Here is a 72,089-nt window from a genome sequence, read left to right on the forward strand (position 1 = left end):
CTGCATTTTAATTAAAACAAGATCTGTCAGAATCCTGAAGAGAGCTATTATTTTACTGTCTCAGACAAAATTCTTCTCTTCAGATCGATGTGGTGATACCTCCCTGTCTCTGCACTGAGGAGAGAAGAAAGGCCCCATGAAAGTCAAAAATTTAGTAAGTTATCCCCTCCCCCATTTTCCCTAATCCCAGTCACACCCCTGTTCTAAAGCTCAAGAGAATCCTTGTATCTTCCTTATAGCCTCATGAAAACTCTGAATTGCAACAACAAGGGAAGAGAGTTTGGAATTTCAAATAGAAAAGGAGGCCACTTGGAAAGGTCAATATTTATCAAAATGTGAGTTGCAAAATGTTTGGATCATGCTTGGCAGACCCATATGCAAGAAGCTTCTATGAGTAATGCATCCACTGATTGTGCCAGTGCAGTAGGGGACAAGAGGAAGATGCCAAGACAGAAGATAAATATCTCACTCAATATAAGTGAAGCAAATGCCACATTAGCTTCGCTATGAACCTGAATGAACTATATGCCCGTTCCTGATTTCATTTGTCACCAAGTATGCTTTAGACTGCCTCAAGAAATATTAGCCTGGGATCATTTACTTGCTAACACTAATCTGATCAGTTTAGGGGCCAAACTCTGAGATGTGCTGTTTCTATCAGCTAAGGCATAAAGCATAAAAAAAGGGTATAAGAGTAAGCCTTTTATTACTCATCTTTTGAGGTCTCACATCTTGGATACCATGCTGGAAACCCAGAAAACAAAGATAGGTATATCAGCCAATGCTAGTTGCTGGCCAGGTAGTACATTATATATAACTTTGCTGTGTAGATGTAGCCTTAACGTGCTACCGGGCCAGCAACTAACATTGCCTGACATAACTATCTTTGTTTTCTGGATTTCCAGCATTGCCAAATTAGTACTGTATCCAAGTATGTCTATATTCTGACTGAGAAAATGCAGTTGATGTTTTAATAAAAGACCATGATTTCAAACCTCTACCTGCTGAATTAAAATGCAGACTATTTCTCTGTTTGGCTAGATAGTTCTTAGATGCACTGCTTGGGAATATGGAGAGATGCATTTGTCCATTGCTGAGATTCCATCCTTCCGTGAAAGAGAAGCATTGAATGTTACCAAGGGAAATCATACTTTAAATATGCAAACGTGATGATGTTCTAATAGAAACAAGCAGACTGCCTTGCCCATGAGTGGGTTTGCAGTGTGGGAGGAACACAGGCAGTCTCCACCTTCTTTTTGTGTTTTAGCCTGTCTAGCCCATCTGCCTCTGTAGGGTTTTATACAATGCCCATTGTCTTGGTAGCTGAGAAGCTCTTCACAGTGGCACCTATATTTACAACTCCGACACTGCCTGAAGTGCAAGAGGTTTTGTTCCAAACAGGGAAGACAGGAGGCTGGTGCAGCTACCCTTGGAGTGAGGACAGTCCACCAGCAGTGCCTCGGTGTTACAGTCTTGCTGCTGGTATCATTCTGGTGAAGCTCATTTGCAGGAATATATCTGATTCCAGGGCCCATGAAATGTAACCAAAGCCAAAATTTGCACTTGCTCCTCCTGTCCTCCTGCAGGACAGACATGTAAAACCCTGGAATTATCAAACTATGACAGATTTCAGTTAGCACAGGAAGCGTACAGGAGTGTCTTCTCTTTTAAACAGTTGTTCACTATAACATGGCAAAGAGATGGCTCCCTTTTAGAGGCTTCCTTACTCCTGAGGTTATGCCATTGCTCAGACACGTTTCCAAAGACCATGAGATCCTTAACAAAGGGGCTATATTCTCTTATGATTTCCCTCTATTTCAGAAAGCTATCCCTTCAGGAGTTCATCTCATGACTGAACCCCATGAATAATTTCTCATGACTGAAGCAGCATTCCCCAAAGGCTGTTTCATGGTGAGAATGTCTTCCAGAAGTTCTGCTCATCAGTGATTGGGTTTCCATGTTTATGGAAGGAAAAATTCTTTTGAGAGTCAGAAGGCATTGATATCTTCCATCTTTGCAAATTGCCATGGGGTAGAGTATTCTTGTGTTATCTGTTAATACCAGAAGGTGCAGCCTTATAGATTTTTATGTTAAGATGCAAAACCATAGCACTGGGGGATTTCAGCTCCTTGAGCAGAAAAAGTATTTTTGTACTGAGTTTGTTCCATTCTTATATACATCAAGCTATTTTGCTGTGCAGGAAAGATCTGTTAATTTTTGTCCCAGCTTCCAGCACAGTTGTATTAATTGGAATTTTCCATGAAAGATTTATAGGACACAGTTAAAATGAAATATACTTGCTAACATCTCTGAAGTGGAGTTTATGTTAGAAAATAGACTCAGACTAACTAGGTTCTCTTTAGAAGACAGACGTATGGGTATATACTTCATATTGCAAGTCAAATAACACATATTGTCTGGAGCCTAAATTAGGCTGCAAGCAAAAAAAAAAAAAAAAAAAACATGTGTCAGGAACCCAACAGCTATAAAATTCCCCTTTCCAGAAAATAACAGAGCAAAATATTTTCTTACTTGTTTTGCCACAAGATACCAACCTTCCAACATTGGATGGGGAAGTTTCACTCTATATAAAGCACCAAATGTAGGAAACAGCTGAAAAAAAAAACAAATGACAGCCTGTTCTGACTGTCAATCTACAAATTTAATGAGAATCTCTGCTCAATTTAATGAATCCTGGTGCTTCACTCTGGCATCATTTTAAGCAGAACTTGCATACACAACTATATAGTGTCAATTTTCGGCCTACATTATGGGAATACAATACACCTCTAATGGGAGAAGTTCCTCCTCTGAACTATTAACCATATAAGCAATTGTTACTAATTTACTGTGAGAAATGAGTGTGGGAATGTGTGTGCACAGGGCCGGCTCAGTGAGACAGCTTGAAAATGTTTAATTAGGACTAGAATAATTTTGTGTGTACATTAGCACTTTCACTAAAAACAATAACAAGGAGGGAAATACTATCACGTTACCAGTATGTCAGAGGTGAAAGAGAAAATCAAAGGTCAGTCAGCTTATAGTTGAAGATAAATTAACTTTACTGTGGATTTATTAGCTGAGAGTTTTTTTGTTATCAGTATCTATGATCTGATCTTTGCTTCTTAAGTCTGATGTGATCTGAAAATAGCTCCCTAGTCCAGACTGTACATTTCATTGATGGGATAAGCAAAGAACTTTTTTTTTTAATTGCTATTTGGAAGCAATGCTAGCTTTCTTATTGCAAGTTCTAGGACAAGGCTGTTCTTCCCTTATTAGTGTCTAGATTAAAACTACAGTACCTGAAACAAATCCTGAAATCCAAGTGCAGTGTGTCATACCAACGGAGTTAATATTATCATAAACAAAATGCTTTGTGCCAGCACATTTTAGAAAGACCAGTGAAGAGCTTGATTAAAGGTTCTTCAGAAAATTGTAGGTTTTTACAACAGCATTTTAAACCTAATTGTAAATGAGTAAATGTACACCCATATAGGGCACTTTACATGATCAAGTCCAAACTCTCTTCACTCCAAGCCATTTCCTCTCACATAAACTCAGCTCCACAGTTTTGCCATGAACTATAGCCTGGTTCTTCTCTGTGTGGGGCTGAGAAGCAGCCAGTGTAAATACAAGCACAAGAATTTAGGTTGTGTCACGTAGCAAAAACAATGAGTGGAACAAATCATGCAAGGCAGCTGAGATCGCTGGAAATCTCTAATTACTAGACCCAGTCATACAAACAGTGAGGAAGGAATAGGCTACCTGCACCTAATGTCACTAAACAAAGGTGACAATAAATTTAAGAAAGGTCAACGAACTCTCCATACATAAAACTTCCAGTATAGCTGATCTCTGTCACCCAGCAGATGCTGCTAGGGCTTTGACAATGCTGCCACCTACTGATATATTACAGTCCTCTGAGATTTATTTCAAGGTGATATTTTTACCTTTCCAAGCTCCTAATGTTAGCCCAAGCTGTTTCTCTCAACTGAAATAATTTCCTGTTCATTTATTTATTTAGTAATTACGACATTTATTTGCAATTTCTCAGTTCTTCTCAGGTCAGTTTGAAAGTTTTTCCCTCACGGGGAGCCCTTTAAATTATCTGCCTTTGTGTCAGTGATGCCTTTTGAGGAAGAGACCATTTTGGACAAACAGTACTTCCTCTTGTTGGGTGTATCTTCCTGATACCACAAGCACTCAACAGATAAATGCCTGCAGATAGCCCCAGTATATTCTCCACCAGTGTTGCTCTCTTACAGCAATATAGCAGCTCCCTATTGAGATGGAAGCTTTTCCACCCAGAATAGAAGTCTTGAAACAAACAGACTTTTAATCAGAGCTATTGTAATAATTACTGTGTCTACGCTACCGAGTTCTGGCGACAGAAGGGGCCTTCTGTCGACATAACACAGGCAGCGTCTATACACATAAAGCGTTCTGTCAACAGAGTCTTGACAGAACTCTGCATTTGTCTTGACAGTGTTATCCATCGAAAATTTGAGGAATAACACTTCTGTTGACAGAGTACTTGTCAACACAAGTGCAGCGTATGCACTTCTGTTGACAGAGAGAGCTTCTGGTTCACCGGCAACCCTGTTTGCGGAACTTCCGGTCAGCCATTCTGTTAACTGATGGCAGGGCAGTCTGGCTGCTCTCTGGCAACAGAGCAGATTGCTCTGTTGATCTGCTTTTGAGTATAGATGCACTTTGTCAACAGATGAGAACAACAAGAAGTCTTGTGGCACCTTATAGACCATGGGTGTCCAACCTTTTAGCTTGCCTGGGCTGCATTGAGTGAAGAGGAATTGTCTTGGGCCGCACATAAAATATATAATATAGTTAATGTATATAAATCACATAATAATGTTAAAAGTTTACGATCTTGTGGGGCCACATTACTAGCTGTCCAGGGCCTCATGCGGCCCGCAGGCCACGGGTTGGACATGCCTGTTATAGACTAACAGATATTTTGGAGCATAAGCTTTCGTGGGCAAAGACCCGCTTCATCTGATGCATGAAGTGGGTCTTTGCCCACGAAAGCTTATGCTCCAAAATATCTGTTAGTCTATAAGCTGCCACAAGACTTCTTGTTGTTCTCGAAGCTACAGACTAACACGGCCACCTCTCTGATATCTGTCAACAGATGTTTGTTTGTTTGTTTGTTTGTTTGCTTGATTGCTTGCACCACTGGTAAGTAAAATATAGGCCTCAATCTCCCCCTCCAGTTATGTGTGTGGAGTGGAGTCAATTCTAATATGACTCCTCTTTGGGACTCAAAAATGAGGAAAGAATCCTGGTCATATCATGTTCTTTGAACCCTATGGACTTTTTTGTGCATATGGGCATCTGACCAAGTAACAGGCATGAGGGCATAATAATGGGATAAGCTTCTTTGTATGGCATCAGCCCCTGCAGCTCAACTAGATTTTAGTGCAAAAATCAACTTTAGAGTTGCATTAACTCCCTCTGTGTCTATTCTGGAAGAGTTCATACACAGCTGCAGGAGGCAGCAGGGCCAGTGAAGCCATAAGAAGAGGCAGCCATCCATGCAGATGGCTCCTGATTCTCTGGGTCAGAGGGGACCCTTTCCCAGGGGATCCTTAGATGTACAGGGTTGGGAGGCCTTGCCTCTTGAAAACCCTGTGGCCCACCAAATCCTACTCCCTTGAGGGTATGCTTTACAAGAAATTCTGCAAAGTCAAACCCTGTAACTTTCATGCCTGTCTGGTCCGATTGTGCATGTTTGTCCATATAATTTTGTACTCTGACTCACCAGCAGAATAAAATGGATAATACTTTATACAGTATCTTTTGAGAAGATAAATCCAGAGTAAGACCCTCAACATGAAGTCTGATACAGGGAAATTGATTATACTGAATTTGATTGAAGGTTTGAGGCTGATTTGATGTGTTGCAATTTACCACATGTAAATCTGGTTATAGTGGGCCTTGCCCTTGAAAGATATCATTTCAGATGCGTGAATTTCTCTTTGGAATGCTAGAAACAAATCAAAATAAAAATATTTAAAATAAGAGAGTATTTTTGCAACATATTTTCTGAAATTTCACTACATTTTTCAATTAGCAATAATTTCTGTCTTACTCTTCCCATCCCACCACCTGTCAGTGCATTCCCTGAAATTTAATTTTGCAGACATTGTTTATCTCTTTTACATTTGTATTATATGTAGCTATTATGATATCTTAGTTATGCCAGTACCAAGAAGCCACAACCTTCCCACCGTTATAGGAACCAAACAAGACCACGGCAGGCTAATAAAGACTGGCTAGAAAGGGGACAGTTGCATTAATTTTGTCAAATTAAATAGGCCCCAGGAGTTAAAGATGTTAACATGACCTATCACAGTCCAACATTAAGCAGTTTTAAACAAGATATGAGGTTATACACAGAGACCTCAGCATGCTAAGATCATGGCAAATAGATGATTAAAAAATCTTTTAAAAAGGATACAAAAAAGGAGGGTGGGGAGATTAAAACATCTGAAATGTAAAGCATTAAATAAGTCTTTCATTTTAACGATATCTCCTTATCCTTTCCCCTTCAGCCTCAGAGATATTTGAGAAGCAAAAGCCCTTTTTTGCCAGTCTTCACAGTAATTCTGAAGATGGTAATAACTGTTCCTTTTTGCAGAAAAGAGAAGTTAGTAAAGGTGAGCTGGAGCTGTTTTTGCTGCTGCACTTTCTTAAAGTCTGATCTTGCTTCCTAAAAGATAAAACAAGACAAACACACTCAAGAGAGAAGAGAAAAGGATGAAAAATGAAAAATGCAGCTTATGTCTCTGGGGTTGAGTCTCGCTCTCACTCTCACCCTTCCTGCTGGAAAAACACTGGCACAGCATGGTCTGAGCCAACCACTTAGAGACCTACTTACTTCTGCCAGCGTCAAGCTGTGTAAGGCATTGCTTCTAGCTACCTCCACATGTTTGGAACAGTGCTGCAAAATTCAGTCTTGGCTATTTAAAACAGCATCTCGTTAGACAGAAAGCACAGCAAGGAAGACAGGAAAGAAAATACATACGAGGACGAGGAGAAAAGATGGTGTTTGTGACAAAGTCTCCTAGCTTGACCAGGGTATGTGGCTGAGGCTAGTGCAGGCATCACTATCTCTCTCCTTTTTCCTGGCCCAGTCTGGTTAGGAGATTGCTCAGGATCTGGTCAACAAAGACCCAACATATTACAGTAGGCCCCAGAAGACGGTGGGTAGTTCTAAGGAAGAAGCTTGCTGCAGCAGTTTATTCACAACTTATTTGTTTTCACCCCTTTAAAGAGGGACCAATAAGCAAAACAGCCCATCCCATCATTATTTCGTTCATGAATTAGGCACCAGTTTTGGTCCATTGATTTCCAGTTACACACTTGTTCACCAAGCATGATGTAAGCACAACCTTAGAATTCACAGAATCATAGATCTTGAAGGAACTTCAAAAGGTCATCAAATCTAGTCCCCTCCCCTCAGGGCAGGACCAAGTACCATCTACATCATCCCTGTTAGATATCTATCCAACCTCTTCTTAACTGTCTCCAATGACGGAGATTCTACAACTTCCCTAGGCAATTTATTCCAGTACTTACCCACCCAGACAGTTAGGAATTTTTTCCTAATGTCCAACCTAAACCTCCTTTGCTTCAATTTAGGTCCGTTGCTTCTTGTCCTATCGTCAGAGTTGGGATCTCCAAAGTACCTAGAAGGCCAAACTAAATCCCTTCGAAAGCAGGAGAGAGGAGAAAGTTATATCACTAGGCCTTTTTGTTTGAACTAATTCTGTTTTTCTATCTCCCTTTCACAATTTTCTTCATTTGAATATATTATTATGAGTTATTTTAACACTTTATGACATTTCACTCTCTTCTTGTAGTTAAACTCACAATCAGGGTAAATGTGTAGGCCCAATTACTACAAAAGATTGTTGTTAAGGGAACCAAGGAATACGCTCAAACTGTGCTTTTTTTGTGGTGGTACATGCCAGTATGACATACCAGCACCTTTGCTCAAACAAATCAATGTTCCCCTGGTCCTGTGGCTGCCTCCACCAGCTCCCAGCCATGGGGCTGTGCCCCACCCAGCCCTCTTACGCCCCCCTCACACACAGGCCAGAGGTATCAGCACCTTTTTTTTTTTTTCACAAAAAAAGCTCTGTGCTTACACAGCATGTTTCTTCACTGGAGACCAACAATAGGGCATCCAGCAAATTTTCCAGCTGTTCTCCACTGAAACAAACCCCACAAAGGGCAGGTGCTGGCATCAGCAGAAAGTTCCCTATGTCAGAGTGAATGCACTCTCTATCTCAAGTAGGTAAGCTGGTATGATTCTTATACTGTGCCAGTTTCAGTGAATCTGCACCAGAATCTTTATTTTTATTTCAGAGAACTGTGTGTGTACTCCCATATGAATGAGAGCAAAGGAGAGAGAGAGAGAGAGAGAGATCTTTATTTGTGCCTGAGAAGGAATTCGTGTAGTAATTATGTGACCAGAATCACCAAATTCCTGTCATGCCTTCTGAACACAAATGTTTAATCATTACATCCAAAGATGGATTGGGGCAAAGATTATACATAGTGGACCAGTCCAGATAGTTAGGTATTTTTTTCTATGCTTAAATGTTCTGAATTTTGAAAGCGTTTGCATAATGATGTGAATATTTCAAAATGGTATAAAAACAGTAAGTACAATAGGAAGCAATAATTTGGATTTGCTGCTTAGATCCCAAATCACTTCAACGCCTGAATTCTTCTTTGAACTACTTGTCCAATAGAAATGTATGAATTTTTTTTAACTGAGGTGAGTCATGTTTGTTTGTTTTTATTCCTTGACTGTAAGGTCTGGGCTTGTTCTGTGTTGCTTGTTTGGCAAAATGATTTTGCATCACTGCATTTGAGGTGCCAGCCCTTCTGTTCTGTAGCTGTAGCCCCCACCCTACTCCACTACCGCACTTTGGCCAGGTTGCTGTACAGTAATAGAGGCAGAATGTGCATTGCAAAGCAGAGATGGGCAGATGATGTAGCCCATAGGCAAAACAATAGATGGACAACCCACATCAGTGACTGAATCCCCAGAGGCCAGAAGGGTTTGCTTTACCAAACAAGACTTTTATATCTTCTTACATATTACGTCTTCTATGTCACTGCTGCAACAATTCCATCTTTTATCATTTTTCCAATTTATACTGAATCCAATATCACTTTTCCCCAGGGCAAGTAAAATATAGACTAAGAATACTGTTTTAACGTGCATATGATGCAACAGATTTTATGGATCTAAGGTTTTCTCTTTGAAAAGGAAAAAATTACTCCATAGACTCTAGAAGTTTAATGCATACAAACATCTCTCCTTTTTTAAAAATAATTACTGTAAATGCTGATTTCGGCACTTCAGAGTCATGTTCAAATCCTACACGTAACCAACATTCAATATTGACACCTAATACTGCTGAATAAAGAATAAAGAGTTAATATTATTTCATGGACGGGTAAACATTTGTCAAAAGGCACTATTGGGCCATTAACTGTTGGCACAAATCTTGCCTACCTATAACAATCAGTAACACTACATGAAAAGACACCATTTTCTTGGTCTTGTATTGTCAAAATTAACCATGGGCCAGATCCAAAATCCCAGATCTGAATATTTGTCCCTTTTGTGTCTTGACCCCTTCTCATATCAAAATCTGACTCAATGTTACGGGCATAAACTGCAGCCTAATCTCCAAAGGTAATAATCCACAATATAGTTTCACTTTATGGACATGGAATATGTAAAAACAAAATATATCCTGCTTGAATCTGTTGGTTGCCACGTCCTTAGTTCTCTAATTTCTCGTTTTTGAAATTATGTAGGAGAGAATTTCATATTATAAAGAATCCACAGACAATCCATGCGGTGCAAAAAGTGTAAGAGATTGAGCGGCAAGGTCCAGATTTTAAGAAGGCATTCCTTTTCCTAAAGATGAAGGGAAGCACCTAATGGGATTATCAAAAGCACCCCAGCACCTAACTCTCACTACATACCTGTCTGTATCTTTAAGAACCTAAGCAACTGTAAAAATCTGGACCCAAGTACATGATTATAAGTTATACAGAGGCAGCAATAAAAAAATGAACTAAATCGGTTCAAGAATAACCAATCAGCTGAAATGTTTATATGTTTTTGGCCAAAAACACCCAAAATCAAATTATTAAGGTTTTAAAAAGATGTAAATTAATTTCTCTCATGAACAGAAAAAGGCAAAAAAAAAAAACTTTTCCTTAAATAAGTTGTCTGCCCAGCTTGATTTCTGATTTATAAGAAATGTTCCACCAACAGCTGCTGCCAACATTATTTTCATGAGAAAATCTTAATCTCATTTTGAAAACTGTTTTTTTTTCCTGATAAGTTTGATCACAGACACATTTTTGCTCTTCTGACCAGACGAGAACTTTTGTCACTTATGAAAAAGACCCACAAGGGACATATTACAAATTTGTACCAAGAAGTTCTTCCAGTTTAGAAGAGGTATTGTTTTAGAACTGTCAAGAGGGTATTTTTATTTTGAAGAAGCAATTTGAGAAAATGTTACAAACTACAAGATGTGTTATATTTGCACATGCTCTGGGCTATAAGGCTTTTATTTAGCATTGAGGAAATTTTCAGCTGGCTCCATAGCCAAAAATTACACGTATATGTAGTCTGATACTCCTGTTACTTACTCTAGGGAAACTCTATTGACTTTGTTTGCTGGTGTACAAGAGAGAACAATCAGAACTATTTTCTATCAGCAACGAAAGGACTAAGGTATACACCTTTCCCTCCAAATGAAACAGACCTTAGCTGTCAACAGTACATAATTGCCAACAGAGGGGCCAATTCTAACTTATTTTATGTCAATGTTTCATAATGTTTGGCAACTATGGTTGCATTGTTTGCACGCAAAAAAAATACATAAGAAGAACTATTATCTAGTGGTTTGTGAACTGAATAGGGAGTGTGTACATTTTCAGACATACTATAAACATGTTGTGGTTTTCCAAATAAATCCAAAGAAGGCCCAGAGGAATGTTCATGTTTGTTTCATCCCTCTCTTTTGTTATTGTAATTATGTCACCCTTTGACTACGTCTACACGTGAACACTACATCGAAATAGCTTATTTCAATGTAGTGACATCGAAATAGGCTATTTCGATGAGTAACGTCTACACGTCCTCCAGGGCTGGCAACGTCAATGTTCAACTTCGACGTTGCACAGCACCACATCGAAATAGGCGCTGCGAGGGAACATCTACACGCCAAAGTTGCACACATCGAAATAAGGGTGCCAGGCACAGCTACAGACAGGGTCACAGGGCAGACTCAACAGCAAGCCACTCCCTTAAAGGGCCCCTCCCAGACACAGTTGCACTAAACAACACAAGATACACAGAGCCTACAACTGGTTGCAGACCCTGTGCCTGCAGCATGGATCCCCAGCTGCCGCAGCAGCAGCCAGAAGCCCTGGGCTAAGGGCTGCTGCCCACGGTGACCATAGAGCCCCGCAGGGGCTCGAGAGAGAGCGTCTCTCAACCCCTCAGCTGATGGCCGCCATGGCGGACCCCGCTATTTCGAAGTTGCAGGACGCGCGATGACTACACGGTCCCTACTTCAACGTTCAACGTCGAAGTAGGGCACTATTCCTATCCCCTCATGGGGTTAGTGACTTCGACGTCTCGCCGCCTAATGTAGAAGTTAACTTCGAAATAGCACCCAACGCGTGTAGCCGTGACAGGCGCTATTTCGAAGTTAGTGCCGCTACTTCGAAGTAGCGTGCACGTGTAGACACGGCTTTTCTTTGAGAGCCTTCATTGGCTTCATCTCCTTCCTTATCACACATCAATCATTTTTCTGTTACCCAGTCTTAAGCAATTTCGTTACCCAGTTCTTTAGAAGGACTGTGCATTACCTGTGACATCATAATAATGCATTTTTGGGACTGCAGCCTCACAATAGAAACGATGCAGCGCCCCCCTCCCCCCCCCGGATTTCAGTGACACAGCATAGACAAAAGCACTGAAAATCTCTCAGTATATTTGGCACATTTTTTAAAAAAAGTTTATGTGATACACACTGGTCAACATTAACTATCAAGCCCACAACAGCTTCTACCACCAAACACACATACACGCACAGAGTACACTACAGAGATCTTTCAAAAGAAGTCCTTCTGGAAGATCTCTTCCAAAAAAAAAGTCTTTCAAAAGAGTGTGTCCACACACAGAAAAGCAGATCAAAAGAATATTCTGCTCTTTCAGAAGAAGGCGTCCATACAATCCCTGCTCTTTCGAAAGAACGGGCCAAGGATCGAAAAATCAGGCCCGATGAGGACTGCTCTTTTGAAAAAAAAGGGCCTGTGGAGCGCCTACGCATTTTTTTTCAAAAGAAGCTTTTGAATGAGTGCTCTCTTTCTGAAACAGAAAAGGAAGAGCAATTTTGAAAGGAGCACTGCATTCTTTTGGTTTACTTTCCAAAGAACAATTTTTGCATGTAGACGCTCCAAGGGATCTTTTGAAAGGGCCCCCTTCTTTCGAAAAATTTTGGAAAGAACTTGCTGTTATAGATGAGGCCTCAAGCTCTGACTATACTATGGTGATCTTTCGAAGATCTCTGCCAAAAGGACTCTTTTTGAAAGAACATGTCCACACACAAAAAAGCAGATCAAAACATCTATCCACTCTTTCAATAGCAAGCATCAACATGCCCTCACCCTCTCAAAAGAACAGGTCGGGGATCAAAAAATCCATCACCCTCAGGACTGCTCTTTCGAAAAAAGGGCCTGTGGAGTGTCTACACGTTTCTGGAAACAAGACGCTCTTCCTCATCTGGGAAAGGAAGAGGGAGGCTGGAAAAAGAAAGAATTGGCTAGTGTAGACGCAGCCACAGAGTGCTTGTGAATGTCTGAATAATAAGCATATGCCTATTTCCCAATGGTAGATTTCAAACGGAAGCTCATTTATCTCTTCAAGATTTCCGTGAACATATTATTACAGCAGAACATCACCCATATGTCCTTTACCATGCATTCTCCTCTTGGGTTCAAAGTAACGTCACAGCAATGGAAACACTGTGCTCCTCGACCCCCTGCCCCACTCTCCCCTCCTGTGTGTATTAATGGTGTCATATCTGCTGTTACATAACATTTGATTTAAGAGGAACTCCCCTTAGCTTTTTTTCAAAGGCATGAAACTTCCATTTCTCTGAGGAAGTTCAAGGACAAACTTCAGTGATGCTAATTTTAAAGGTCAGAAAAAAGTGCTGTTTGTGAAGAGGCTGTAGTATTACGTGGGCCGGGATGGATAAGAGTACCACTGCCAGGCATAATAACCCTTCTGTAGAAAGGGATTAAGCTGCAGTGATTTACTAGAACAGCTATACCTGGAGTAGAAATCAGTGACAGGCATACCTTGACTGGTTGATAACATCCACTCTTCATAAACTGCACAATTTATTGGTTGTTTAAGGTTTGTAATTGCTTATACTACTGCATTAGTCAGGGATGGAAGGAACCAGATATACCCTCATTGTTATATTTGGCTAAAATAAGTTTGAGCTTATCCATTATTTCTCATTCCATTTTTTTATATTTCCTTGGCTGGCAAAGGGAAAAAAATAACTCCCACTTCACTCTAGAAACTAAAACAATATGGTGAATTACTTAATGCCCATTTTGCTGTGACAACCAGAGCTGTTCAGAAGAACAATAGAATGGTGCAGCCCCATCATTCTAATGCGAGTAGACACCAAAACAGAAAGGAAAACAGCCTCTAGCTGGAAAAGGAATTAGTTTTTTTTCTTTCCGAAGATTAATGTTGGATCCTATGAGTATGGGAAAAACAGTGCACATGATCCAATGTCCCACCCCCAACACAAGTACTCCAAAACACACAAACATGACAATGCACATGAATGCATGTAATCACACACACACTGTGAATAATGGGAATGGTTTGATAAGGGTATTTGGATGGCCCTTGTTTCAAAATGTAAATCATGCTTGTGCTAATTAATTAACTCCCTCAGGGACCTTGGGCCCTATTGCACCTTGGGCCCTTCTAGTGTCACTTTGTGGCACACAGTGGCCTCGTGTTCTTCAGCTGTGAGGTTTAGTGCACGGCTGCTAGGTGGTGTTGGTGGCTTATGATGTGCAAGAGGACTAAATCAATTGTTCGTCCCTCTGGGCTTGAACTCACTGACTCTCTGAAGATACCTTGGGGGAGTCCCCCTTTCCATCAGTGCAGAAAATGCATTAAAGAACCTGAGAGTGGGGTTTTAGCTGCATACTCCTCAAGTTGAAAATATGGACACAGCTCTTTTACAGCCATACCTACATATGACCTATGGATGCATGTCAATATAAGCATGTTAAAATGTATATATTCATCTACAAAACTAGGCTACCAAACAGATGAAACAAATGAATGTGTTGTGTTATCATGCAGAAGTTAAATTTATGGAGAATAGATTGCAGTCTAAAAAGATATAAAGTGTGATATATTATTTTCCTAAGTTACAACATGGACTGTGATTTTTCACAGTGTTTTTATTTTCAAAAAATGTCCAGTAAGACATATATACATATAAATGTGATGCCAGCAGACCAGGTGCCAATTCATGACAACGCCACTAGCCTTACTGAACATTAATAAATATATGGCTAAAAACTAGTCTTACTCACCTGTACATATTATTGCCAAAATAGATATCATACTTGTAAGAAAGGGTTTCATTTTTAATGTTTATAAACTCTTTTTAGGATGTTGCATTATTAATCTTACTTATCATAGCTGTATCCCCCATATAAGGTAATCTCTGCTTGCTCTGTAACTATAGAACTATTTATTAAGATATCGTCTACACTAAAAAACACCTAAGTTACACCAACAAAAGCACTGCTGTAGAGAAAATTATGTCAGCAGGAAACACCCTCCTATTCCAATAGCTAACACCACTCATTGAAGGTAGTTTAATTATGTTGACTGTATATCTCTCTCCCACAGGCATGGAGAGGCTAAACAGGCAACCTGCAAGCAGTGCCCTAAGACCATACTTCTGCAGTACACCTGTGCCACTGTACCGTCTGTAGTGTAGTCCTATCCTAAGACTGTAAACCCTCGCAGTCAGGGGAGAAGAACTACCAACTGTGAAATACAAGTTTACCACAAGAGGTGTCATCTCGTCTCCAACAAAAGGCCAAAAACACCTGACCAGCCATTGTGGAACATCAGTGGACAAAAGTCTTTGATGGTTGCTTCCCAGGAAAGGGCACATCCACAAGTCCTCATCCCATCGCAGCTTGAACACTGTGGGAAGGACATAAACACGTCTGTCAAGGAACAAGTCTTATCACTGTGCTTCCTGACTTACAGTGAGGGCAATATTTCTCAGCAGAAGCAAGGGATCCCCGGCCTGCTTGGCTTGGGTTAGTCCTAAAGAATATATAGAACTTGTATATTGTAGTACATACTGTTCCCTTTTGGAAGCAAAGAATGAATGTCATTTGTATATTTACCTGCTATAACCTTGTAAATAACCCTCTTAATTCTTTTTTCTTCATTATTAAATCTTCAGTTAGTATTACATGATTGGTTACAAGTACAGTCTGTGGTTTGAGAGCCTAGGGACAATTGACGTAGGGAAAATGATTGATCATTTGGGATTGAGACTGACCTAACTATTGTTGTGATTTTTGGTATTAAGGACTGTCTGCCACAAAGACAGACTTGCCTGAATGGAAAGACCACTGTGCCACACACCATTGTCTGTGACTCCAAATTAAGATTACTACAGGGTTTCTAGGAAACAAAACTTGTTATTTAATTGGTGCCCTATTCCTGAACAGCCTACCCTGAGGTTGACAATATATCCAAAACCAGGCCCTGCTCTTAATTTCATTAAAGTTTTTTGGGACCTTGCCACTGATTTCTAAGGGGGAAGAATCCAGTACCCAATTGGAAACTATGAGTTCCACTCAAGACAGTATAGACTGCTTTGCTAACCAGAATCCTCTCTTGTGGCTGGTAAAGGCATTCATTTGTCCTCTGAAGTTACAATACTTTTGTACTTGTAGACATAGCTAGGAAGCCTATATAATTATTTTTCTTTTATAATTTAGAGAATAGTTCTCCAAAGCAAAGAAAAGGTGGCGGATGAGCCCTAGTCTTCAGCAGACCAGCTGTGCAAAACCTAGGTCTAGTTCACTGTCCCATGTAGAGACACCTAGACCACCTCACACAGAAGAATGTGCCCTTTACTACCTAAGCTGCATGTCAGCATGCTTTTAGCTCAGATTGTTGAGGGGCCTGCACTAAACTCCAGAAGTCTCAGGTTCAAGCCTGCCTGTAGGCAGTTATGCTTGCAAGGTCAGACCAAACAGTCAGGGATGTTTTTCATGATCCCTTCAGGATGTCAGGGATAGCAGCTTCCAATGTATAACCTTGCATATCATTTTAAAAGGAGGTCCTTGTAAGTACCACATAGTGTCTGCTAAATTTGAATGAAAGAAATTTGATATTCCTGAATTTGTGCTTTTATTGCCAAACCAATAGCAACCTACTAAAACAGTACTTCAAGTCACAGTTCTTTCAGCAGTCAGAGGGGATTTGTTTGGGGGTGGGAGTTGTTGCTGTTGTTAGCGTTTGTGGCTGTTTGTTTTCTTTTATTATCTTTGTCATCAGTTATCTCACGCATTCCAAGGACAAATTCCCCAGGAATGGCAGACATCCCACTTAACTTAATTTCTTCCTCTTAATGACAAGTGCCTTCCACCCTTCCACCCATCTTTTTTTCCCTCCTTCTTCTTCCTCTTCTTCTTCCTCTTTCTCCCCCTCCCCCACTTCCTGCTATATATACCCTGGATTCTTATTTTTGCTCCAAATCTGATGAAATGGGTCTTACCCACATAAAGCTCATTACCTAATAAATAAAAATGTTAGTACTTAAGGTGCTACAGGACTGCTTGGGGTATTGTTCGTTTGTTGGTTTGTTGGTTTGTTTGACCTTGGCATATAAATGATCAAAGCACTCTACTCAGTCTTGGAATCGTAACAGAGAGGGAGCTGTGCTAGTCTATATACTATCAAAACAAAAAGCAGTTAAGTAGCACTTTAAAGACTAGCAAAATAATTTATTAGGTGAGCTTTTGTGGGACTGAGCCACTTCTTCAGACCATAGCCATATTGGATACAGAATACAATTAGTGGTCTCAGGATGAAGGAGAAAAATAAAAGGGTATCTCAGTATGAAGAAATTGCTCCAAAACTCTTCCTGGTCTGGCTATGGTCTGAAGAAGTGGGTCTGTCCCACGAAAGCTCACCTAATAAACCATTTTGCTAGTCTTTAAAGTGCTACTTGACTGCTTTTTGTTTTGATAGTGTATAGACTAGCACGGCTTACTCTCTGTTACTATTGAAAATGAGAGACTGTTATTAATGACTAGACAGTTTAAAGTGAAAAGGCATCTGACATTTGCATTGATGCTGTAGCAAAGTAGCTCTACCCCAGACTAGGTATAATTAGAGCACTCTCTCCAAGGAGAAGGAAAGACCTGTCACTCTGTGGCAAAGTCCCAAGTGAAGCAGAATAACTAACAATACCTTAGCCTTAAATTACACTTCTGTTTTGAAAAAATATATATTTTAGAAAACCCTACGTTTGAGATGGATTTTGTAGTGTCAGTAACTGAACCTTTCATTGCTTCTCTGTTAATGTTATTAAAACAACTTATGACATATTTGTGAAACCCAGAGGACAGCTCCAGAGTCATCTGCTTGAGTAAATGTCTTGAGAGGATTAGTTTGGAAAGTATAGTGTAAGCAGGCTCTCTTCTAATAGACTGTAACCCCTCAAGATAGCTTTGCTTTAATTGATTAATTTGGCTTGTGAAGGTGTACTGCATTGTCTGATTTCATCATGTATTCAGAATACTAAACACAGGAGACCTAATATCAAGGAGATACTGCATTGTTTCCTTCTCCTTTCATCCCTGAAGGATAAAGTGCAGTCAGCATTTTCCCAGGAATTTTAACACTAAAGTCATTCCCAATCAAAATCTTTTCAAACTCCAAGTTCAGTTAATTGTACAGAGCTGGAAAATGCTGTTTCTTGAGAGAGAAATATCTCAAGTCTTGGACAGGCAGGAATCTTCATTTGTTGGGATGTTCTTGCTATACAACAGATTCAGTCCAGCTGAGCCCTCAAGATATGCTTTGTGAGTTTCCACTCTCATGACATAAACTCAGTTAACAAAAAGTGTCTGAAGCCCTGCACAAATACAAAATCTGCACCCTCATCTCATCCGTGGTCCACATACATGGCCCATTGATATCTGCATCTGCATCCAATCTCACAGGCAACCAGGTCACAGACATTTTATGCTGAAGGGTTTAGAGAAATGTTTTAAACTTTGCTCAAAACTGAACATGGGACCAATGCTAATTCCAGAATATGTGCTTTGGGCATTAAATAATCACATCATGCACCATCTTCAGCCGTCAGCCATTCTTAATACTGAGCAGACAAAGACATGAATGCTAGTAGCAAGGTCCATCTCCACTATAAGGGACTGTACTCTGCTTGCTGTGTGCAAATGGGAAAAAAAAGTGGCTGCTGATAGCTATAATAGCTTTGGCTGTCACAAAGCTCATTGTAATGTCAATTAATACAGCTGATGAATATGTTTGTGAAGCCTAAATATTTGAAGAATGTTAGCATCAGCAATTAATCATTCAAACAAATCAGGCCAGAAGATCACTATTCCTCATTTCTTATTTTAAAACAAGGTATGTGCACACAATCAGAAGTAAGAATCAAAGTGACATGACATAGACCAGTCACAACATGGCTGACAAATTTTTGAAACAAGCTGCTTGCAAATAACTTATAGGCTGGCAATTATGAACTAAACAATTAATATTTGCAAACAGGTACCACAATACTACTAATTTACTTTCAAAAAATTGTCATTTGCTATCAAAATGGTCAAAACATGCCTTGTTTTTCAAACACTGTTGACATTTGAACCCAAAGGAGCTACTTATATGAGAAAAGATGCTATATAAATACTTGCTCCAATGGGCCCTAAATTTGTAACAATTATAATTTGTAACAGATCATGTGGTCAACTCTAAACAGCTCTCGTGCTCTCTACTGAAAGCTGCCTTCAAAGGCATTTGTGCGCCTTTTTGCTTTATACATTGTCTACATAACATGGTTAACTTTTTTCTTCAAGGCTCAAGTAGTATATTTTGTTAAACATGCTGATTAGCTATTTAAACAAAAAGCAGTCAATTAGCACTTTAAAGACTAGCAAAATAGTTTATTAGGTGAGCTTTCGTGGGACAGACCCACTTCTTCAGACCATAGCCAGACCAGAACAGACTCAATATTTAAGACACAGAGAACCAAAAACAGTAAGCAGGGAGGACAAATCAGAAAAAGATAATCAAGGTGAGCAAATCAGAGAGGGGAGGGGTGGAGGGGAAGATCAAGAATTAGATTGAGTTAAGTATGCAGACGAGACCCTATAGTGACTCAGAAAGTTCACATCATGATTTAAACCATGTGTTAATGTTCCGAATTTGAATATAAATGTCAATTCGTCCGCTTCCCTTTCTACAAAGGAGCGATAATTTCTTTTCAGTAACACACATACCTTGAGGTCATTGACAGAATGGCCCATTCCATTAAAATGTTGACTAACTGGTTTGTGGATCTGGAGTGTTTTGATGTCTGTTTTGTGCCCGTTGACCCTTTGTCTAAGGCAGTTAGAAGTCTGTCCAATATACAAAGCATCTGGGCATTGTTGGCACATGATGGCATATATGATGTTAGTAGATGAGCATGAGAAAGTGCCCATGATTCTGTGAGTAACCTGGTTAGGTCCAGTGATGGTATTTCCAGAGAAGATATGTGGACAAAGCTGGCAGCGGGCCTTGTTGCAGGGAAAGGTTCCAGGACTGGTGTTCCTGGGGTATAGACTGTGGCTGTTAGTAAGGATCCTCATGAGGTTAGGAGGTTGTCTGTAGGAGAGAACAGGCATGTCACCCAGGGCCTTCTGGAGTGTAGCATCCTGATTAAGAATAGGTTGTAGGTCTTTAATAATTCGTTGCAGTGGTCTGATTTGGGGGCTGTAGGTGATGACCAGTGGTGTTCTGTTCTTGGCTTTTTTGGGCTGATCTTCGAGTAGCTGGTTTCTGGTTATGCATGAGGATCCTTACTAACAGCCACAGTCTATACCCCAGGAACACCAGTCCTGGAACCTTTCCCTGCAACAAGGCCCGCTTCCAGCTTTGTCCACATATCTTCTCTGGAAATACCATCACCGGACCTAACCAGGTTACTCACAGAATCACAGGCACTTTCTCATGCTCCTCTACTAACATCATATATGCCATCATGTGCCAACAATGCCCAGATGCTTTGTATATTGGACAGACTTCTAACTCCCTTAGACAAAGGGTCAACGGGCACAAAACAGACATCAAAACACTCCAGATCCACAAACCAGTTAGTCAACATTTTAATGGAATGGGCCGTTCTGTCAATGACCTCAAGGTACGTGTGTTACTGAAAAGAAATTATCGCTCCTTTGTAGAAAGGGAAGCGGACGAATTGACATGTATATTCAAATTCGGAACATTAACACATGGTTTAAATCATGATGTGAACTTTCTGAGTCACTATAGGGGCTCGTCTGCGTACTTAACTCAATCTAATTCTTGACCTTCCCCCCCACCCCTCCACTCTCTGATTTGCTCACCTTGGTTATCTTTTTCTGATTTGTCCTCCTTGCTTACTGGTTTTGGTTCTCTGTGTCTTAAATATTGAGTCTGTTCTGGTCTGGCTACGGTCTGAAGAAGTGGGTCTGTCCCACGAAAGCTGACCTAATAAACTATTTTGCTAGTCTTTAAAGTGCTACTTGACTGCTTTTTGTTTTGATAGTGTATAGACTAGCACAGCTTACTCTCTGTTACTATTCAACATGCTGATTAGCTGTTTTCCTACCATTATACATGCTGAGTAAGTTACAGCTTCTGATGTTTAATTTCTTTCACTGAAATACATGAGGGATTAATAATCAGTATTCAAAAGCATTTAAGTATCTAACTCCAGTCAACACCCAGGTACTTTTAATTCCTCTACATACAAATCTGAATACTTATGTGCTTAAATTGCTGGGAAACTCTGTCCCTATGTCCTTTATATAAATGTGCAATAGCCTATTTTTAAAATGCCCTCTTATTGTTTGTAAAAATAAGGTTTAAAAACTCATAGGATTTTGTTTAAACATTGAACTGATGAGGCCAACAGCTTTATTACAGGAGCACTTTTTAAATGTGATATTAGCTATGAACGTTCTTTCTGACTATGTGGGCAGAGAAGAATGAAAACCTGAGGGATCCCTGCCTGGGAGCAGAGTAACAACAAGCATCTAAAGGAATGCTAACTCCACAGCATCTTCCCACTGTCTTATTGCACATCATGGTATCTTGAGAATCATTTTTTTGGGAACGAGGGTGTACATTGCGGTTGGGTGAGGGGAGAACGCAAGTGCCTCTCCACACAGGGTCTCTGTTCCAAACCACTGTAATGATTTAGCAGCGAAACACTCTCCCTTTCATAGATGCAGAGCCTTTCATGGGCTAAGGGAGTGGGGACAGTAAACAGAGGCCCTGGTAGGTCAGCTCCAATGAAAGTATGCTGCCAAGAAACCATAGGGGACCAAGGTGTGAGCCAGGGAGCTCCTTGGTGTCAGCTAACTTTTCTACCCCTGAACCAAATGAATTTTCTTAGGTGCACCAAAGTGGAGATGATGTGTGACATATCATCTTCATATTGGTGCACATTGCAAAATTCATGGGGTGTGAGTGGGCCAAGGGTTTCTGAGTGTGGGAGGTGACTCAAGGCTGGGCGGACGGTTGGGCTGCAGGAATGTGAGGGCTCCGGCTGGGGGAGTGGGCCCTAGGGTGGAACAGGGATTGAGGGGCTCAGAGCTAGGTGTGGGGGGTGGGGGGGCATGGATACAAGGGCTCTGGCTAGAGGTACAGGTGCTGGGGTGGGGCTGGAGATAAAAGGTTTGGAGTGCAGCGGGAGGGTCCAGGTTTGGGGAGGGGCAGTGGGCTGGGGGTTGGAGTTTAGGAGCGGGTACAGGCTCAGGGTTTGGGTGTGCCCTGTGGGGTAGGGCTGAGAATGAAGGATTTGAATTGCAGGACTGTGCTCAGGGCTGGGCAGGGGGCTCAGGGTGGTACAGAGCTTTGTGTCTTGGGCTTATCTGGTTGACTCCCTCCTGGGGATGTCAAGGAAAGAGCCCCTTCCTCCAGCTGTGGCAGCTGCATACTGGGTCTGGCTCCCCACTGCCAACCTCTGCAACTTCAGGGCTTGGAGAGAGATCTCTCCTCCCCACAACCAACCCCAGGGAAGCAGCAGCTGTGCACACGCCCTGCCCGGAGCCCCTGGGAAGTGGCGGCCATGGGCACTCCACACCCACCTCCAGCCCCCAGGGACCTAAATATGGGACAATTTGTCCCTTTTAAAAAATAAGTCGAGATGCCTTTTTGGTGTCCCAAATATGGGACCGTCCTACCCAATTAATTAATGGGAAGCTCTGCAGCTGCATGGACACACATCTTTCAGGGGCTATTGCAGCACACAGTACCATAACTCTCATTAGGACTGAAGTGTCATCACTCCAGCTCACTGTTATCATAATCTATATCTAAAATGTGTAGTGTAAGGTGTCATATGCAAACTGCTAACACAGTGGTCATTAATGTTATTATGGGATGTATGTATGGGCAGCATATCATGAATTACATATGTAGGCAGGAAATATTACCTTCAGGTGAGTTTGGGAGGCTAAGCCCTCTCTTTCCAAGACAAAGGACTGTTGATTCTCATGTCATGTAGCACTTGAAAGACTAACAAACTAATTTGTTAGGTGATAAGCTTTCCTGGGGCAGACCCACTTCTTCAGATCTGGGAATAGTGCACTCTAAAAATGTTGTCTTCTTTGTTCTAGACAGTGATGGTGGAGGGAAAATATCCAGAGTAAATTCTGGGACGAAAATGTCTCTGAGTTTCCTGATTTCACTACAATTTATCTGCACTTTGGATTTTATATATAAAAATGAAGAGGAGTATTTAGAGGTGATGTAACTCATTACTGATGGGGGCCTGGACTGGCGCAGTGCAATTTGCACTAGGCAAGAGGCAATATATAGCTGAGTTGTCTCAGAAGCAAAGCTGAAATTCATGTGTAACTCAGGCCATGCTCCCTCTCCATTGTGCTGACCTCTGCATTAGGGGAACAGAGTCAGGAGCTCTACCCACCACTCCATGCCCTGCAATGCAGGCAAGGAAGCTGTGGGTCAGAGGTTGTCATTCTCCCTCCTGTGCTGCTACACACCGTACAAGAACAAATACAACAGGCAAGAAGGATCATTATGCTCTCCTGTTGGAAAACACAGCAAGGTGACAAACTGGCAGTGAACAACCCATCAGTTAAGCAAGGCAATGGCTGCCAAAGTAAAATCAATATGTCAGGAGAAAGAGTTCATTAATATTACGAGATAGTTATCTGCTCACTTGCAGGTAAGGCAAAATCGCCGAAAAAGTGATGTTTTACCCTTCAGGGCCTTCCCAGAGTATTGTAAATCCTCTTGAACCAGGGACTCGCAGTGCTGTTCAGACCTGAATTCTGATGCATTCATAACAGGTAAGGGGGTCCACTCAGAAACAACAAGAACAGATTTATGCCTGCTGCTTTCCTCTTTTATCCACTCTCATGAGCTCTTTGGCTGGTGTTTGAAATGAAACACTGTCTAGAGCAGGGGTGCATGTGTAATCCATTTTTATCAGTACAGGGAACCAGGGGGGTTGTGAGCTGCTAATGGGGGAAGTGAGCTGCAGACATAACACTCCATGAGATTTCTGCCCCTCCCAACCCCACCCCATCCTGGGGTCGCCACACTTTCCCCTTCCCCTCCCTGTGATCTCCCCTTCTACACACACTTATCTGGAGAGGGGAGCTCTGCCCTCCTCTCACTGTGCTGGAGACTTCTGAGCCACAGTGGCAAGAGGAGCAGAACGTGGGGTGGCTGGGTCGGCCCAGGCCGGCAGGTACCCCAGCACAGCTGCTCCACACAGCTGTGTCTGTCTAGGGTCTCTACAGTGGCCCTGCCAGAGGAGCTGCCGGAGTTCTACTCCCACCCCTTGTATGGTTCCCAGGAGAGCACCAAACTGTAGAGCTCTCCGAGGAACCACAGCAGGGAAAGGAGCAGAATCTGAAGCCATCAGGCAGCCTCACACTGGCAGCTTCACTGGCATAGCTGTGCTGTCCCCACACCTCCCATGCCCTTAGCATGAAGAAGCCTTGTATTTGCCTGCCAGGTTTCAGATGCCCAATACAACACAAGCATTGCACTCCAGGCTTCCTCAGGCCCTGCTCCCTATTTACGGGTTAATGATAGGTACACTTCAACCCCGGGGTTCCTGCGATACCTAGCCTCTGATCCACTGGACGCTCACAGAGTTCCTGGATTCTCTGCTCCCAAAGGACAACAATGCTCTAGTTACAGCATACAACACTGCTCCACTTAACACAGAGCACTTAGATTTGTTTGTAAGGAAAGCAAGCACAAGTTTAGGTGACAGAGATTCAAATGACAACCAAAAGAAATGCTGGAAACAAAGAGTTACATACAGAATAAAATCATAGCATATGTTAACTAATAAGGCATTGTCATCTCAGACAGTGCAAACACTCACCCAGAATCCATCCAGCAGATAACAGGAAGGCTTGGCTCTGATCTGTTCCTGAAGCAAGCCCTTGGTCCCAGGTGAAAGATGCAGATTGAGTTGTAGCTGTAAAATATAATCTAAAACTTTACTGTTTTCACTTACAAACAGGATAACCCACACATCTTGTGTTTTTATTTTTCCCTTTCTTCTCCCCTGGACACCAAGCAATCACTTGAACAGTTTTTTGCTCAGACCATAAATAGGCTTTCTCTCCGAAGTACATAATACTCAGTTTCCATGACAGGAAGCTGAACATAGAGTCAGCGAATCATAGAAGTTTAGGGTGGGAAGAGACCTCAGGAGGTCATCTAATGCAACCCTCTGCCCAAAGCAGGACCAATCACACCTAAATTTTCCCAGCCATAGCCGTCTTCAAGCCAGGCTTCAAAAAACCCTCTAAGGATGGAGATTCCACATCCTCTCTAAATAATCCATTCCAGCACTTATCACCCTACTAGTGCAATAGTTTTTTCCTAATCTTCAACCAAGTGCTCCCCTGCTGTAACTTGACATGTTGTCTTCTTCTTCTATCATCTGCCACCACTGACTCCATCTTCTTTGGAACCCCCCTTCACATGATTGAAAGCTGCTTTCAAATCCCCGATCACTGTCTTCTTCTGCAGACTAAATAAGCTCAATTTTCTCAGTCTCACTTCATAAGTCATGTGCTCAAATAATTTTCACTTTCACTGGACTCTCTCCAATTTGTTCACATCCTTTCTGTAGTGGGAGGCACCAAACTTGATCCAATACTACAGATGTGGCCTCACCAGGGTCAAATAGAAGAGAACAATCACTCCCCTCGATCTGCTGGAAATACTTCTTCTAATGCAATACAATATTCCATTAACCTACTTGGCAACAAGGGCAGGCTGTTAACTCATATTGAGCTTCTCATCCATTCTAATGTCAAGGGTCTTTTCCACAGAACTGCCACTTAGCTAGGTGGCCCACAGCCTCGAGCGATGCTTGGGATTCTTCCATTCTTAGTACAGGATTCTGCACTTGACCATGTTAAACCGAATGGTAAGTTTAGGGAAGGAAGAAAAGGTAAGGCAAAATGGTTAGAGGAGCAGTGTGAAGAAATAGAGGTGTAGTACAGCAAATGTAAGACCAGGGAGATGTATAAAATGATTAGGAATATTAATAGGAAGTGGCAGCTGAAGCAGGTAGAGATCAAAGATGAGAATGAAGAGGTGCTGATGAACAAAGGAGAAGATTGTGCAGCGATGAATGAGATATTGCACTGATCTATACAAAGCACATCTGCACCCCAGTGTCTCAGAGAGACTGACTGAAGCACTAAAAGAACTATCTCCACTGAGCATTGACAGCAAGACCAATATTTCAAAGGAGGAAGTAGAAAGACCAGTGAAATGACTAAAGAACAACAAGAGCCCTGGAAATGATAAGATCACGTAAGAGATGATTAGATATGACACAGAAAGTATGATTCAGAAAATACACTGACTATGTAACATAACGTGGAGAAACAGGAAAGCGCCTAAGAAATGGAAAAGATCCACACTAGTGACAATACACAGGAAAGGAAGTATATTGGAGTGCAAGAACTAAAGAACGATTGCCATAACAAGTCATCTAAGCAAGGTGATGATGACAATATTGACAGAGATACTAAGATTGCAGATAGAAAAACATCTAGCAGATGAGCAAGCAGGGTTCAGGCAAGACTGAAGTACCATACAGCAGATATTGGCACTAAGATTGATAGCAAAGAAAGCTTGATGAAAGAAAAACATCTACACTTGCTTAGTCGATTTTTAGAAGGCATTTGGCAGTATTGATCAGAAAGTGACTTGCGTGGTGTTGGTGTCGTATGGAGTGGATAGCAGATATAGTTGTTGAAGGATATCAGTGACAATGCAGATGCAGCAGTGAGAACATGCGGAGAGTTGGGAAGTTGGTTTAGAAAGAGTAGAGGTACGAGACAAGGAGACTCGTTATTGCCGAGTATCTTTATCACACATCTAGGCCGTGTCTACACTAGCCCCAAACTTTGAAATAGCCACGCAAATCGCCATTTCAAAGTTTACTAATGAAGCGCTGAAATGCATATTCAGTGCTTCATTAGCATGCGGGCGGCCGCGGCACTTCAAAATTGACACGCCTTGCCGCCGCGTGGCTCATCCTGACAGGGCTCCTTTTCGAAAGGACCCCGCCTACTTCGAAGTCCCCTTGTTCCCATCAGCTCATGGGAATAAGGGGACTTTGAAGTAGGCAGGGTCCTTTCGAAAAGGAGCCCCACTGGGACGAGGCGCACGGCAGTGAGGCGCATCAATTTCGAAGTGCCGCGGCCGCCCGCATGCTAATGAAGCGCCGAATATGCATTTCAGCGCTTCATTAGTAACCTTCGAAATGGCCATTTGCTTGGCCATTTCGAAGTTTGGGGCTAGTGTAGACTTAGCCCGAGAGAGAGAGATGGACGAGATCAAGGAAGAGGTAGAAGGGATATCTGTGCACAGGATAAGAATTAACAGCTTGAGGGTTCATGGATGACATAGTTATCATTGAGGAAGATGAGGAGAAGCTAGCAAAAACAGTGCAGGAGCTAAATGAGAAAGGGAAGTGGTACGGACTGGTTATGATCATTGATAAATCAAAAGCAATGGTATATGGAGTTAAGGAAATAGGAAGGAAGGTCAGTGTGGATGGGACTGAACTATAAAACATAGAGAAGTTCAGGCATTTGGGGAGCAATATAATGTATGATGTCTACTGTAAGAAGGAAATAGGGATTAGAATAGGAAAAGTAAGAGCAAGTTTGAAAGCAATGGATAACATCTGGAAAAGCAAAGTGATTAGCTTAGGAACAACAAGAAGTTATGTGGCACCTTATGGACTAACAGATATTTTGGAGCATAAGCTTTCATGTGCAAAGACCTTCTTCGTTAGCTGTGTGAGTGGGGAGTTCCAGAGAAGGGTTTTTCTGATACCTTCTACCCATGCATCTAACCAAGCAGGTCTTTGCCCATGAAAGCTTATGCTCCAAAATTTTCTGTTTAGTCTATAAGGTGCCACAGGACTGCTTGTTTGTTTGTTTGTTTTTTTTGAAGATACAGGCTAACTCGGCTGTCCCTGATAGCTTAAGAACAAAGCTGAGCATCTTGAAAAAGTGCGTATTCAGCAGCATGTTGTACAGATGTGAGACACGGGTGATAACCAAAGATCCGAAGAGAAGAATATTGGCATTTGAGAGGAGTTGATATAGAAATATCCTGAGAAGAGAATGAATGCAGAAGGTCACCGACGATGAATTATATAGGAAGATATAGCCAAAAAAGAACGTACTGCAGAAGGTTATATAAAACAAGTTACAGCTATCTGGGTATATTTGCAGAATTAACGAAGAACAAAAAACCAAGACCCTTGTATTCGGCCTAATGAATAGTTCGAATAGGAGAGGCAGACCACACAGAGAAAGGGTAGATGATATAGTAGAGTGATGAGGAGCTAGTCTACAGAAACAAAGTCACTCTGCAAGCGACAGGGAAAGATGGAAGGAAACAGTGAGAGGCATCAGACACCAACAAATGCTGAGCCCATGGTTGCTGATGATGATGAATGGCAGGGAGGATGGGATGACATAGGCTGTGGTTATCACTGAAATAACTTTGTCTCCGCATATTGTAACTGTTTTCTAAAGTATGTGGAAGGGTATTTTACATCATGATCCCTCAACACTACAAATTTACAACACAAAGTGTGAACTTGTACGAACTTCATATTATTTTTGTGAGGAAAAGTAAAAATGCACAATTTGAAAAGTACCAAATCTTTTATGCAATAAGTAATATGCCTGGACATGCAACACCAGGAGAAGACTTGGATTATCAGTTTATCTGTCCCTTTTTATGGGTGACCTTGAAAATGCTTAGAGAAAGCTAGAGAGAAAAGCAATTACATTTTTGAAATTACACATCACTGTTCTCATTCATCTTGATAAGCACTTTTAAGGAACCCAAAAGAAGGTTAGAATATTGCTTCTATAAAGGTTACAGAGACCTTACTTCTGCAGAGTTAGTTTTAAAATAATTTAGATGCCCAAAGGTTCATTTTTCTTTCCTTTGTGTGCTAAATTGCTCATTTTAAAATGTTGTTTTATGCTAGGACTTCTGGAAAAGTGTATTTTTTTTCCTTTCTTATGTGGAAAATACAGTAGCTCAGTTTATTTTGCACTCATCTTAAATGAATAACAAAATCTAGTCATTTGCATTAGCTCTTTTGCATATATGGCAATTTGGGACTTGTGAAAATGGCACCTTGATTGGATTTATGGAATAAAGTGAGCTTTCCAGAAGGTCTAATGCTTCGTGCAATGCACCCACTGTGCGGTAAATGCTGCATTTCACCAATAGGGTAGGCATAGCCCATTGCAGGGTAACTAGCATAAGCACTTTCCTGCTTGAATCATGGGTAGAACTGTGCTAGCTTTGAAATGCCAGATCCACAACCAGTCCAGTGAAAACTCTACAAGCTGGTAGCATCAGCCTCAGTTTTAGCAGGAAGGTTGAGAGGGGCTCTATTTGGAAGATCTTGGCAGTTACACAGAGAAAGAAACTTCAAAAATTATTCTGCTTCCTTACTGAGGACCCCCTTAGGAGTACTATCAGAAAGAATTCTGTCGACCTGCCACAGTTAACAGTCACTCAGAAACTCAGTGTAACTACTATTCCAGAAGCAATGTGCTGCTATTCAGTCGTACCACAGCTGATTCTTGAAAGGATGGAAAACATGATATGTGACAGCTGCTTATGAGTGATAGTGATAGTGAACAAAAAGCCTAATGGGTCCTGGAATCTTCCCACCCAGCATACAACAAAGATGAGGAAATGAATGAGGATTTTTCCTACTATAACTGCATTTTTCAACAGGCACCTTCTTGTGTGCCAGACCAGCATTTCCACCTGTTCGACAGCAATTATACATATGCCTCCTCTCCTTCTGAAGTTGAATACTCTCATAGAATCTGCCTTATATCCCATATCAGATTGCTGACTTTACACCAAGAGATTTTTACTCCCTGGACAAAGGACCGAAAGGTTCAGCTGTGATCACAAATAAATCAGCAAGAGTCAATCAGAGGCTTTCTAGCATCTGGGAAATTGATTGAGAGTTTTTAAATTCCTAGTAGACAGGATACTATCTTAGGTGGATAAAGCTAATGAGTTTTGTAAGGTTTCACAAAAATAGGGATTTTTCAAAAGCAATAAGCATCGACCTAACTCTGTTGCAGTGGAATTTTACCACTGACTTCAGGGGGAGTTGAGTTAGGTCAACTCTGAACCCTTTTGAAAATTGCCCCCCAACATTTTAAAACAATTTCTGCAATATGGGGAATGGTCTAAAAATTCCACATTCTGAACTTCTGACACATAGGGACAAATTTTGAAAGTGTTTTTGATTTTGCTCCTTCCTGTACCCAATGCAGCATTTCTAACACTCTTCCATTTCCCCTCTTCCTTTAGCACCTGCACTGTTTTCACTAGCTTCTCCTCATCTGCCTCAGTGATTACTATATCATCCATGAACCCTCAAGTTGTTAATTCTTATCCAATGCACAGATATCCCTTCTACCTCTTCCTTGATCTTCTCCATCACTCTCTCTAGAGCCGTGTCTACACATGCACGCTACTTCGAAGTAGTGGCACTAACTTCAAAATAGCTCCCGTCATGGCTACACGTGTTGGGCGCTATTTTGATGTTAACATCGACGTTAGGCGGCGAGACGTTGAAGCCGCTAACCCCATGAGGGGATGGGAATAGCGCCCTACTTTGAAGTTGAACGTCGAAGTAGGGACCGTGTAGTCGTTGCGCGTCCCGCAACATCAAAATTGCGGGGTCCGCCATGGCGGCCATCAGCTGAAGGGTTGAGAGACGGTCTCTCTCCAGCCCCTGCAGGGCTCTATGGTCACCGTGTGCAGCACCCCTTAGCCCAGGGCTTCTGGCTGCTGCTGCTGCAGCTGGGGATCCATGTTGCATGCACAGGGTCTTCAACCAGTTGTCGGCTCTGTGGATCTTGTGTTGTTTAGTGCAAGTGTGTCTGGGAGGGGCCCTTTAAGGGAGCGGCTTGCTGTTGAGTCCGCCCTGTGACCCTCTCTGCAGCTGTGCCTGGCACCCTTATTTCGATGTGTGCTACTTTGGCGTGTAGACGTTCCCTCGCAGCGCCTATTTCGATGTGGTGCTGCACAACGTCGATGTTGAACATCGATGTTGCCAGCCCTGGAGGACGTGTAGACGTTATTCATCAAAATAGCCTATTTCGATGTCACCACATCGAAATAGGCTACTTCGATGTAGGCTTCACGTGTAGACGTAGCCTACATGTGTGATAAAGATACTCAGCGATATTGGATCTCTTTGTCGTGTACCTACTCATTCTAAACCAACTTCCAAACTTTCTAATACTCTGCTCATGAGGATGGTTTTGAACAGAGAAGCTGACACATCAGAAAATACATATTTTTTCTCTGCATGTTAACATTCACTCTTCATTGTGTGAGCATAATTGGGATTGATGTTAACAGAAATTATTCACTTGCACTGAAAGCAAAGAACACTTGTAATCATGGCTCTAACTTTTTAAAGTTTGTCTCATTGTAAATGCCCCAAAAGAATCATTATGACAAGGTCTAATGCAAAAAAAGTCTCAGTGTAAAACAATAGCACATTTCTGTCATACTGGCTACGTCTACACGTGAAGCCTACATCGAAGTAGACTATTTCGATGAATAACGTCTACACGTCCTCCAGGGCTGGCAATGTCGATGTTCAACATCGACGTTGCGCAGCACCACATCGAAATAGGTGCAGCGAGGGAACGTCTACACACCAAAGTAGCACACATCGAAATAAGGGTGCCAGGCACAGCTGCAGACAGGGTCACACGGCGGACTCAACAGCAAGCCGCTCCCTTAAAGGGCCCCTCCCAGACACACTTGCACTAAACAGCACAAGATACACAGAGCCGACAACAAGTTGCAGACCCTGTGCATGCAGCATGAATCCCCCGCTGCAGCAGCAGCAGCCAGAAGCCCTGGGCTAAGGGCTGCTGCACACGGTGACCATAGAGCCCCGCATGGGCTGGAGAGACAGCGTCTCTCAACCCCCCAGCTGATGGCTGCCATGGAGGACCCCACAATTTCGACGTTGCGGGACGCGGATCGTCTACACAGTCCCTACTTCGACGTTGAACGTCGAAGTAGGGTGCTATTCCGATCCCCTCATGAGGTTAGCGACTTCGACGTCTCACCACCTAACGTCGAAGTTAACTTCGAAATAGCGCCCCATGCGTGTAGCCGCGACGGGTGCTATTTCGAAGTTAGTGCCGCTACTTCGAAGTAGCGTGCACGTGTAGACACAGCTACTGAGTGGCAAGGTACCTGACCAAAGGAAAAAATTAAAAATAAATTTAATCAAGAGACAACCGTGTAAATAAAGACGGTTGTAAAAGCAGAGGTGAGTATAAAGATAAGCTTGGTTAAATGACTAGGTCAGTCTCTTGCCTGCAAGTGAAAACTGAAGCCCCATAGAACTTTCAGTGGCTGACAGTTGAACTTCTTCTGCCTGAGATTTTTTAATGGTTTGAAGGGAGTAATCACAGCCATTCTGAAGCTCATACTTTAAAGAACCGCTATTAGTACTTATCCAGGAGCAGCAGATGAGTTAATTCTAACAATTTTTAAATCATCCTATTAAATGTATATCTCTTTAAATTAAAAGAGAACATATGTCAATTCCTATTTTATATACATGGTGAGGAGCATAATTTTAAATTAAGAAATACTTTGTTTAAGACTTCCAATTTATGATATATTACAAATAAATATTTGCAAAATTGTGTGAGAGAAGGCAAGGAGCTCTAAAGAATTTTTTCCTGCATTGAAAGATGTGCTCAACAAACAATACTCAGCTTGTAAAACAATGCACAAAACATAGCCCATCTAACTGATTGCATCTTGTCATGAAAATAACTAGTACACATTAAGTCACTCATGCATGGGTCTATGAATTGCAGTTATAACCCACTTGTGATGCTTGCATTATCTTATCTGTAGATATGTGCTGCATTTCAACCACAAGGCAGTGTGAAAGAATATTGTACTTAAATTGTACTTCTTATACTTAACAAAGTATACTTAGTATACTTTTGTTTACTATCAAACATAGTCTAAATAATGTTTCTTGGGGGAGGAAGCATTGGATATCTCTCTTATTCATTGATAAAGGGGGTGAACAACTTTCTGAGCTTTCCCTGTGTACTTTCACACAGGTTAAGATGGATTTGTTTGGGGATGGTCTCTTTTGGGGAGCTGGTCTACTGGGTGCAATGAGTGGCTGTATAACTGAGTCCTCCCAGAACTGAGCTGGTTCACGATCTGTGTTGTTCTGCAAGGGGGGGGCGATAACTCCAACTGTGTGCCTTGGGTGGAGGAGGGCAGAGCTTCTGGACCATCAGGTCAGAGCAGTGGGAAGCCCCAGAGGGCAGGAATATGGCATCAGTGGTTTGATCAGCACACCAGGGACAATCCCAAGTGGGACTTCCTGTGATCCAACTCATCACTGGTGGTGTAATTGAGCAGAATAGCATGCATAGCTGGTTGCTCCAAATGCTAGTAGTGAATTTAAGTGTGCTTTAAGAGAGCTGGCTGAAGAACAAAGAGGTTACTTGTTTGTTATTTTCTGTTTGTGCATTTGGGGTAAGAAAAATAGAAGCAGAAAAGTCAGCAAAATGAGTGAGCTTGAGCCTCAAAAGAAATTGGAATTCCACAGGTCCCAAGTGGCAAAGAGGGAGGAAAAAAATAAAAGGCAAATGGAATTATGTAGCATAGATATGGAATTACAAATGGCCAGAGAAAAGATTCCCTCTGACAGAGCCATGGAAGCCCAGATCTTAGCCCTGTAACTGAAACATCTTGAAAAAGACAAAGAATAGGAAGCCCAAAAAGCTGCCCAGGGAAGCCCAAAACATGAACTGGCTCTACTGGACTGGCAGAATCAGAATCCCATTGCAGCAGGATCCACCTCTCCAAAAATTTGGGATTGACTGTGTCCAGATTATGATGAATCTGCAGATATCACCAAGTATTTCATCACCTCTGAAAAACTAGTCACCATCCATTCAATTCCTAAGGATCAGAAAATAACACTCTAGTTGCAATACTGACTGAGAGAGCCTTGGAAATGTAAGCTGTTTATATTTCTTGTGAACTGGTAATTTTACATGTAAAATTACAATGGCTGGAGTGGTAATCACAATATAAAACTGCAATCCAACATTAAACATACCAAGAAAATATGTATGAAATCAGGATTTAAAAAGCATGGTTTTCAAGAGAAGACATTTTTTGTTTGGGCAAATTGCCCCTTCTTTTGGGCTATGATTCAGCCCACCCCAGTAGAATCAATCCTAAGGAATCTCACAAAGCGCATAGCAGAGTTTCATGCTTTGATGTCCAGGCAATTTGCACCCAGCAGAGTAAAACTAGCCCAATGTTCAAGTTTTGTTGGTGTAGCAGCCACAAAAACAAACTCAGCTGCACACTGAATAAACACTTTTGAGAATCAGTAATGAAGGAGCATTTGTTTACAAAAAGAGATTGGTTGAAAGTCTACAGTTTAGAGAATATCTCTAAGCTTCATGCTGATGAATGGCCTTGCTATACCATGCAGAGACTGTTGAAGAACTTCCCCCATCCTTACATGAAGATTATCACTGAAATGCTTCTACTGTCAAGGCAGTTAAATAGGCCATCCAGCTTCTATTTGCGTATCACATTAGCATGTACACTCACTAGCATTGTTAGGTATATTGTACAGTAATACGCTAACCCACACATAAGATGGCAGGACTGAGGCCTCAGTTTGACAAGTTCTGGGGAAAGGAAAAAAAGCTACACAACTATATTTTTTGTTTAACAATGTTTCCCCTTTATGTGCACTTAGCTCTTCTGAAACTGCGCAGTACCTTGCCCAAACCAGGGTTCATTTACACATACATACAAATCATATACTGAGATGGTGTTAAAGGACTTATTTTATGCAATTTTCTTTTTGGTTCTATTTTGTTGACTCTTACATTTATGTCATAATGAAATTCAAAAATTAGTTGAAATTCCAATTGTGCTGGAAGCTTTCTCTGAGCTTTATCTTGGTAAACTAAAGCAAAGAAATCCAAAACAAAATAAAGGTTTTTGGATCGTTCCTGTTACAACTGTGAACCATTCCAGTCGTATTACCTCTTGGTTTTGACATTAAACTATAACTGTGTTTAATTAGTTTCTACATTTTTGAAATATAAAGAAACAAATATAATTTTATAAATGGTACAGAATGTTATAGGACTAGAAATACATCATGTGTGATACATTAGACTGGAAATTCTATTTAGGATTGCAGGTTGAACCTCTCTAGTCTGTCAAACTCTCATCCAGCAACATTTGAGAACTGGCAAGATTTTAGTTAGTAAGATGTCCACTTATCATGGGTGTGGCCAGGTTTCCTGGGGTCACATTAATTTTGTTTACAGCCACCAGTCCTGGCTCTAATTTACCACTAAATAGCCGCGTCTACACGTGCACGCTACTTCGAAGTAGCGGTGCCAACTTCAAAATAGCACCCGTCACAGCTACACGTGTTGGGCGCTATTTCGAAGTTAACATCGATGTTAGGTGGCGAGACATCGAAGTCGCTAACCTCATGAGGGCTACGTCTACACGTGCATGCTACATCGAAATAGCTTATTTTGATGTAGCGACATCGAAATAGTCTATTTCGATGAATAACATCTACACGTCCTCCAGGGCTGGCAACGTCGACGTTCAACTTCAACGTTGGGTAGCACCACATCGAAATAGGCGCTGCGAGGGAACGTCTACACGCCAGAGTAGCACACATCGAAATAAGGGTGCCAGCAACAGCTGCAGACAGGGTCACAGGGCGGACTCAACAGCAAGCCACTCCCTTAAAGGGCCCCTCCCAGACACAGTTGCACTAAACAACACAAGATCCACACAGCCGACAACTGGTTGCAGACCCTGTGCATGCAGCATGGATCCCCAGCTGCAGCAGCAGCAGCCAGAAGCCCTGGGCTAAGGGGTGCTGCACACGGTGACCGTAGAGCCCCGCAGAGGCTGGAGAGAGAGTGTCTCTCAACCCCTCAGCTGATGGCCGCCATGGCGGACCCCACTATTTCAATGTTGCGGGACGCGGATTGTCTACACGTGCCCTACTTCGACGTTCAACTTCAAAGTAGGGCACTATTCCCATCCCCTCATGTGGTTAGCAACTTCAACGTCTCGCCACCTAACGTCGATTTCAACTTCGAAATAGCGCCCAACACGTGTAGCCATGACGGGCGCTATTTCGAAGTTGGTGCCGCTACTTCGAAGTAGCGTGCACGTGTAGACGCGGCCCAGGGGATGGGAAGCCGCCCAGTAAGCAGTGGAAGTGTTGGTAATGCTTCTAGATAATACTGACCTTCCATGGTCCAGCAAATTCTCTCTTTCAGCACCAGTCAGGTCAAAGGTGACAGCACCCGGTGGTTTTCCCCTGCGACTTAGTGGCCAATTGAAGTGCGGGCGAGCCGGGGCCAGAACCCAGGGTCCTCAAAGAAAAGGGGAGTCATCCCACCACCCACCGGTAGGAGGAGCAACGCAGTCACTTATGGGAACAATGGAACTCCACCTAAGGTCTACCTTCCCCTAGCAGGCAGGCACCCAACCAGAGAGGGAAGACACCAACACCGGTTTAGAATATAATTAATGAGAAGTTTATTAACATAAATAACAACACGCAAAAACAGAGCAACAACAATAAAATAAACACATAAACCTATTCATTAACTCTAATCTTAACTATATTCAACTTACAACTATTAACATGTAATCCATCTCAGGATCCAAAAGTATCCTCAAAGAAAAGTATGAATATTAGAATGGAAATTAGAGAAAGGGAAGGGAATCTGGACCGGGACGCTACCCCCGGTCCAAGTGACCAGTGGTGGAAGTTGCCGGGTTTCTTTTACCCGTAGCAGACTCCCTAACCCCAGTCTTTTCCTGGGGCTTTTGCCCACATGGGAGAAAATATACAAGGGAAGGGGAAATACTGGTTATCTATGTATATTAAACAGTTTTATCAGTAAGCAATTTACGCAGTTAACAATCTAATACTAACAATCCATATAACTACTAATATAACAATTTTCTAATATAACGATTTACTAATATAACGATTTTAACCAAGTGTGGCTTTAAAAGATAGTATAGGCTTGCTAGGCCCGGCCGTATGGGGTCAGGCCCCCAGGCACTGCCCTCCCCCCGTCGAGGGAGGACACAGCAAAGGTTACGTCCCCTCACTCCCCCATAAGGGGTCCTGGTGCCTACTAGTATCTCTAAATGTATGAGTCTGTATGTGAAACCCAGCTGAGCCGTAGGCTTTATTGGTTTTACGTGTCTGACGAATCAGGAGTTGAGTCCAGTTTATAGGTCACATCCGATTGCTTGTCCCGTCCGGTAAGATGATTGTTGCGCGGCTTGAGTGTGATGACGTGGCAGGAGCGGAGATGTTGCCGCCGGTGGCAGGCTCTGGGTTTCAGCGGCTGGGTACGCAGTACCACGCCCTATGGGTGAGGCCAGTTTGCCACCCAGCCGATCCGCCGCAGAGCCCACTTGCCGCCTATAGTTGTTATATCCTAGGTGTCACTAGACAAGCACACAGTACCACGTCCTATGGGCAAGGCCAGTTCGCCACTTGTCTCATCCACCTTAGGGCTGTCGAGGCAAAAGCCAGTACACTATTGCCACAGCGAGCGGACCCCGCTAGGCAGTGCTGGCAGTGATTTACAAGCTCTTTGAATATCAGGAGCTCTTCGAAAAGTCTGGAGCACTTCGAAAAGACCAGAGCTCTTCAAAAAGACTGGAGCTCTTCGAAAAGACCGGAGCTCTTCAAAAAGACCAGAGCTCTTCGAAAAGGCTTCTTAGATCTTCTCTGGCAGGCAGACCCCCCCGACTGACTCTGAGCCAGACTGACTCAGACTGACTGAGAGCGCTGTGCTGCGCCGCTTTTTATACAGTGTTCTCATGCATGATTCATTAGCTAATTTTAATATTCACGATTCTGTCCACAGTTTTCAATTAGGTCCTCTCTCTTGGTCGAAAATTCCAGAAGCTGGCAGAGGCCCGTTCCCTTGGACCAATCAGAGAGCCCCGTTTGGATCCTAGCTCTGTGGATTCAAGTTACTGGGGAAGCTAACTGCCCCAAAATGGCTGCAGGAGGGGCCACAAAATGGCGGCCTACAGACTTTTAGTTTGTCCATGTTCCTGTATAGATTTTACCTCACCAGAGGCTTGTTTCCCCTGACACACGGGGCAATTATGTCCTAGAGATAAAACTCCCCGACAAAAGGGTAGCAGACTAGAGAGGTTCAACGTGTATTGATTCGTGTCATATTGGGCTTTCCCATCTGGAAACATACACTAGAGAGGTGTGATTTCTAAAGCATAACAATACGTTGTATACTAGTTGACCTGTGTAGGCCCTGCTAGCAGGCACTAAACATTTCCTAGTGTGAGTTAAAATTAAGACCTACTTGGGATATTTTGGTGTGCACCACTGGGATCTCCAACAGCCAGTTAGTGTACAACACTTTGATATGCATTGCAATTCACACTCCCCCAGTGTACATTGCTATGCCGGATGGACAAGCCCAGAGATTATGCATTCATTATCATGCATCACTTATATTACACTAACCCCCCAAAACCCCAAGCAAAGTTCAAGGCCTCCTCATGGCAGGCACTATAAATAAGAACATCCAGATCCAAGAGGTTCACAGTTTAGAAAAACGATGTAAAGCAGAGCGATCCCAGCCTGCACCAGCCAAGCTATTGTCAGTTGGTATATTTACTTTTCAAATCAAATGGAGCACAGGAAAACGAGGGAGAAAAAGGGGAAAAGGAAAGAAATATACAAAAGAAGCAAAGCAAAAAAGATAAAGAACATCTTCCTACTCTCTCACTTTTGCTGTTCCAGTCTTTGGTCACCCTTGAACCCACAGCTTCCAATGCTAACTCTTTATTGGTGTTTGTGGAATAAACAACATGTCCCTTGAGAAGATTGACTAGCAAGAAGGCAAGTCACTTTGAACTTACAAACATGCTTCATTATGATTTGTCCTGGAGATTCAGAATGGTTCTTTTAATGCTGCTTTCTTGCCCTCATCACTCAGTTTCCGATGTGGTAGTTGTTTTGGGTAATAAGAGATAAAGTGCCCTTGTTCCATGTTACAAAGTCTATCAGTGAGTTTCCTTTTAAGTGCATCCCAGAAACCTGCTCCCAGCCTACCCTCCTCAAGTCAGCATGAGTGACCTGCTCCTTTCAGCCTGAAGTGGTAAAATGGGTCTGCTCACCTCACTGCTTCAAAAAGTAAAATCACTCTTGAGCTTTCCCACAACTTCCAGTTTTCCTACAGTGCAGTATTAGAGCTTGTAGAAGGCACAATAACTGCCTTCCCTCCTTGCCAATTTAGCTGGTCTGGAGGGAGAGACTGAACCATTTTATGCCAATAAGTAGAAACATATTAGCAAATGAAGCCTGAGTGGACCAGTTAATTTGTAATAACTCCAGAAAGTAATCATGTTTAATCCTTGGCTACCATGCTAAAACTCTCACAGCATCTCAAAGGAAAAGCACACATTGTATCTTTACATCTGTGACTTGTGTTCATTGTTCCCACACACTTTGCCTAATCTGAGCCACAGTTACATCTGAATTTGGTTAGAAGTAATTTCTTTATTACCTGTCAGTAGCTTTGCTTTATTTTTCTAATGCATGAACTTTGCTGCTCTTCCTGGTTTCAGTCAAAATGATCAGTGAGCACTAATCTTCTTTTCCTCGAGTGAGGGAAAAGCAACAGAAAAAATTAGCAGAAACTGAAATGCTGTGGATGGATTCTCAACTGGTATAAATTGACATGGGAGTTATGATAATTAATACCTTCTGAAAATCTGCCAATATACTGAAAGAATATCACAGTATTAAGAACATAAACAGTTGGCCATCTCCTGTGAAGCAAAATTTTACATCCAAAACATGTATCAAAACAAAAAACAGTATGTTCTTTTTAAAGAAAGAAATTATTATTAAACCTGAATACCTGATTTTCTCCTTCATAACTTTTCTGCTATTCCTTTAGAACTGAGTGAAGAACCTTTATGATGTTTTATAACCCATTACTCCACACTTTTGTTGTTCTCATTTCTGGAGCCAAATTCCAAATAAAGACTAACAAAACTTCAAACAACATAATCATCACTAGAAAGGGCTGTTAGCATTCAAAGTTGACATTACATCAACAGCAAAGGTTAAACTCTATAACCAATCCTTTGAATGCAGTAACAGAAGATCTATTATATCCTTTGATCACTTGAGCTCACCTGTAGGAAATGGTACACCTTTTTATTAAACTGGTGAATTGTCTTTTCTGTACAAACTGGAGACATTCTTGACAGGCTTAAAGTTATTAACACCTCTGAGGATTGTGCAACAGAACCTATAACATCACCTCAAGCCTCTTCATGTTAGTAGTATAAATCTGTAGTTTCCTAAAGTCTAAAGCATGTTTTCCTCTTGATGTTTGTGGAGCAGATTTATTGAAGTGAATGAAAGTATAGTATGTTGGCAAAATTCACCATGACACAGATGTGCACCATAAAACATATTTGATGTCTACAGAGAGAGGTCTTGAATTAGCAAACCTGTTGGATTAGTATGAAACCTTTGCACAACAAATCATTCATCAAGCATTGTCAAAATAAAAATTTACATTTCTTTTCAATCTCTGGATGGAAGATTTGCAACAACCCCAATACCACCACTACACGTTCCTTTGTTTCCTACTAGGCCATGTCTACACTTAGGAAAAACTTTGAAATGGCCATGCTAATTGCCAAATCGGAGAATACTGAAGAGGTTCTGAAATGAATATTCAGTGCTTCGTTGGCATGCTGCCAGCTGCAGCACTTCGAAAGTGCCATGTCTCACTCGCATGCAGCTCATCTACATGGGAGTCCTTTTCAAAAGGACCCTGCAAACATCAAAATCGAAATCAGCTGATAGGAATGAGGGGATTTTGCTGTTTCCAGGGTCCTTTCGAAAAGGACCCGCATGGAGATGAGCTGCGTGCGAGTGAAATGCAGCACTTTTGAAGTGCTGCAACTGGCAGCATGCTAATGAGGCATTGAATATTCATTTCAGTGCCTCATTGGTAGTCCCCGGTTTGGCCATTAGCATGGCCATTTCACAGTTTTTCCTGAATGTAGACATAGCCTCGTAGGGAACAAAGGAACATGCATTCATGGCCATTCTGGCTACACATACAACAATCATAGTCCCACAAGTCAGTGCATGTGAAACTGGTTATTTTTACTATCTCCCAGCGTGAAGTAGTAGGGGCAGGGATGTGGCCCCTTCTCTTATGTATGTGGCAGGCAGGGAGAGTTAGGGAGGTGCTGAAATGGAGCTTTCAGAGCACTGCAGAAATAGGTAAGCCAGGGATCGTAGAATCTGTAAATTCACAAGAAACTGCAGCGTATGTGTCTGTAACATTCACCTTCCAGGCTCTCCGCTCAGTGTCCAATGTAGCACTGGCTGACAGGATCTTATTAAACGTATCATGCTAGGTCCTCCTCTTACACCTCCTTATCTGGCTCAGGCTTTCAACAGGTGTGAGATGAATCCCTCAAGGCCACCACGGCAGCCGCTATAGATAAAACACACAGAGGTACCATTGTCAGTCTCATCTCAACCTAAAGCAAATGTTAAGGTTTGGAACCAATGTTCCCTCTTTTTATTTCCATGCCTGTACAGAATAAATGTTGCTGTGTACACTGAGGTATGTGCTGATGTGCACCACCAAGAGAAAAGCATGCTGCTTTTTGTGGGCAGCTCTGGATGCTCCAGGTATCAGCTGGGAGGTACCTGAATCTCTCCTGAGTGGCCACCCAAGCACTTAGCTTACAGGCAACACTGTTTAGGAGTCCCTCCTGTACACCCCCTGAAGTATTAAACAAGATGTGCTTATTGACACTTCTGCTTTGGAGTGCATCTGAATGGCACAACTCACAGCACATCCACGGTGAGTATAGCCCTCCAAGGAGAGGGACATAAGAGAATTGCTCTGTTGCATGAAATTATAAGGATAGGGCAATGGCACAGAATATTGGCAGCATTTTCTAAAGGAGGTGGTGATTTTAACTACCTCACTCCCAGGGAGAACAAAGCACAGAAAGCACAGTTGCTACTGGCATCCCAATGCTGTACAGACCCATATGCTGCTAGCCCGTGTGCTGCAATGGTGGCTGCTAAAGTTATTGCTAACTGGCCTGGGGAAATGTCCTACCATACAGGAAGAAATAGGGTTGCCATTCCTCGAAACTTTTGGAAGAGGGTGGCAGCAACCATTCATGAGGAGCTCTCAGGGGAATATAAGGGACACCCCTGTGCATGTAAATGAAATGCACCACATGCCACTCACCCTTCCTGCCAATTTTACAGGGGAATGTAAAGCAGATAACAGCTATATCTGTCTTTTTTGTACTATCACCTCTTCTAGTATGAGTCAATGAATGGAAAGTGCTAGTCTAGAGGCCCATTTGTTAGTTCTGAGATAGAATTTGGGATCTGACTATTTAATACTCTTACGTTCTTATCAACATGAGAAAAGAACAAAGACACTGAGCATAGCATTTCCCACAACAGATGGGGCTTCTAATACAATGAACATTGATAAGAGAGGGAGATAAAAATGTTACAGGGCAGAGTGGGAGTATTAGACACTGGAAGTCTGCCAGGCCTATCTCTCAAACCAAGGTCAAGCAACCAGTTAAAAGGGGCAAAGTGGTTAGAGGAAGGCATAATAATATATGGAGATACACATCTCATAGAACTGGAAGGGACCTGGGTAAGAGGTTATCAGGTCTAGTCTCCTACTCATTTGGAAGGACCAAGTACCATCCGTTTTTCAATCTATTTACCCTAGATCTCTAAATGGCCCCTCAGGGATTGAACTCACAACCTTGGGTTTAGCAGGCCAATAACTCCCCCTAAGAAACACTAAAAGCCAAGTCTTAGCCCAAGCATAACCTCACTCTATACCATACTCAAAGGATACCAAAGAAGTGGAATGAAGACCCCAGACTCATGAGCCTCCAAAATGAAACATGGCCATAAGCTGTAAGGGCGCTGATGGGGTGTGTGCACAGCAGGCATATGTGGGCTGCTAAGAAGGACACAGAGAACGGAGATATCGGCAAGGCTCTGCAGCATCAGAGCTGTGGAAAAGACAACTGACATGTAAAGTTAGGGATACGTTTGCCTGGAATTCACCCCAATAAACATAACTTCTGGTCTCCTGCTTGCTGTCTGTGTGATGACAACAAGAGGAGGGGGTGAAAGGAAAGCCTTCTAACAACAAGTCAATATCTGTATGCATGATTGTAATGGGTATTATAATTACATATTTACCCAAAATTTCCTTTCCCAGCACTGGGCTCACCTGGACTTAAGTGCTGAGGATGATTGGCATAAATCAGTGTTTCCCAAGTTTAAAACATTCTCTCACCCTTTTTGGGACTTCAGCCTTATCCATGTACCCCCTTTCCCAGTGCCGTGCCAGTGCTTATTTCCTGATTTTTAGTAATTTCTTTTCTGCTGTGTACCCCTTGCAATCCTTTTGCTTTCCACCAATGGTACGTGTACCGCACTTTGCGAAACTGTCATAGATCATCCCCTGGTCACGCTCCCCATACCACCACACACACACCCCTTTTCTCTCTCCTCCTCCTTGCAGTCTGTGTCTCAGAATCCTTGGTGGTATTTATTGGGGTCCACTGAACGCTGATGGGTTCTCTGCCACATACAGCATGCAGCACCTTGTAAAAATGACAGATCTGTGGCTCTGCAACAGGTTGATTGTTGGCCTCCTTGGCCTTGTGGAATGATTGCCAAAGTTTCTTCATTTTCAGTGCCACTGCTGCTGATCCCTATTTTGCCCCTTCTCCTGCAGGCCCTGTGCAATCTGCTCATAGATACCCACATTTCTACAGCTGGTCTGTAGGTGTGCCTGCACAGCCTCTTCTCCTCCAATATCCCCTGTCTATTCCCAGCTGGAGTGTGTTTGGTGCATGAAACCTGCATGGTCAACTGGGCAATTACACGTAACAGTAAAAAGCTGCTGCTGCTGCACTTGCCAAACTGGGCAATTAGCAAAACGCATTTGAAAAATTATTGGGGTTTAATGGAAGCAGGGCACTTCCAGTCTCCATGCCCCTGGGCAGTGGACTTCACAAATGCCTTCAGAACAGTCAGTGTTAGGCATTGTGGGATAGCAGCTGGAGGACTGTTAGAACTGAAATAGGTAATTCAGCATTCTACACTTGCACTGCATTGACTGCAATACATTAACCATGATTCTATGCTGTTGAGGGAGGTGGTACTATTGTGTTAGGGAACACAGACATCACTGGGAGATAAATCTAAATGTAGACACACACACACCCAGGCCCACACAAGGCATGTTATGTTAATCCAATTTTGTGGTGTAGACCAGGCTTAACTTTACCAAATTGCTTACTTTTCCTTCTTTCTTTTATTTCTTTGCAAAACTTACTTTTTTCATTCTTAAATAATATTACTATGATAAAACTGGCATTCCTAGGTGTATGTACTTTCTCTGATGCATAAAAAATTAAGTTGATCTTCCCATCTTTTGATGTTGCATTCCAGATATTATTTCTCACAATTGATACAATCCTTGAACATTTCCAAGACACCTTTGCCCTCAATTTTAGAGTGATCTGTCACTGAATAAGGACAATTTTTCCTAAAAGATTCTCTATGAGTCCCCCTACATGCATACATAACAGAAATAACAGTTGAAACACTTGAGTGGATGTTGTGCAGTATTGTGCATTCTTAATTCTCAGTTTAACAGATGTGAACTATACCACTTAGTCTTAGCAAGAGCTAACAACATCATATGATGGGAGATCCACTCTATTTCTTTAGACATCAGACAAAATTAACTCACACTCCACATTCCATGTAGTTGCAATGCTAATGCAGTTAAGGGTAAGTAATCTCAACAATAGTTTTAACAGTTTTGTGTTTAACTACAGTGTTTTTTACAGGTCTTTTACTCCTTTAGGCTCAGAATCTTGGCCCATCGGAAGATAATTTTGCTCAGTGAAATGCTTCTTTGAGCTTCTGGTGCTTAATCCTGTTGTCTGTGTTAGTCTTTCTGATGATTACACAGACTGATTGCCTCTGAGGGAGGTGGATACGAATGAGGTGAGGGATGGGAGAAATCTGTATAGTTCCCTTTAGCCTTGGTTACAGGAAAAACAAGATAGTGTCATGTTGGTTGAGTTCAGGAGGGAGGAAGATGTGCGTTCAGAATAATTCTGTACAATCAAGAGATTAGAAGGATTAAACGTAACCAAGCCTTTTCTAAAACAGAAGGATGAACAATATGGCTTTCAGATGCTAACAGTTGACTCATCTTAATTGTTTTAGAGACAGCACATTAATTCACTTAGAATCACAGCAAAGAGCAGGAAATATTCCCCTGAACATGTGCTCCCATTAAACATGGGGTAGGTTTAAAGAAACTGAGTCCATCTTAGTATACTGGCTGAAGTGGTTTGAAATTATTTTATTTGCTGACTTGGGGAACAAACTTTGACTCAGTAATTTCTACAAAGAGGCCCCTCCAGACCTGAAGTTTTCTGGTACACAAGAATAACAACAGTGAATAAAAAACAACTGCCTTAAATTCCGGGTTTTCTTGGAGGCCATTATTATTATCCTTTTGTTATACTATTTTTGGTGATGAATTTTTATTGGAAGTTATTTTGATTTCACAAAATTTTACACTTTTGTGAAATTTTGTGAAATTGGTTTTCATACTAGTAATCATGAAAAATTGGAAAAACACATATGCATTGCAAAGTCACACTTTGTCAAAAAATGAGCCCTTTTTTGTGGGACTATTGTCCCTTTTCAAGTTAAATAATTTCTAAAAATCATGAAGATAGTGAATCGTTATTTTGGACTGAAATGCAAAAGCTCCCAAATTCCAAGGCTGCGGTTACATTGTAGTGATCTGTTGACAGAAGTCAATGTCGGAAGAGATTTCCCAACAAAACTTCAGTAGACGGAATGTGGCCACACACAAAAGCCAATCAGAAGAGAGCTCTGCTCTGTCAACAGAATGTCCGAGCTGCCCAGATGCTCCCTCGATAAAATATGCACCCAGAAGCACAGCAGACATTATCCTGGACGCACTGCGTGTTGAGAGAAGTCTCCCCTCCACCACCTGTCAACAAAATTGCTCTTCCTCATCCGGGAGAGGTGGAAGGTTGTCTGCAGAAGAGCCTAGTTTTGTTGACATACTGTAGACAAAGTACACTTTGTGCGTGGATGTTCCACCAGTTTTGTCAGCAAAACTCTCTTGTGTAGCCACAGCCCAAATGTTTTCAATTTCTTTTTGTAGTTATCACTTGTATAAACAATCCTTTGAGGAGTAGAATTCTGGGCCAGAATTTAATTTTATAAACAATTTTAAAGTTTTGACTATATTATTTTCCGGTTCCTGATGAAAAATTAAGCCAAGAATTTTGAATTTTTTAATGAAAAATCCCAGTATTCCAGCCACAATCTCAGTCTGTGAAACCCTGAAACTGAAGGCCCCGTTCTGCCTGACTCAGAGCAAGACACAGTGTCCCATAATCCTGGGAACTCACTGGGCTTTAGAATCAGTTCCTTCCATGCTCTCCTGTTGGAGCTCTTTCACTTTGCAAGAGAGCCTCTAGTACATTGTAAACCTGGTCTTACAGTTGCTGGATCCCAGTCTCACAGCTGTGCCAACACAACCATGCTGCACTATGCAGACCTTCTGACTCAGCTCTTATGTTTGACGTGTCCTCACTGCAGTACTGGCCTTCTACCAACAACCAAACCAGAGAGCAGGCCAGTATCATGGTTCTTTTCTTAGTCACCAATTTTCCTTCAACTTGTGATACAGCATAAAATGACAGGGAAGGAGGGCATTTTATTTTTAGTAGCAGAACTCTAACATTAACTCTCACTTACATTCAGGACTATGGTAATAGGTGCACCACATCTTGAAACACAGATGATAGATAAGGGAATACTCCACAAGAGAATTATACTGTATTATATGTTATTAATAGGTTATTTTTGACTTCCAAGTTCCACCATATTTGTGTAGGCTTGAATTATTTCAAGGAGTTTGCTCAGTGCCCTTAATATGCTGTAACTAGAATTTGGGGTTTACTTTGGAACATTATTCATCACAAGCCTAAACTAGAAAGTCTTGGCATTTTTTTAAGTGTGTTGCCTTAGGCATGCTTTTACTTACTGTCAGCTCAGTCTGTTTTACTTGTAATAGTTCCCTCATTGAATTAGTGACTAAATAATAACAGTTTTGCATGTGGGACCCCAGGGACAGAACAACAAAGTAAAAGCTGCTGGTATGATATTTATTTTGCTGTTAAACATGGATGGGTGGGAGTGGAACCTTTATTTGTGCTCCTGGAGTTTTTGGTTCTTGTATCAAAAACAATGCTCTAGGCAAAGCACTCCTCCGCAGCCCTGAAGGAGACAGATGCAAATATGCTTCTCACACATCAGAGAGATTTTGGTTTCTACTGGTGACAGTTCCATCTGTGTTCTTAGCCCTCTGGTTTCCCCAAGTCCATTCTGCTTCCCCTTGGACCCTCCTAGGCTTTGCTGCCCCACATACTGCATGCTTTCTGATTCCCTCAGCTTATGCTAAATCCCCACTACACTCCCTCCAGTATTCCCTAAGCGCCTCCCTGTGACAGCCCCATACTGCACCAACTCTGACATCCCAGCCCCAGGAGACCCATTGTCTAGGTCTATACTAGACACAGTGGCGCTTTGTCAACAAAACCCATGGAGCATCCAGATTCCCAAGGCCTTCTGTTGACAGTAAATGGGCAGAACACAGAACTTCTGTCAAAAGCATTCTATTGACATAAAGCCCACCTGGACATTCCACAGGGCCCTCTGTCTACAGACAGAGCTTCCAGGATCCTGTCTACTGTGCTTCTGACTACCCATTCTTTTGAGAGAGCAGCCAGACAGTCCAGCCACTCTCTGTGGACAGAGAGGATTGCTCTTGTGATCCTCTTGGGAGTCTGGCCATGATCTGTCAACAGAAGTTTTGTCAGATACCTTCCAATGGAAACATCTGTTGACAGATTGCTCTAGTGTAGACATAGCCTATGGCTGTCAAAGGTTTTTAGCTGTTTGAGTAGCATCTTCCATATAAGAGAACAATCCTTTGACTGCCTATCCCAAGCAGCAGGTGAGTGGAGGGGACGCTAACTGGATCCATCAGTTCCTTCATGGGACTTCTAGAAAATCACTCCTAAAATACTGCTCGAGGAGTTCTGCAGGAGCTGCAGTTATGCTCACAATAACCCCCAAATGCAAAGATAATTTCAGTCAAAGCCACAGGAATTCACCTGTTTTCTTACTAAAATAATCTGCCCTCAGTTTCAAGGTAGAGCCAGACATTGGCCCAGCTGAGCTATCAATCATTTTGGCTATCAAATTTATTTTGTATTAAATAGCATCGAGAAGAACCAGATGATATCAGAGCCTCACTGGCTGTGTCTACACTAGAAAGTTTTGTCAACAGACGGGGCCGTCTGTAGACATAATTCAGGAAGTGTTTACAGACATCAAGCGTTCTGTCAACTGAGTCTCAGCAGAACTCTACATTCATCTTGACAGTGTTATCCATTGAAAATCTGAGGAATAACACTCTATCAACAGAAGTGAGGTGTAGACACTTCTGTGGACATAGAGGGCTTCCTGTTCACCAGGCAGCCCTGTTTGCAGAGCTCCCACTCAGCCATTCTGTTGACAAATGTCAGGGCAGCCTGTCAATCTTCTTTTATGTGTAGAGGCAATCTGTCAATAGATTTTCTGCCAACTGTGTTAAGTTCTGTCCAAAGATGTAACAAGAAACAATCTTTGCTCTGTAGGTTACATCTGCACTAGAAGCACCTCTTGACAGTAGCATCTGTTGAGAAAGTGCATCTACACACAAAAGCAGATTGACAGAACAATTCACTCTGTTGACAGAGAGCAGCCAGACTGCCCTGCCCCTGTCGACAGAATGGCTGACCAGAAGCTCTGCAAACAGGGCTGCCTGGTGAACCAGAAGCCATCTCCGTCAACAGAAGTGTTTACATTGCACTTCTGTTGACAGAACTCTGTCGACAAAGTGTTATCCCTCAAATTTTTGAGGGATAACACTGTCAAGACAAATGCAGAGTTCTGTCAAGACTCTGTTGATAGAACACTTTATGTGTGTTGACTCCCCCCACCCCCCGAGTTATGTCAACAGAAGGTCCCTTCTGTTGACAAAACTATCTAGTGTAGACACAGCCGAAAAGTTTACAGGCTAAACAGAAAAGACAAGCTTTAGGAAGAAAGAAATATTTATTATTCCCAAATTGGAGCTACATTTTGTTCAAAAAACTCATGAATTGCAGCAAACATTTCAGTAAGCTTAACAGTTCATTGAGTTTGTAGGAAAACATTAAATCACATGATGTTTGCCTAGCTTTCAATGTCATAAGGAAAGCTTCAGAGTTATCTCTCATACAATTTTTATTGTACAGTATGACTGGGTCTACATGGCGCGGCTTTTCCAGCACATCCATGCTAATGAGCAGCCTCAAAATTGCGAATGGCTGCTCATTAGCATGGTCCCACAGCTCATTAGCATAGCCGTGTGAGAGCTCGGTCTCAGCAAAGGTGGAAGCTGGCAGTAAAGAGGCCGTGTAGATGTGCCCCTGCTGGCAAAAAGCCTCTCCATTGCTGAACCCTTATGTCTGAGTTTTTTCAGGCATAAGGGTCTGGTGACAGAGGGGCTTTTTGCCAGCAGGGGCACGTCCACATGGCCTCTTTACTGCAGGCACCCCGTTCTGCAGAGACTGAGATCTAATGCGGCTATGCTAAATGAGCCACGGGATCATGCTAATGAGCAGCCACTTGCAATTTCAAGGGTGCTCATTAGCATGGATCTGCCAGGAAAGCCACTCCATGTAGACCCACCCTATATGTTGTACAACAATAGAAAAGAATTTGCTCAGTAATCCCTGACTGTTTCATTCAAACTAAGTTTTGAGATAAAGGTAAGGTCTTTTTAAGAAGTAGAACTTTTTTTTCTTAATCTCCAGTGTGACATCATGTGAATGTCTAAATTTATGGGTAAACCCTTCGAAAGAAAGCCTGTTAAATTTCCTGTGCAATTTGCAGTCTACGAAGAAAAACACTGCTACACAATCCTATAAAGTCTGTATTTTAGAATGAATGACAATATTAGATAATGAGCATGATCACCCAGAGATTCCTTTTTGTCCTGATGCCATGGTCCTCATCCTCACAACTTATGTACATCTGCGTTATTTACTCTCTATTTCATATCCTGGGGCCTTTGTAATGCTGACTTCAATAGATTACACACTGTGGCCTCCCTTGGCACTACAATGATGATATGAGTCACATTACTAGTGGCATGTTATCTCCTGATAATTGTATGATTAACTAGCTGTGTAATTATCATTGTTTCCACTAAAGTTGCTATGTAATTTGCACCTTGGTCCCAGAAAACAGCATATGTTGTTTACAAAGATGAATAAACCTTATGGTTTTGAAGGCTTGTGATTATTACTAACAACTTTTTATGATGTGCAGGGTTTGCAAAACTAGCTTGCTCTGTGGTGGGGCTTGGTAGGAGTTGCCTCAGCATGGAGGGGAACATGTGTTGATCCATGTAAGAGGATGATAAAGTCCCTTACTGCATTCCACTCTCCACATCCAAACAGAGGTCATGTCTACATGATAGGCTTTTCCCGGGAAACTGGGCTTTTGTTGGAAAAAAAATGTGGAGCCAACAAAACCCAGAACATCTGCTGGCAGCATTATGCCCCTCCCACTTCTGGGATAATGACTCTCTTGACAGTGTTCTGTCGACAAACAGCTGTGGAGACGCTCTGGAATCCTTTTATCAACAGACAGGGCTTCCAGTTCCCTGGGCAGCCTTATTTGCAGAGCTTCCAGTCAGCCATTCTGTCAAGAGACGACTGGCAGTCTGGCTGCTCTCTGTCAACAGAGCAGATTGCTCTTTCAATCTGTTTTTATGAGTAGATGCCATCAATCAACAGAAGTTTTGCCGGGAAATACCTTCTGACCATGACTTCTACTGACAAGCTTCTCATGCAGATGTAGCCACAGTGTTTTCTTGAAGGAATAAACAGTTATTTATAATTGGGTCTAGGTACATGAGCGTCTACAATATATACTAAGACCCCCTACAGAAAGAGACCGAGAGAGAGAGAGAGAGAGAGAAAGAAAACACTATCCAAACCACAATATATTTATTTTTCCATTAGATTTTCTTCTCGCTCCATTATCTTATATACATTCATGTTTTGATGCATTTGTTTTTCATGCCTCCTGATCTCTCCTTGTATTTTTACTCTATTTGCTTTAGAGGAGTTGCTTCTTTCAAATCAGCCCTCTCCTTTGTAAAGTCGCCACAGAACGAAATAAAAAGTCTAATACCATATGAGTCTAAGGTGAACTTTCAAACACAGGACTTTTATGTCAGTTTGAATCAAGACAAACCTGGTTGGTCCATCCTGAGTTATTTGATAGTACATTATTTTACTGTGCCTTGTCTGTCCAATATTATTGTGAAAGTTTATCAGTTTCAACTAAAATGGAGCTGAAACAAAACAAAACAATCTGCCAGGAGGCACGAAAAATGAAGGATGCACTAGTTGTTCCCATTGGGACCACTGGTGCGGGCTTTCCAGTTAAAGGCATATGTTATTTTACAGCTTCATTGGTAGAACTTCTTCACATTTAATTTTTAAAAAGTAGAACATTTAATTTAAACAGAATATGCATTATTTTTTGCCTTATGCTGTATTTGTCAAACCAAAATCAGACATGAACCCTAAGATTATTCTTGTGGTAACAAATCCATTCATAGTCAATATTTAAGGTTATGTGGCTTTCCATGCTTGCTGTAACACTTTTTTCCTGATTATGTCCTCAACTGAATGTTCAGGGAGTTGAACATTTACAGGGAAAGTCAGAGATTCATCTACTGAGGATTCAATCTTAATGTCAAAGGACACGTAATTTTTAGCTAGAAAAGATACTTATATTCAAAATCAGCCTCCTGGACTTGGTCATCTTGCTGAATCACTTACTATTATTGTGTATCATGTTGATACTTTGCACAGAGATAATACCCCAGGCAAATATATTCCCAGTTGATTCACCATTTATGGTGCAATCATACATCTAGCTAACACAAACTTTTTTTAAAGTTATGGCTCCATGCTGTCTCTCCAGAATTGCTGAGCTGTATTATGTATTCCAGTGTGATTTATTTTTTAACCTCTTAGTGAAATGTAATACAACGTATTCCACTCTAGAGTCTAAAAACTGCAGCTCACATGATAACTTTGAGGGGCATTAATCTTTTAACCCCTTGAGGCACACTGAACATCAATTACACAGTGCTGTTGCCCAGAGGTGAGCTATGTGAGCTGGAACCAAAGACAGCCTACAACTGTGGCATCTCACACAGGGATCATGAACAATCAATCTTCTTCAGGGTGTGGGGGCAGAAGGACTTCAGAGGGCCATCAGTGGGTAATACAGTATTTGAGTGTATTTGCAGCAAACACTAACTTGTCGCACAAGCAAGAGCTCACAAATCATCCTGAACCTCCTGACCCCCTGCAATCTGCTGTTGAAGCACACAGGCTATTAAGTAGCATTGTAAGCTCCATACAAAGAAAACTGGAAAAAAAAACATTCCTGTGTGTCCTGTTTTTTTCAGCACATCTAGCTTAGTTGGAGGATGGAAAGTAAATAGTGCCACTGAGATTAAGGGTACTCACTGGCTTTTTTTTTTTTCTTTAAGAAATGCCTGTCCTCTGTAAAAAAGAATATTTCAGTTGAAATGTCAACACATGAGATCCAAAGAACCAAAAATTTCCAAATGATATAAAATAAGAATAAGTAGGTTTAGCAACTTTTGGGTGGGTTGCTACATAATCAAAGATTAGTGTAAATAATGTTGCCTGTGTGTTCCTCAAAAACACTTTTAGAAATGTGAAACTTGTACTCACAATATTTGGAATAGAGGATAAGCAAAAACTTCTTGATTAAGAAAGAAAATTTTCAAAATAGAAAAGCTAGTAAATGCCAAATTTTAAAGTTCCCTGACACTTCCCATTATAAGACCCTGTGTTCATTCTCTTATACCATTGATGTACATCATTGGAGCAGAGATTTCAAATTTGGTAGGGGAAGCTATCTATGTATCAGGGATGTGCCTTTTGCTGCCACGGGGGGAGGGGGAAGGAGAATGCAAATTTAGGCTCATTTTCAGCTTTCGAAAAGCCTCAGGTTGAACATGCTCAGCAGAGATGCACAGATAAATTTTCCGAAGATACCATCTGCACTGAGTACGCGAAAGTCCTTGATATGGGCAGGACTTTCCACAAAAATTCTGCTGTGAGCTGCCAGGAACAATTGTAGCACCTGGCACCAGAACAGAGAGTGGGAATTCTGTCTCTGACTGTGATATCAATGTTCCCCCTGTTGGCACCCAAGCAGCAGGGAGGAGGAAACATTCTGACATAAATGCTGAAGGGTCAAGAGTCAGAGTTCTGGTGGTGGGGCAGAGGAGTGGGAGGACAGAACATGAAGGACTTAAACAGGAAATACATTGAGACAAGTATCCTGAGATGGGAGCCTTAGACTGGGACTGGGAGATGGAGGGGGAAGCTGGAACTGGCTGAATAAAGGGAGACAGTAGGATCCAGTGGTTTGGGGAAATGGAGCTGTGAGGAGCCAGCAAGAGAGGGGAAGAAAAGCAGATGAGATTTTAACCCACAGTGCAAAGCATCTGGGTCTGTCTCGGCTAGAAGCTTGGTACAAGGACTGGGAAGGAGGACTGAACTGGGGAGTGAGGACAGGAAACTGAAAATGGCTGGGCAAGGAGACTGTGCCAAGAAGTGTTGCGGAGGGAGTAGGATGCAGAACCCAGACAGAAACTGGGACTGAAAAGTGGGGAAAGACAAGAAAAGTCTGATGGGGAAACAGACTGGTTGGGAAGGTGACTGGACTGTTATGGGGGACTGAGGGCTATAAAGATTGTGATGAAAAGCTGTCGGGGTGAGGTACAGTGGATAAGGATGTTATGTAAATTTTGAGAGAATAAAAAGGCCCAAGAATCAACTAAAACTCAATCAGTTATTCAGTATTAAACAGCATTTTAACATGTTTGGTATACAAAGACCGCAGCCTGCTTAGTACCATGGCAAGAACATTTTATTTTTTAATCATACTAAAGATACAGAAAAAGGGATGAAAAATGTGTACCCTTTGGCACTATCAACTATTAAGTAAAGTTTTGTTTTAACCACATCCTTTGTCCCCTTTACCTTTAGCTGAAGAGAGTTTTTAAAAGAAATAAACCCTAGTCTGACAGTTTTTAGGAAAGTATCAGTGATGGTAACGACTGTCCTTTTGCAGAAAAGAGGAGAAGATAGTCATGATGGGCAGTAGCTGTTTTTATGCGTTTGTTAAATTCCAAACTCTTGTACTCAGAAGGCAAAACAAGACAAAGATGCACCAAAAAGGAGAGAAAAGAACAGCCACATACAATTCCTGGCTCTGGGGTTGGCATTCACTTACAACCTTACTTCTGGAAAAGCACAAGTATACTCATCCCTTGTTTAATGAGTACTCTACTTATGAATACTCGCTAAAATGACGGACACATACCGTATACTTAAAATTGTTCACTAAGCTAGTGAACTTCCCCACTTATACGAGCCAGCTGCCGGGTCCCTGGCCGGGGCACGGGGAGACCTGCAGCCCCACAGCTGGAGCCGAGCAGGCCATGGGGTCCCTAGCCAGGAGCTGGGGAGACCTGCAGCCCCGCGGCTGGCTCAGCTCCAGACACGGGGTCCCTGGCCAGGGTGCTGGGAGACCACAGGGCCTGCTCCCAACATTCCCCCTGTGGCAACTCCCCACACACACACCCCGGCCTGTCCACCCGATCAGCCAGTCCCAACATTCCCCCAGCCCACAGCTCCCCGCACAATCCCCCAGCCCGCTCCCAACACCTACCCCATCCTGATCTGAACCCCCTGCCCCCTGCCCCCTGCTCCAGGTACTTCTGCTGCAGCCAGGAGGAACAAGCCCCTACCTCCTCCATCTGAACTGCCTGCAGGTTTTAACCCTCCCTCCTACTCATGGCCCCAAATAGCCCCCAGGCCTTAACTCCCTCGCAACCCCAGGTTCACTTACCTTTCAAAAGCAGCACCACCTGCTGCCACTCCAAGCACTTGGAACCAATCAGAGACTTTTACACATATTTTAATAGGAATTTAGTATCGCTCTTTCAAGATTTTGCCTACGAGCAAAAGTTAGTAACCAATTGTGCTCGTACAGTGAGGGTTGAGTGTATAGCACACAGTTGGTTCCTGGTGCATACACAGAAACCAGATACTCCAAGACCCAACATTAGGCTATTTAGCGTATTGCTTTTAGTAGCCTCTTTGGCCACTATCTTACAGCAGTTTTGCAAAATAGGCCATCTTGAACACCTAAAGTACACTTGTTCAGTGGAAGAAAGAGAGAGACATAGCAAAGAGAAGAAATAAAGTAGGTAAGGAAGAGGACACATAGGTGGGGAGGGGTGTGAAATCTCACATTCCAACTAGTGTTCAGCATTTTCCTGGAGCCAACAGAGATAGTCAAGTCATCTGAATTCTTCTCTCTGGCCTGTTATGGTCAGCACATCCCTCTAGATTAAGCTAAAAAAGAATCTTCTGGAAGAAGGTGCTATTCCCCTTATGGAATCACCCTTAGTGATCTGAAAGAAGCGGTGTGTTCTTCCAGATTCCTTGCAGAAGAGTGCCTTACATGTTTGGACACCCCCGAGATCTTCCGGAAAAAGCCAGTGTTCTTCCAAAAGATCTGACACACATAGATGCAGCCATGGTGATTGGAGACCAAGGCCAATCAAAGGGTGGTGAAGGGGCAGGAGGGCCATTTGGCCTTGGCCTCAGAATCAAAGGGGGCCTTATTTTTGACATTTGTTAATTTTTTTGGCATTTGCTAGGTTTCACAGTTTGTTATACACATCCCTTAATAATTAGTGCATTTGCACTGAAAAAGGTGAAAAAAGCATTTGTTAAGTAAAAAATATTCAAATTATGTCTCACTTTCTGTTACAGCTAGGAACCTCAAAAGCTAGAAATGGCTCAGGCCTCTCTGGACCTCACATAGGGCTTGATTGGTGGAGGTCCCAGACAATTGGAAAAAGGCATATGTAGTGCCCTTCTTGGTCCACAGTACACTCTGGGTGCCCATGGGTGAAGAGGCCCTGAGCCAGGTGGGCAAATGCTGCAGCATTGCGCCACTTGACCACCAGTTCTCTGAGGACCGCCTCCCGCTTCCAGAGGCCAAGGAGGTCTCTCAGCTCCTATTCCATCCAGGAGGGTGACCTTCTTTTTTTTTCTCAGTTCCAGGCTCCTGAAAGCCCTGTGAGTGCCTGAATGAGGGCCCCGGGGATGCTGTGGTGGGGAGCTGCTGGCCATTTTCCCAGTTTTGGGGTGTGGGTATGAGGCTGTACTGGAAGCAGCTTTTGGCTGTGCTGCAAGCATGCTCTCAGATTCCTGCCACGGAGTTTCTGGCTCCGTATCACTGTAAGGGCAGCTGGACACAGGGATCATAGAGGCCCACTGCTACAGGCCAGAGCATCCATGCGTTCCATCTGGCCGGCCCCATGGCAGACTCTTCTGTCGGAAGAGCAGGCCATGGAGCATCTAACACATGTGTTCTTTCAAAAGAGTACTTGAAAGGGGACTCTCTTCCTGATACGGGATCAGGGTTGGGATTTCAAAGTCTGCACCACGTTCCTCTGATTTCCTTAGGAAAGAAGGTGTTTCACATGTAGATGCGCCTCGCGTTCTTTTGAAAGAGGGACGGATATTTCAAAGTTTCTTGCACATGTAGACCCAGCTACAGGGAACAGAGTCTATTTCAAAACAAGCCATAGTATGCCCAACAGCTCTGTTTCAAAATGAGGGCTATTTCAAAATGCATTTTGTATGCAGCAGCATTATTTTGAAATAAGCTGTTGTGAAATATCTCTTCTGTGTAGACATTTGATGCCAACTAAATCACCATTTTGCTTGTGTACTGAGACTTCCAGTTCTTCATTTTGAAGCCCTACAATCCTCTTCTGTGTATAGAGATATGTAAGTTATTGAGTAGTTTCCCCTACAGATCACCCTCTTCTTGCTCCTATGGCTCTATTATAATTTTGTGTTAAGGTTATCTTTTTGTGTTTATCTACAGGCCTTATCACACATCTGCCTACTTTGAGTGTTTCTTACACCTTTCTCCGAAGAATCTGGATTTGGCTACTCCCAGAGATAGGATATGGAGCTACATGAACCTTGTGTCTGAGCCAGTATGGCAGTTCTTATGTTCCTGTGTAACCTTAATGCTTTTTTAATGTAACTGATTTTTACAGTAATTTCTAATCTATATCCTCAGAGTACTGTTTTCTTTTATCGGATTTTCATAAGACCTACACTTCTGGGGAAAGCAAAGATTACATCATACTTTAGATAACAGTCAAATACACATTTCTGTTTAGTTTACATGAAATCAATGTTTAATGGGTATTTTACAGAAAAGAGAAAATCATGAAGTAAAAGTACTTGCTAAAGTACTTCCGACCTTAATGTTAGCTTGAAGGTCAGAGAAAGTGTGATATGCCTTGTGGTCTAGATCAGATATCTGCTTTTAGCTACAGCCCTCTAGTATCTGGTAAATCCCAGAGAGTATCTATCTATGTTCAGGAAAGCCTTTAGAGCAGCGGTTCCCAAACTTTTTGGCATCACACCCTCTTTTAATTTTTGAGAAACCCTCATGCCCCCCAACCTCTTCTTTACCATCACCCAACACCCCTTTGAACAAAAAATTCAATTCGTAATTTAAAATAAATACAAAAACTTGATATAAAAGTGGTATTTGAAATTAAAAATAAGTACAAATAGTTTTTCTTGGCCCCTTGTGGGTGCCTGATGCAGCCCCAGCTGGCCAGCTGCCTGAACCCCATGCCAGCCATCAAAGCTGCCTGTGCCAGCTGCCCGCCCACCTGAGCCCTGTACTGCCACAGCCACCCATCAGAGACAGCCAAGCCCCACGCTTCCACGACCAGCCACCCACCCACCTGGCAGTCATCAGGACCCAGTGCTACAGGGGCCAGCCACCCACCCACCAGCCTAAGCAGCCCAAGCCCCACAATGCTGAGGCCAGCCGCTCAAGGCCCACGAGCCCCGCAAGTCAGCCGCCTGAGCCCCATGAGCCCCTCAGCCCAATCCCTCCCCTCCTCCAAAGCCAGGCACCCCCACAGTCATATCAAATGGCAGGGGCTGAGAGCTAGAAACAAAGGCCAGATTTTTCTTCTGAGGGGAGAATGATGGGGTGGGGGCTGGGTCACCTTGTGTCTCCCCCTGAAATTTCTTCATGCCCCCCAGTTTGGGAAACTATACTTTAGAGGCTGTGGTTCAGATTCACTATCTATAGACTGAGCTCATTAATAGGGAGGTGAGGAGTTAGTAAACTCAGTACTGAGATTTTGCTCGATATTTTTCTTGGGACAGTGCAAAATGGAGTAACAAAGCGCAAAAAACAATTTGTTAGATCTGTGTTTATTATGACATCAATTTCCTTCTATTCATCATGTTAATCTGAACTCTTCGCTTTTCCAATTTCAGTTTCAATAGCTGTTCAGGACATTAATTTTTTTCCACTTCAGACTAATCCTGTGATTTAAGAAGGGACCCCATTTAGCTGAATATATAAACAGGTGTGAATATTTCTACAATGAGCCAAATTTGGAGCTAGTCAAAGCTCCTGTTATCTCATTTATTTTCTGCACAAACTTAGCTATTGTCTGTAACATCATGTCAGTCATTACCCAAATCACATTTTCTGTGTTATCTCTTATTAGTAGCAATCAATATACCACAGATCTAAAGCAGAATTTTCCTCAGGAACCTAAAAGGAGGGGGAGTTGCCCTCATTTTAATGTCCGCCTTTTCTATTTGTTTCTTAATTCTTTCCTCAGATACATTTTTAAATAGCTGAACAAAAGCATGACATAGTTAGGCATTGCCTTAAATCACAGTTAGTGAATAATAAAACACAACATTTGTCTTCTAAAACAGTCTTTGTACAGCCACGTAAATATATGGAGTAAAAAAATCACTCACTTTGGCAGAGTGCAAACCATTCCTCCTACATTCCTTTTTGTTCTCAGCAAGCAGATTGCTTGCAAGGCTTATAAAACAACTTCATGCTATCACAACCTTTGTCTGAGACGAGACAAACTTGGATTGAAACTGGAGATTTTGTGGCCACATAAGCAGAGCAGAGTCTATTGAAGTCCTTGGCATAATCTCCATTGACTTAAATGGAGTTGGGATTTTATCACATAAGTATCAGCAAATGGGTTGGTTTCTTTGAGGTCTTCTTTTTAATAATGGCTCTTAACAATTACAGGAGCAATAGTTTGTGAAGATTTGTGATGGTCCCTCCACATTAAAAAAAAAACTAAATCCAGTGTAAAAATAAGAACATATGAAAACAAAGTGACTGGTACCTGGCAAAGGCGACATCACTTTATGATTATAATAAACATTCTTTAATCCTCTAGATTTGAATACAAGCTTTTTATATGATCATATATTCAGAAAAATGTGCACTTAAATGCTGTCTCCCATGTGAGGCTCTTAAATGGTCTAACCTACAGTTACAAATGATAGCAAGATGACAGCCAAAATCACACAGGAAGGGTTGTGAAGAGAACTAAAATACTTTAAAATCTTGCAAAATGTCTTTTAGAGTTCTTCAGAGGTAAGTTATTGTAATAGCCTTGGTATTGAAATTATATGTCATAGTTATCAAAATAATAAAAGTCTTTCCAAGCCTTCAAAATAAATGTGAATGTTTTTAGATATAGCTATAGCTATTTAATATCTAGGAGCAGAAAGTAGACATCTTTTACATTACTTATTGGTTAAAGGACATTTCCTAGACACTAAATTGCAAATGTGCATCATGTAAACACCACAAATGCTTTCTGGTGTTTAAAGAACTTAGAGAAAAGAGAAAGCTATTTCATTATCATGATGAGTATGTCGCAATGCTTTTAGCTCTTCAACTATTTTATGAAAATGCTCAGTCAGCTAATAGTTCCATCATTAAAATACATTTTCTATCTAGGTAACTGAAAATAACTGATTAATCATTTTTATTGTTAATGCATATTTAATTTATTATTATTATTATTATTATTATTATTATTATTATTATTATTATTATTAACCAACACATACATTCAGTCTTTTACTTTCTAGATATATAAAGTGCAGTTTATGTATATCTCTATTATTAACTATTTAGCTATTACAGAATTCCCTCTGGCGTGTTTTTCTCTCATTCTTCTGTTGTGGGTGCATTGTTTGCTCCCTCTCAATCCCAAAGATGGCTGAGGATTGACCTCCCAAAACCAGAGTATCCTCTGCAGGCTCATAACACAGGAATTTCTGTGGGATGGGGCACTTTTTTGTAAATATGGACTGTTAGTTTTTTTCAATATAAAGGAATTTAAAAATAGTCATACAAAGAGTGTGCAGAATAGCTAACGAACAATGTGGGAGGAAACTGATTGGTAAATTGGTTTTGTTACAGCATGCTAAAAACTTATGTAGTAATAAAGGCTTTATAAAATTACCTTCTGGGATCTTGTTGTAATATCATAAGCGAAAAACAATAGTCCAAAATATTTTAGGCTTTGTATTCCAAGTTTTTCAGTTAACTCTATATATAGGCTAGTACTAATTAAATACGTTTTAGGTAACAGCAAACTTTTTGTCGTGACAGTAAGTTCACAGTAGTGTCTAAGACATATGAGGACCACATTGCCGTATGGTAAATATGGAACACTGGCCTCTGGGGATGGTGGAGGGGCAGCTGTTCCATGTCAGGGCTCCACAGTGAGGGGGGCGGCTGCCCCACAGTGAAGCACCAGGGATGGGGGTTCTGCAGCCGCCTTATGAGGGGAAGCGGAGGATAGGGGCTTCGCAACCTCATGGGGGCAGACAGGGAATGATGCAGACATCCCGTGACAGAGCTCACCATCAATGGAAGCTGCTTCTGTGGGATGTCAGGAAATGGGGCAGCCTCCCAGGGGAGCAGCTCCCTGGCAGTGGGAGCTGCCACCTGAAGACACTGGGTGCTGGGGAACAGGAGCCCCACAAAATACGGGACAACTTGCTCGTGTTTTTAAAAATGTCGGGTCACCTGTGGGATAGCTTAAACTGTCCTGGGAAAAATGGGGCACATGGTCACCTTATTAAGACGTTTATAATTAGTTTCCTGTTGGTAGGGGCCAAGGGCATGCTGGAAATGTAGTCCCTTCCCTCATCCTGAGCTAGTTCTCTAGGAAGGGAGTTGGCCAAGGAACTACAATTCCCATGGGTTCCCCCATTATGCCCTGCAGGCTCTCTCTGCACAGCAGAGCAGGGAGGAAGGGAGAGAAACGGGTCATGGGGTGGAGGTGTGTTCGCACCCTTCACACGCTCTATAGCTCAGAGGACCTGCAAAGGTTAGGTTAATCTATATAGAGGACTTACTCCTGAATAATGGCTCCCCAACTCCCTGACAGGGAGGCTCCTACAAAAACAGTGATATAGTGAATCCCTCCATACATGCTGTACCACTCTAATCCTTCCCTCCAGCAAGGACAAAGGATGGCAAAAAAATCAGCTGGTGTTATGGACAATGTTGTTTGAAGTCTGTTTTCCAGAGTCAGGTCCTTCCACACAAAATAGCTCAACCTCTTCAGAATTTTAAAGGAGAGGTTTCCAGATGACAAGAGGTAAACTATTCATTGGTGGCTGTTCTTCCCACAGACATGACAATCTCCTATCTCCATAAAAACAGAATAGACAGGAAGGCCTGTAGAGACTGTTAGTTAACTCAAGATAAAAGGTATTTCTAAAACATGCTGGGTTACAGTACATGACATTTCTCTACCTCCTAGCTACTCATCTGTTGAAGCCACAAGGCTTTACTCAGAAGAGTTTCCCTGCATTAATATTTCTTTTGGATTTCAATGCCAGAAATACTTAGAAAAGTATCTACTAATTATCTGGTAAATGTGTTTGTTCAGGTCTGAAGTGCAGCTTATCTATTTGCAATTACCTTTCCTATTTTCCTTCAAGAAGTGGGTTTACTTGAGAATTTCTCCCAAAGAGCTTCCTTTTCATGTCAGTAATTGTGTGCTTTGCTTACTTCTAAGGGATGTTAACTCAGCTGCCAATGACAACAAATAAAATGTTATTCAAAAGATGCCTCCAAATATAAAGTGTAAGGCACGCAAAGTCCATTTACATTTTCAGTGGTTTCTTTCTATTAAAAAATAGCATGCAACACTGTACTAGCTCCCTGTAAATTATTAGTTTGTCTGTGTTAATAAAAGTCTTTTCTCAAGGGCACAAACTTGTAGACTCATCTACCCAACACTATGAGATAAAGAACTGGTAGAGAACTCCTTGCGTGGGCGTTGGAGAGAGCTAAAATCCACAGTGCACCATTCAGCTAAATGCCATGCCCTGTATGTCTTATTTTTCTATCAGTATTGTGTGGGTGTTACCTATTAAAAAACAAAATCATTGGTTTCTGGATTTCAGGTGTCAGTATTGACATATGAATTCCAAGCAGTTGACTACCACCCTACTTGAGATCATTCATCTATCCTCACCACACTCAGCTGTGCTCAGCAGAGCCATGTGAGTTGGATCCCCCACAATTTAACAGAAAGGAAGCTTGAAGCCTAGTAGACTTTGCAAGAGACCTTCCACTTTGGAATCATTTGCTGTCACCTTGCTCTGAAGTAGTTCAGGTCTACTAATTTCCAGGGTACGCAGCAAAGTGTATATCATTTACTTGGGTTGTTACTTGCTGAGGGACAAGATGGAGGCTGAGGTTTACGTGGGAATGGAATTTTTTGTTGGCGTTCTGTAGAAGACTGAGTTTTTCTGGCCACTAAGGGTTTTGCTGCTAATTTATTTTTGTTGTTAAATAATATATCAAGGGTTTCTAAGACTTTGGATAAATGCTATACTTGGTCAGAAAGCACAAATTCCATTTCATTTTGTTAGTGATGACTACTCTTATTAAAATAAAGTAAATACATTTCACTTTAATAATGCTGAAGAATACTAATAAAATATTCATCATCATCATCATCATCATCATCATCATCAACAGCCATGGGCTCAGCGTCCATTGGTGTCTGGTGCCTCTCTCAGTATTTCCTTCCATCTTTCCCTTCCAATGCAGAGTGGTTAGTTTCTGTAGATTAGCTCTGCACCACTCTACTCTATCATCTACAATAAAATATTGAATGTAATGTATGCAAACATAATAAATACAATATATTAAAATATGTATCATGAGGTAAACATTGAAATTAAAAGAAATAAAATGATAAAGTGAGAAAAGATTGTGCAGCATTGGAAAGAAATAGGTATTATCAAAATGAAACTCAAAATTTCAACTTTTTTCCATCAAACATTTCATCAGAATTGGCATGTGTCTGTAAAATATTTTGCTTTTTGTCAAAACTACATTGATGAATGGAAACCTATCCCTTCATATATTTTGAGTAGATGTACTAAATACACTAAAACGACACAAAATGTCTCAGTTAACATTGCTTTGAGAAACTTAATTTTTGTACCACTTAACGTTTTCTTTCCAGTTTAGCTGCACAGCCTAAATAAATGTTTAATATAGGGGAGTTTAGATTTGGTGGAGTCACTTATGTTCTGAAACTTTAAATGTAAATTAAAGAATAAACATGAAAAAGAAAAAAGAGAGAGGGAAAAAGAAAAAAGAAAAGCATGATCAAAAAAACCTTAATAGAATTTAAATACACAGAAAAAATGGTGAGAAGAGTTCTGGAAGGCTGATATCCCTAAGAGGGCAGAGTTGCGTTTGTTGCATGTGATGTATACTGCATAACACAGATTGTGCCTATAGGTGCAAGAGTAGAGGGTGTGTTCCATTAGGTGGCTCAATTTTTTGTTTTTATCTTTTTTTGTGGTTTTGTGTAGATATGTGCACAACTACCTTAGCTAATACACATGAAAGTGTCTCTAAGAATAAATAAATACAAGTGATATGGGCTAATGGGCTAATGGGCTAATTTCTGTATGGGCAATATTCTGTAAATATTGTGACAAAGTCCCTTGTCAGCCCCTGTGGGTCCCAGCCATCCTTTGTCCTGACCACCCGGGGTCACCCTGCCTGTACTCCGGATCATGTCCGGAGTAAAGTGAAGGACCTACGGCAGGGTTACGCCCGGGCCCGGGATGCGGCTGGCCGATCTGGGGCCGCCCCCATCACTTGCCCCTTTTACAGGGAGATCAGGGACATCCTGGGCCCCCAGCACACCTCCTCTCCTCCGGCCACTCTTGATACCTCGGCCGACGAGCCCCAGCAGGCCCTGGAGGCGGAGTCCGCCCCGGAGGCAAGCCCTGCACTCCGGGCCCCCCCCAGGAGCCAACCCCCGGGGCACCGGAGGAGGAGGAGGGGGAGGGCGAGTCCTCCTCCAGCGACACCGGCCTCCAGATCGTCCTGCCATCCAGGAGCTCCAGCCGGGTGTCCGCCCCCGGGTGTCCCCTGACTGCGGGAGTGGACTGTCAGGTATGTACCCCCCCATGGTGCACACCCCTGGGATTGAGGGGCAGGGGTAATAGATATGACCAGGGCCCTCCATATGCCCAGATGACCATGGCCCCAAGGACAGCAGTGGCATGTCCCTCAGAAGAGTGCATCAGCCCCTGCCGCCCCCCCCAGCACGACAGTGCCATGCCCCATCCCTGGGGCCTGGGGGGGAGCGGAACCTCTAGGGTCCCCCGGGGGGAGGGGATGGGACACCCAGCAGCAGCAGCAGCAGCAGCAGCATGTGATGGGGTGGGGGGAGTGCAAATGCGAGACTCAGGCTACATATGAGAAACAAGCAGAATAGCTCCCAGTGGCTAAGGATGATCCTGGGGCTACAACTGGCAGGTTACACCCCTGCCCTGAACAAAGAGGAGGGAGGAGCCAAGCTGGGTTTGAATCGGGGGCGACAGTTAGAGGCTAGGGGAAGGGAGAGCTAGAAGACAGCCAGCCTGAGGAGGGGGAAAGCTACACCCCAGAGGGGCACCCCTCAGGGTCTTCTCCCCAGGACGGGTTGGAAGGACTGTCTCTGACTGCCGTACTGTCGCTTCTGTGAGAAACTGGGCATCTGTTGCCTAATAAACCTCTCCTGTCATACCTGCTGAGTGAGAGTCACTCCTGCCAGCAGAGGGGGTGCAGTGCAGGGGGACCCCTGAACCCCATCACAGCAGCATCTCCCAGGGACGGGGATGGGGAACCTGCAGGAGAGGGGTGGGGGGACAAGGGCCATGGCTCGGGGCCCACACTAACGGCTGTCTCCATTCTTCTTCCCCCCTCCTGTGTTCCGCAGCTGCACCATCGGAAGGACCGGAGAGCGCCGGCGAGGCATCAGTGGTCCCGGACAGCCCTCCGGGGCCATCACTCCAGGCCAGCCCCTCAGCGGAGGACCGACCAGCCCCACGGCAGGGAAGACAGTGGACCGAGCACCACCAGCCGACGGCGACGGACCCCCAGCTGCTGGCCCTCCACCGTCGGCAGCTGGAGGTCGCCGAGCAGCGGCTGTGGGTGGAGGAATGCTGCCTCCAGCTGCAGAAGCAGGCTCTGGCCTGGCGCCAGGAGGCATGGGGGCCTTCATGTGGACCTTCAACCGTATCGCGGACTACCTGGCCCCCCATGCCACGCCGGCCGCTGCTGCGCCCGCCCCACCTGCTCCACCTGCTGCTCCACCCGCTGCTCCAGCCGCTGCACCATCCGCCGTCGCACCGCCACCCACCACCGAGGGCCCTTCCGCCGAGAGGGACCTGGGGCCAGCTGACACCCGCCAGCCGTATCTCCCGGTCAGCCCGGCCCCCCAGCCAGCCCCAGCCAGGGCTGAGGCCAAGGCGGAGATCCTGGCCACCCACCCCCAGCTCTAGACATTAGGGGGTGTGGGGCCCAGGACATGGCCCCGCCCACCCCTTTGTATGTAGTCCCCCCAGTTTTATGTGAGTTTGTAAATAGTTTGTATATTTGACCCATTACTATGCCGATCCTTACCCCCCATGTAAATAGTTCTCCCCTTCCTTGTCTTCCCCTTTCATCTTATCCCTATTTATAATACATATATATATATATAAGTTAGATTTTGCCTGTAAATAGTTAGTCTTGTTGATAATAATAATAAGAGTTCTACAGATATTTGAGTTGACGAACAGCTGTCTGATTTTATTTACAAGAAAAGTCGGGGGGGTGTGCTCTTGAGTGCTCTGTGGTGTAGGCGTAGGGGCAGGGAGTGTTGTGGAGGATGAGGGGGGCCTGCCAGCATTCACCCCGCGGCTTCGTTGAACTGGGCCCGCAGGGCCTCCCGGACCCGGGTCCCTTCGGGGTCCACCTGGCGACTGGGGACAGTGGGTGGCTGCACATCGGCCCTGCCGGCCTCCACAGCCCAGCCCTGAAAGAAGGCCTCCCCCGTGCTCTCCACGAGGTTGTGGAGGGCGCTGTACGCGCCCACAATCTGGGGGATGTTGGTGGGGACCGCATCAAGGCGGGTGAGGAGACACCTCCAGCGCCCTTTGAGGCACCCAAATGTGCACTCCACCACCTGGCGCACATGGTTCAGGCGCTGGTTGAAGCGGTCCTGGTTGGCAGACAGATGGCCCGTGTACGGGTGCATGAGCCAGGGCTGGAGGGGGTATGCCGCATCTGCGATGACGCAGAGGGGCATGGTGTTGTCCCCCAAAGGGATCTCCCGCTGGGGGATGTAGGTCCCTGCCTCCAGCCGGCGGCACAGGCCCAAGTTCCGGAATACCCAGGCTTCATGGGTGCTGCCAGGCCAGCCCACATAAAATGTCCAGGAAACGGCCCCAGCTGTCCCCCAAGGCCTGGAGGACTACTGAGTGGTAGCCCTTCCTGTTTAAGTAGCATCCTCCGCTGTGTTCCGGTGCACGGATGGGGATGTGAGTCCCATCCAGAGCCCTGAAGCAACTGGGGAAGCCCAGGGTGGCAAAGCCCGCGATGGCGGCATCCGGGTCCCCAAGCCTCACGAGCCTGTGGAGGAGCAAGGCATTGATGGCGCGGACGACCTGCAGGGGAAGCACATGGGAAAGCACCAATGAGGGGTGTGCAGGGTGTTGTGGCCCTCCCCTGCCAGGGCCCCCCTCCCCTCCCCTTCCCTCCCCTTCCCTTCCCTGCCAGGGCCCCCCTCCCCCCCCCCGCCAGGGCTGCCTCCCCCTCCCCGTGGGTCCTCTTACCTCCATGAGGACAGCCCCGATGGTGGCCTTGCTGACGTCAAACTGCTGGCCCACGGATCGGTAGCTGTCTGGAGTGGCCACCTTCCAGATAGCGATGCCAACCCGTTTCTCGACGCTGAGGGCACGCCACATGAAGGTGTCCTGGTGCCTCAGTGCGGGGGTGTGCCACTGGCAGAGCTCCAGAAATGTCTGCCGGCTCATGCGAAAGTTCTGGAGCCAGCAGTCGTCGTCCCACTCTCTGAGCACCAGCCGCTCCCACCAGTCGGTGCTCGTGGGGTAGCTCCACAGCCGGCGGCGTATGAGGCGGGGGGGAGCAGAGTGCTGCAGGGTTGGGGGTTGCGTCCTCCTCCCCTGCGGGCAGCTCCTCCTCTGTGGCAAGGAGGTGCTCAGCTGCCTCCTGCATGGCATGGAGCAGGGCAAGCACTGCTCCTGCAGGGGCGGCTGGGTGGACCTCTGGCTGCTGCTGCTGCTGCTGCTGGGGGTCCATGACTGCATCACTCGAGGTGTGCGTGCCTATGGCTCTGCAGACTGCATGCTGTGCAGGCTGTGTGTGTCTGGGAGGGGCCCTTTAAGGGAGCGGCTAGCTGTTGTCCCGGAAGCGCTAGTCCGCCCTGTGACCCTGTCTGCAGCTGTTCCTGGCACCCTTATTTCGATGTGTGCTACTTTGGCGTGTAGACATTCCCTCGCAGCGCCTATTTTGATGTGGTCCTGCCCAACGTCGACGTTGAACGTCGATGTTGCCAGCCCTGGAGGACGTGTAGACGTTATTCATCGAAATAGCCTATATCAATGTCGCTACATCGAAATAAGTTACTTCGATGTAGCGTTCACGTGTAGACGTAGCTAAGGAGTGTCACATCAGTTTACAATAAAATGGTGTCTCATCAAAGGGCAGTCTAACACCAAAGGTCACCCATGTGCTGGCTCACAAATGTGAGAACCTTTAGTTATGAAACCTGAAACTAAACAAAGATCAACATCCTGAAGCAGCTATTGGCAAGGGGCACACTGGAGCATTTTGTCCACAGAGCAAAGAAAACAGCCTTAGGAGAGGCAGTGTGGGTGGAGGTGTTAGATTGCAGAAATTTGGCTGGCGAAAGCATCACTCAGATGAAACAGGCCTATCAAGTCCCTTTTGTCCAGTCCCCGCTTCATTCCAAACTAAGATAGGGAGGAGGCTGATTGTTTACCTTTGAAAGCATTGGAATGGAGTGAAGAACTGCTGACTTCCCTTCCCAAATTCCCACCCACAGAAGATTCCTAAAGTTCTGTGAGGTGTCCAGGGATAACTGAAAGAGAGAGCTGGTGGAGCTCTCTGAGTTTGTTATGAAGTGAGCAAGGGTCTGCCAGGTTTTTGCTGTTTCTGGTATCAAATCAGGAGTCAATTTAAGACCCCAAATAATCAGGAGGGGATCATAATGAAACCAGCAGATTTTCCCCATCACTGCAGAGCAGACACAAAAGATATTGCAGAATTGAGAGGGAAGGAGGAAACTTTAGTCCCAGTCAAGACCACCCCCTGCCAGCTCTTTCTGTGACCAAAATCATGTCCTACCTCCAGGGCTGTAGCATCTCGGCAGCATGCCCACCCTTGAGCCATGTGGGTTGGATAAGAGAAGTATGTCACAGAGGAATCAGCTCCTCTGTCCAAAGAAACTCTTAAGCTGGTTATAAATGGTAATTGAAACTTTTTTCCCCCAGAGAATTTGAGCTTATATTGAAACCCAGAAAACTTCTCAATATCCAGCCAAAATATGAAAAAAATGGCCAAAAATCTAAATGTTTTGGGAATTCTAAGAAGTTTAAATTTTGTGCTTGAAAAGAACAAATTCTCACTAGCCCTCGTCAAAATATTATTTAGCAGAGACTAATGACACAAGTGAATTAGAAATTACTGAAATTTTTCCCTATGAAATTTCAACAAAAAGAATTTTTGTTTAAATTTTCTGTGGCTATTTAATTAATATGTTGAAAACCGATGTGAATATCAAGCAGGCAATGATAAAAATGTTAAAGTTTTATATAACTGTTTCATCATCCTAATGTTGAACTAATCTCTGACATTTAGACAAGAGATGACTCAGACAATCTGTACTTCTCTGTAATAATCAAACTACATAAATAACAATACCAAAGAAAGTGCAGATACCTTATAGGCTGTGGCCATTTCAAAGATTACCAATGAAGCGCTGAATTGAATATTCAGCACCTTACTAGCATTAGGATGCTTTCGGACACAGCTCTTCGAAAGCACTGCTTTCGAACCCACGCAGCTCAGCTCGGCTCAGCACAGCTACATGGGGGTCCTTGTCAAAAGGACCCTGCACATTTCGAAATCCCCTTATTCCCCTCAGCTGAGAGGAATAAGGGAATTTCAAAATGTGCGGGGTCCTTTCAACAGGACCCCCATATAGCTGCGCTGAGCCGCGCACGTTCAAAAGCAGAACTTTCAAAGCACCATGGCTGGAAGCATCCTAATGCTAATGAGGCTCTGAATATTCAATTCAGCTCCTCATTAGTAATCTTTGAAATGTCCATTTGCATGGCCATTTAGAAGTTTTGGCCAAATGTGGCCACAGCCATAAGTTCTAGAATACTTCATAATGTCCTTGCAAAGAACATCTCTGAAGAATTAGAAGGCACAGTACACCCCTTGACTCAGAAATAAAGTGATCAGAGCAAGTTCCATTGGCTGCTTAAACTGTAGAAATTTCTAAAGTAAAACTAGGCTATCCCAGGAACTGGGATATTACAGAATCCGAGCTCTAAGAATAAAGCCCACAGTAACACTGTCCCATTACAAAAATCACAAAAGAAATGTCTTCCTTTTTGATTCAGCTGTGAGAAGGTGACACAAGAATTGCAACTCACACTTTGACTGGTCCAGTTCAGCTCTTCACGTGAAGCTTAATTAATGTTCTGATTGACACACATCAGCTTTTCAAATGTGAACCAGCAAGAAGCAATAAGGTTTCCACAACCCAAACTATATGAATAGAATAAGGCTTGAAAATATTTTATTCTTAAAATAAACACATGACAGAAAAAATTATAGATACAATAATAGAATTAGCCTTTGTGCTAATAAGCTCACCAGACATCACCCAGACTCTAACAGTAGACCTGGTAGGAGCAGTCCTTCAAAACACCATAAAAGGATCTGTTCCACGGTTATACATTTGTAACAGTCTCAGCTCAGAACATGTTTAGACCATCCTGTGTGCAGTTCAGGGTCCTTCCCTGAAGCAGGTAATTAGTAGACATTTGTAGTGCATAGTGTGTAGTTTCAAAAGGGAGGGACTTTAAGTGACTTATTTGCATTCCTCTTATTTACACATACTTCCTAGGAAATCCACTTCAGATGTATAGTTCCAAAAAACATTGAAGTTGCTAATACCATTCAGAGATTGTGTCAGTCAATCCTGAAGGCTGTTTCTAGATTAGAGCGAGCTGTTGGAGTGTTGGTTGTTGCTCACGGTGGGGGCAGGGCCTTAGGGGTTACATTGCATGAATGACTCACTGTCTCTCCTCCTTGTCTTACAGCTGCACCTTCCGACAAAACTTCTATTGATAGATCATGGCCAAACTGCCAAGCAGATCACTCTTTCAATCCACTCTGTTGACAGAGAGAAGCCAGACTGCCCGGCCGCTCTTTTGGCAATCAAAATATGGCCATCTGGAACCACATCAGACAAGGTCACAGGGCACCAATTCCTTCCAGGAGCCCTGGCAAGACATGTCCTTAAAGGGATCCCCCAGACACCCATGCCATGCCCATGCTGAGCCATACCTACCTCTATGAGGGACAGCACAGCTGAAGCAGGGCTTTGACTCTTCTTGGGAGATACAACTCTTTCCAGCAAGCCATGGTGCCAGAGAAGCCCCTGGACTTGTGCTGGCCTGAAACAGAGGTGCTTCAGCACCTGATGCACCTCCTGAGGGCCGTCCTCCTCTTGCTCACAGAGGGTGACCCCAATACTACCTTCAGCCAAGGGACCGGAATATCCCATGAGCAGAGCCATGTGTGGCCAGCACAATGGGTCCTGCCACACAGGGATTCAATGCTGCCTGCAGGACCGGGCTGCCTGCAGTACACCACCCCTCACACTCAATGGGCTAGCAGCCCAGGGGGGCGTTTGGCCGCAGAGAGGTCCTCTCATGGGTGGTGGGTAAGCTGGGAGAAGACTGGCCCTCCCTGGTGCCCCCACACACACCTGCAGCTTGCTGCACTGTCCATGGGACCAGGTGCTGCCTCTTGCCAGCAGACATGCCTGTATGCCCAGTGCTGCACTCCTGGGTGTGTCTGGGATCAGGCCAGAGTCAGGCCATCCTTCTTGTGGCAAGCCCAAGTCCAGCTATACCAGGTGCTGGCAGGGCCCCACCTTCCCAGGGCCTGGGACTTGTCCAGCCTCCCATGAAGTTGGCAGCAGGCTGGCGTCTCTGCCCCAGGGCTGTCTGCTGTATCCAGGTGGTTCCACATGCCAAGACCACAGCACAAGGCCCTGTCTGAGCTGGACATGCAACACTTGCCACATCTGTGCCTGCTTCCCACGCCCTGGAGTGTGTGACATGCAGACTGCCTGGATGTTCTCTCGACAAAACAGAC

At 43.2% G+C, this 72,089-nt stretch overlaps 1 long non-coding RNA gene across 1 annotated transcript; it reads right to left on the bottom strand.

The window, feature by feature from the left end:
- Positions 1-15,318: 15,318 nt before the first annotated feature.
- On the bottom strand, positions 15,319-41,495 carry LOC142008709 (uncharacterized). Its single transcript, XR_012644210.1, has 3 exons — positions 41,455-41,495; positions 24,795-24,890; positions 15,319-15,331 (listed from the first exon to the last, which is right to left on the bottom strand). It is a non-coding gene; the product is annotated as an uncharacterized LOC142008709 (long non-coding RNA).
- Positions 41,496-72,089: the final 30,594 nt, after the last annotated feature.

The sequence above is a fragment of the Carettochelys insculpta genome, chromosome 2, assembly GCF_033958435.1.
Source record: "Carettochelys insculpta isolate YL-2023 chromosome 2, ASM3395843v1, whole genome shotgun sequence".
NCBI classification, from domain to species: domain Eukaryota; kingdom Metazoa; phylum Chordata; order Testudines; family Carettochelyidae; genus Carettochelys; species Carettochelys insculpta.